Source organism: Neodiprion lecontei, chromosome 2 (assembly GCF_021901455.1).
Source record: "Neodiprion lecontei isolate iyNeoLeco1 chromosome 2, iyNeoLeco1.1, whole genome shotgun sequence".
In the NCBI taxonomy this organism is placed as follows: Eukaryota; Metazoa; Arthropoda; class Insecta; order Hymenoptera; family Diprionidae; genus Neodiprion; species Neodiprion lecontei.
In genome coordinates this window covers 40,901,488-40,964,191 of record NC_060261.1, presented here as the reverse complement: position 1 = coordinate 40,964,191, position 62,704 = coordinate 40,901,488, and the positions used below count along the sequence as shown (strand labels likewise).

General features: G+C 45.7%; 1 protein-coding gene across 2 annotated transcripts; it reads right to left on the bottom strand.

Annotated features, from left to right (window-relative positions):
• Positions 1–10,472: 10,472 nt before the first annotated feature.
• Positions 10,473–33,196, bottom strand: LOC124292907 (uncharacterized protein DDB_G0287625-like). 2 transcript variants are annotated; one of them, XM_046731535.1, is made up of 4 exons: positions 31,519–33,196; positions 17,124–17,296; positions 13,627–13,830; positions 10,473–12,523 (listed from the first exon to the last, which is right to left on the bottom strand). In XM_046731535.1, exons 1-4 carry the CDS (start codon positions 31,889–31,891, stop codon positions 11,675–11,677), a joined length of 1,599 nt encoding a protein of 532 aa, XP_046587491.1. In that variant the 5' UTR covers positions 31,892–33,196; the 3' UTR covers positions 10,473–11,674. The 2 variants fall into 2 exon arrangements, with proteins under 2 accessions (XP_046587491.1, XP_046587492.1); XM_046731536.1 differs by lacking the exon at positions 13,627–13,830.
• Positions 33,197–62,704: the final 29,508 nt, after the last annotated feature.

The following is a 62,704-nucleotide window of genomic DNA, read 5'->3' as shown; positions in this document are numbered from 1 at the left end:
AACTCCCCTCTCACTTAAAAATTTTACGCTAAATTGGATTTACGCTGCGACTAGATTTTGATACTATTTTGATACTACGATCCTTTTGCCACGTGGCCAAGCTACTTTTCCAAGATATTCATTCGTTGGCTAAATTGTGCCGAAATGATCACACCGCACCATCCGCGTGACTCCAACGTACAAGTATACGACAAATCGAAAATTGAGCAAGTTACTCACCGGGAGATTCTTTGCGGGAATGAAGCGCGACCCTCGTTCCCGTTTTCGTCATCCCTTAAGAAAACTCGGCCGTGGACACCCTCGCGCATCGTTTCCAAGGCACGTATTCCCTCGGGATTTCCCTCCCCCTCCGAGTCAGTATCAGCTTGTAACAAACAGTTAGCCCTCGATTTGTAGACGGGCCGTTCAGCCTAGGCTCTGGTCGAACGGTGATCCAGGTTGGCGTAGGACTGGAAGGCAATTAACACGTCAGCCATATATCATGCTCGCGCATGGATGGGCCACCCTGCCTCACACCTCCCCGCATTCGTCCCGCACCTACCCACACGGCCTGCCATTCGGCAGCGGAAATATTCGGCCGCGCTGCGCGCATTCACACCTCCGAGAAGTCTTTAAATCTTGGCCGAAAGAACGCGAGCCTTTCTCCCGCAGCTCTGTCTCCGTCGTCCGTGAGTGTAATTATCAGTTGCCATACCTCTTCCGAAATTCGTTGGTAATTCTCCTTCGCCGAAACGCTGCAGCGGATAATATCCCGCATTTTTCGCCGCTGTTCAACAGTCGTACGATGTGAATGTACTCGTACAGCTTCGAGAGAGTCAACTCGCCTCTTTTTAATTACAGACATCAATTAAGACATGTTGGTTGAAACGATCGGCGCGGGGGCCTCGTCAGAGATTCGGGCCTTGGTAAGACGGGAAAGGTGTCGGTCGTAATCATTTATTATCTGGAGATTGAATTTCTCTTACGGTCTGCACCAGGTTTAATTAAAATATCGTTAGGAGTAGGCGTTCGGAGGCCTCTCTGGCTTCTCCTACGTTATTTTCCTTCGCTTCGTTTTCTTTTCATTCAATTTTCGTTCGCTGCTTCCGTGATGCAGCTCGCTCCTTACACGCTGCGCGTGTGTGTAAAATTGAACATGTGTAAACTAATTTAAAATATAACGTGTAACGAAGCAGTTTTTCCTTTCGAATAATCTGCGACCGTTTTCACTCAACGTCGCTTGATTCAAATCGGAGTTATCGAACTCGACTATGCACCCGTGAAACGTACAATATTAATCGCGGTTTCCGTTCTTGCATGTTTACAACTTGTTACACGTTTCGTCGTTTCTCCGCGCTGTCGCGGGTAGAATTAGTAAACAAGTAGCGTGGATAGTCGCTGCAGCTTCCACGGGCTGGTCGGTGTAATTAATTACAATATCGTCCGACCATTTTTCACAGCGAGGAATCCTCAGCGCACCGCGCGAGAATAATTTAACGGCTGCGCTCTTTCTTCTTTTTCGATAGTTTTATTTTCCAACTCGTTAAGAGCTACTTAAAATCACGACAATTATATCAGAGGCGTCGCTGAATATCCCGGCTGTGATTACACGGTTACAAAACAGTCGAACCGGGAGTCTCGGCGCCTACAAATGCTCGAGGCGGCGGTTTTTGCGAAGCGAGTATCAAAAATCCGCAGCAAAAAAAAAAAATTGCCATCGTCACTGCGCTGACTCGCGATCAGTTTACTCGCAGCTTCGTAACGAGTCTCGATTTCAGGGCGTCGCTTTGGTTAAATTCTGGCGGTGACTGTATTTTTAGCTTTTTTAACTTTTTGGCCGCCGGTGTTAATTGATTAATTTCGTTTCACGTCACCTGCTGCCATCCTCCGTGACTCTAGCCAGCGTCGCGTCGATGACTGTGACTCGATACGCCGGCTCGGCGTAAGGCCGCGTCTCTTTCCGTATAATTCAATTTTTCAAATGACTAAGCTGAAAGCGCCAAACTGCCGAAACGACTCGGTCAGGCCCGTCGCAGGACTATTGGCTGAGTCGAGTCCTGCGGGCGTGGTGTTGAAATTAATAACGAACCGCTTGACGGCTCAATTTACCCCTGTCCCGTCGCCCCGTTTTTTCACTCTCACCTTGTCCCGCTTTTCGAACTGCATGATATTCCTTGTCTTTTTCTGTTCTTTTTATTTTTTTTTTTTGTTCGTCGCCTCCGCAGGTAAAAACGGAAATTGAATTATATCGCCGCTTTGTCCGATTCGTGGAAACGTCGATGTTATATACACGTCTAATATAATAATCCATTCCCCAAACTAGTATCTTCCGTTCCTTTGTCCTCCCTTCCGACGTCCCGTAACGTTTATTTTCCCAACCGCAGCTTTTCGCTCTACGGAATTCGCACATGTGGATTCTCTGCTCACTTTTAGCTATTATTTTTTTCCGCTGTCCAAACACGCCCCAGAATGCGGTTGCTTCTTTGTCACGATTCTTTTTTCAACCCCCCGTATAATCGACGCAGCCGCGTATCAATTCTTGCACGACGACGCTGAGGAGATTGATTTTCGGGCACAGTTTCACGTTAACACCTATTAATTCCCGCTGCGTATGTAAGCCGAATTCTGGGTGAGGGGATTAATTTGTCAACCTGGCAGAGGCGAAATTAGTCCACGAGTACGGCGTGCGGGTGATAATATTTGTCTCGATTTCGGGGTGGGTAAAATCGACGACGTCGTCGTCACCCGTAACCCTATATCTGACCTAATTTGATTTTACCAAAACCGATCGAAGCCGAGTCGAAGCGGGCTCGGGAGCAAGCCGCAAGTCGCAAGCTGCGTAAGCCGCGATTAGTGATCGACGAATGAAGCGATCGGTTCGATCATGACGAGAATTAGACAAACGCGCAGCTGACGACGAGCCGATAAATTCAAGCTTCCGCGCTCTTTCATACGCAGTTCATCGATGTTTACGGTCAATTTTATAAGATCTCACGTCCTTACGGCTTCCCCGTACAACCGCAACCGTTTCCCCCATAGCTTACCGACGCACGTAATGAGCGTGTTTAACCAAGGCTGCTGATGAGCCGGTTTGAAAATTAATAAATATAAATCATCCTCGCGTTATTAGATGAAACGCCATACGTGGGCGATCGTGCGCCTTGAAATTTTTCTCGCAAATTAATTACTTCCTACATGTACAGCAGCAGTGGTACACGTGCACACGTATAATATCACGTACCCACGCTTGAACGGGGTGCAATCCGGTATCTCGCGTGCTTCCGATCGTACAACTTAATTGCAATCTAGGTATCCGACCGTTCGAGAAATCTCCATAAATTCCGTCCAACCCTCTGTGTTAAAGGTGTATATATGATATAATACACGCAGCCCGGGGAGAAGTGAAATCGTATATAGAATTACGTTCCGAGTAGCACGACACCGCGATAAAACGATTCCGACTCGTTCCCCGATCCCAAAGCAAGAGTCTGAAACGCGGAAACGGTCGCCGCGGTAACTCGGAAAAACCGTATTTCCCGCATCGGGCTTGGAGCGTCCCGCGACAAAAGCACCGCGCGTGCAGGAGCATAAATTTCCGCATTATCGCGGCGCACCGAACAGCGTATAATCGAAGCGTTTGAAACAATCGACCGTTAAATGGAACGGTCCCGCTGCAAATAATAACTCCCAATAACAGCGTAGTCTCTCTGTTTCGCAAACGTCGGAGCGTTGCGCATTCGATGCTCGGCACACATGCAATCGTTGCACCGATCCGCGTACGTCCCGAATGCGAGAAACGGTTCGGCAAGAGCGCGGGGGGGGGGGGGAGGGAGGTGTAACAGAAACTGCAGCGTGGGACAGGCGGGAAACAAGCGCGCATCGGTAATGAGAGGCCAATTAGAACACCCCGCCGATGGAATTACCTCTAACGTTCGAAATTCAAACCGCTCCCGCTGCAGTTGGCGTGCCGTTACCACCGTAATGCCCTCGGGCACGCGAGCAGCTTCTGTGCTTTTATATCGAGTTAACTTGCTCCCGAATTTTTATTACACGTACCGCACTCCTACGGGCTCGACCTTTGCTCCTTTCGCCGCCTAGCTCTGCTCCTCGTACTTCCGTCGGAGTTCGGAGCCTCCGAAAATTGCCGATTCGATCCCGATCGGCGCGCGGAGACGACCAGAGATTTTTTAAAAACAATCGACTCCCCGAAGAAGCCGGATATCGCATGTCAACCGTCGGGGTACGTAATCGTGTGGGTAATGACGTAATAATGATATACGAGAGCGGCAGACGCGGACTAATATTTCCCGAGGATGCCGCCGCCGCGGGATTCAGTCGCATTTTTTACCCACCCGTCTGGTAATTGGCCGTATTCTTACACGAGGGGCACAACAGGCCTAATAGAAATAGGCAAGAGGCAAGAGGTAAGAGAGCCGTGCAGGGCTGCCCGGGATAATTGGACGGATTCTATTAGACCCGTCCTCGGGGCATCAGGCCCGTTTGATTTACAGCGCGAGGCGTCGGCGAATTCGGGAAATTAAAACGCAGCCCCGAATTTCTCGGAGGTCAAAAGCTTCTCGCTGCCTCTTCGCTGATCGATAGAGTCGCGAATCGTATCTTCGATCCTAGGCTCGTCGATCGGAGATCGATGGCTCGATCGCGTTAGCGTGTCGGACGATTTGCGGGGCCTGGGATAACTCGGTCCCGGTTAAGCCGAGTCTCGCCCGGCTGGGCCTGATATAGACATTTCATATTGCGTTGGCTCGTTCGGCAGCTGTTCCCTCCTCCCTGCTCCTCGGCGTCGTCGCCATTTTAATTGAAAAAAGTCCCGCGGAGGCTGGGGCATCAATTTGGCCGATTATCCACCCGGCGAGACCGCTCCACCGTAGGGTCGGTGGTAGGTCGAACCAGGACAGAAAACCTACTATAGATTACCGGGCCTGTTATTATGCCGGAGCGGAGGTTTTTTCGGGACTAAAAATTGGTTTTTAATGCCGGGTTCGTCGCTTTCTTATGCCCCGCGGGACCCCCGCCGATAATAACTATATTACTATGTCCTACGGGATTTGGTATAGCTTAAACTACACGAACTATCCCGCGTCCCTGCCTCCGACCGAATCCAGAAACTGGAATGATCCGGAATCAGGAAGAAAAGTCTACACGGAGGGAAAGGTTTACGCGAGTCAAGTGATATTAGTTCGATTCAACCAAATGCGAGCAATTCAACGAAATACTTATGTTGATCTAACAAAATTCAGTCGAATCAAACGAACTGTTTTTTCGACCGATAGATCGTGGATTGAGACAAATAAAATACTTACTTCGCCACCCGTGACCAGACATTTAGTTTATTCAATGACTTTTTTCCCTCAGCGTGTCAATCGGGCGAAAAAAAGAAGCTCCGTCAACGAGTAGCGGCAGCCTAACTGTCAAAAATCGTGACTGATTCAGTGCAACGCTTAAACTCTTCCTCGTTTATACGATATTTACGAGCGTGCCTACTTTTTGCCGAGTGTGGGGAGGATTGCAGGCGGCGTGGTATAATCGAAAGCAGCAAACTCGGTATTTTATCGCGGCGAGGTGGGTACTTTTTAGTAACACTACGTTGGGCGCCGTAGGTATACACATGTATGTACAACGCGTTGATAAGCATCTCGCGAGAGGTCCGAGATTACGCGGGATGAACCGACCGACGTGTAGCCGCGAGATGAGGGAGTGTCTATAACTCGGCATCGATGTGTGGCGAGCAGTAGGTAACTCCGTTCCACGCCGGCCAGATGAAGTAAATCCGAGTTTTACGAGGCGGCACCGCCTCTTCCTCGCGCCCTGGCCCTCCTGGATCCTCCGGGGCCCCGAGGTGCTCGACGATATGCGTTTCCAGGACTTATGCCGGGGAACCTGCGAGCCGCCTTTGCCGAGTCGTCGTAACATTCTCACCATAAATCCACGACCAAGTTACCGCGGCTACACGGATCCAGTTCCACCCCTGGATCCGGGACGGGCAGGTAAAACGGTGAGGTTTACAACGTATGGTAGCGCGGTCGAAGGACCTAAATAGAAAGCAAACAGCACTCGTGATATCCGGAGTGCGATTCTGGTATCGGTTGAGGGAAGGGTTCCCATCGTCGAGATAAACGCGTGATCCCGTTAGTTTTTCCTTTTCCATCTCTGTGTAATCCGCCTGTAATCGTATTTGCCGAAGACTTTGTGATATATTTCCAACCCTTTGGTCTGAAAGCTTTTCGCTATAACCTGTCTCCATTTACAGATAAGAGATAATCGACGAATGGTATAATGTTTGATTTTTACGACAGTTAAATCCATCATAGTTGAAGAAAGAAATTTATTTTTTATTTATTCAGGATAAACATTAGAGTGCGTTTGCCAATCGGCGGGTGAAGCTTGCGCGGGTTTTTGTTGTGTAAACCCGAAAGTATCCGCAAAATATGATTCATTACGTTATAAACAGAAGGAGTCTCGAAGCTGTAATAGGTTAGCCGAGATTGGCTAATCGCAAGGCAGGACTCGAGATCGCGTTGACTCAACCGTTCGGCTACGTTATTATGGAATATACCGGAGTGAAGGTTTTGCGTCATAAAATTTGTATCGCAATGTCTGGAAGCGTTGCAGGCGCTAAACTGAGCAGAAAAGATACGAATCGTTAACTAAAAAGCAAGACTGCGTTTGTTCAGCGGTCGCGTGTAAACCACATTGGAAAAAGGGTTAGTCCAGTCACGTGGATTTGCGGTCTGACAAATCAATTCGCAACTCGATCTGTTCGACGATGCGTTTCAAGTTGGGCGGCCGGGGCGGCCTGAATTTTAAAACAAACCGGAGATGTCTGATCTTGTTAGCTCCGCGCACATCCTAGGCGAGGCACTTGCGATTAGGATCGAAAAAACGGGAAGATATTTACGACGGACGAAGGAGGAGATAACCGCGTTGCGAAGAGTTGCGTATGTACTCGGCATTTTGACGTAGCCGGTGGTATTTTATTATTTTTATTATTTGCGCCGCGTGCACATGCGGTAATATCTCGTACGTATATCTCGGCCTCGCATTATATGGGTACGTGAAATAAAATTTGGTAATAAAATTTGTTCCCGCCAGTTAAGTCGAGGCGAAGGGTTGCCAAAAGCGGCTATTAATTTTTTATCTCCGATCTCCGCTCCGGGCAAGGAGAAGTTTTCAATATCTATAAGAGGCCGTAAAATCTTCATCTTGGCTCGGGACTCTCTCCGCGTGCATGCGTGCTCGCATTATGCATTATATATACACGCGCGTACCCGTATTAAGCTTTAGCTTACGTTATTATTTATTCCGCATCCCCGGCATGAATTTCGCGGTATCGCGAGGCGCTCAAAGCTCTCTCTCTCTCTCTCTCTCTCTCTCTCTCTCTCTCTTTCTCTTTTTCTCTCTTCGTCACAAGCGTATGCAGGAGCAAAACGCTTCGTGGAATTTGACGCCCCGCGATCCTTTCCGGCAATCCGTCGATGACGATATAAGTAACAAATTGAAACGAAGCTTGCAGAACCGTGGATCTGGAACCAGAAGCCAGGTCGGTACGAACGGATCCTCGCGTGACTGCTTCGCGGTGTCAGAAAGTTACGGGGAGGAAACTTTCTGCGAGATCGTGATTCCGGGTTTGCCGCCTGGGCCGGTATTAATAACAATCAATGGGTTCGAACGCGGGCCGGGCTGTCGATCAGGGTTAAATACAGGTCGTATGAACGATATGGTCGATGTGCACGGGGTGTGGGTTATACGTATTTTAATCGCGGTGTGGAATCTGTTTCTGATCCCGTTTAAATCTCGTTGGCAAAGCGTTACCGCTGCCCGCTGCTTTGTACGTGTGCTTTCCTCGTGAGCGTGGCTAATATTTAATCGAGATTCTCGTCCTTGCCGCGCGGCGTGTAGGCGGATATGCAGGATCAGAGTAGGCAGTCGGCGGAGCACGGACCCAGCTCCGGAGGACCGAGGGGCCCGGAGGACTGACGGGACCCACGGGAGATGCGCCGAGGAGATAGTCGATACCTCTGGGAAATATCGCGGGTATCGACTATCGAGAGGAACAATCAGCCCTAAATGGTTTATGCGAGCAGTTGACCTATCGACCCCTCGTAATAACCGGCGCAGCATCTGCCTCTTGATCTATTGGATCGGATCAACTTACACCTTGCTCTTTGGTCCTTTCGATTCCTTATAGGTACACAGAAACGACCCAAGCTTGGCCCGCGTAATCACTGCTCGACCAACGCCAGCTATTGTTCCCTCTATCAAATTTAGCCGCTTGATGATTCTCTGCTTACGGACCAACGAGGCTGCTCCGACTTTCCTTCGGGATACGCGTCAATCAGTTTCCACCGACAAAGGAACCCGATTTGTCATTATATCACACGCATACCCGTCGCACACTTCGTAGCTCCTCTATTTCACAATCACCTCATATTGTCACCTCGTACAATCGCTTTTAAGACCCCAATTTCGACCACGTTCGATTTCTCGGTCAAACGCTGAAGCTCGGCTAATTACTGAACGTTATGCAAGTTCAAATTCAGTTTGTCGCTGTTTCTTCGTTTTATGCCTGTTCACTTCTCATTGTCTCCGTAGATTCTGAAAACGTAATTGTGAACTAACAGGACGAGATTGGCTCGAGATGTTTCGCCCGAACGTTTGTCGAATGGGTATAAAGTCGCGGTTGCCAATTTACGTGGCTGAGAAATTGAATAGCGTCAAAAACACCGTCATTGGTTACTAGAAGTTAAGAAGCATTTAATTATCCAATTCCTGTAACGAGCTTCAAATCACAATAGTCTCGTTGCGGTGCAGACGATTCGGGCAATGAATCACGGACAGGATGGGGGAAAACATGAGTGAAACATGATTAAATGGAAGCAGCGAGTTGAAGGAAGGACTCTTCAAACATGAAACCATCGGCTGGCCTCGCGATTTGGCAAATTAATTCGAGCGGGCAAAAATGGTTCAACAATATAAGCATAACGGTTTCGTTGACGGCTTTCTTACCGTTACGGATGGCCGCGTGAAATTCCGCAACTCTACAAGTAAAACGCGACACACAAGCAAGCAGTCGGTGACTTTGGTTAATCCGAGTTGTCGGTGCAGTTAATTGAATCACACGGTTAAAAAGGCTAGCGTCCGATTTTACAAACCCTGAGCATGGCAGTAATCTTGACCGCGTCGCGACTTGAAAGGCTAGAACATTAATATCTCCATTCTTCGTGGACAATGCGGCCAAGTGGGAGCGGGAAATAATCGTTCATTAATTGAGTTCTCTCCCCGTCGAGACCGGCCAACTTCGGACTCGTACACCGAGACGCTGGATCTTATTGTGACTCGAAGACACAATGGACCTTTGTTGGAGCGTCATGGGCGCGCGGAGCATAAACGCGCAATCGTAAACGCAAATACGGACCATTCCGGACGCGGAATCGCAAGCCCAAGTCTGAATTGCACGGGACTTGAACCCGGGGCTGATTGACTCGACTCTGGCAGCCGTTAGTCGCCTAAGAACGAGGACTTCGTACAGTGCAAGTGTTTTCACGTCATTTGCATACCTCATTCACAGAAGAGTCGTTTCCGGTTCATAATTTTTTCCATGTATTAAAGCGGAGAAAAATCCGTTCTTCTCTTCGTTCTAAACAGACAGGAAATCGTTGTATTTGCAAGCTTTTGACGAGATTGTATCGATATTCGATGAAAGCACGCTCAGAGGCTATAACCTGTAATCATGGACTCTTTTTTGAACCAATAGTCACTGATGGGTTTGTTGGATGGTTGAAATTGATTGATTATACCATTTTACGCCGAAGGTTTTCCTCGGGTTAACAACTTGGATTATCGGCCCGTGGAACGCGGAGTTCTTGATCATGAATCATCATCCGATGTGCTCTCTCCGAGTTTGACGATACACCTTGGCGTCGTTTGGCACCGCAGAAAGAGAGTAAAAGTCGGCGTATCTAACGGCGGATTCGGAATTACGCGAGACTAACGACAAGCGCGTCGTAAAACGTGCAAGCAACAGTCTTAGTTCGCGGTGATTGTGTAGCTCTGTGAAAATTGCAGCGAATGCACTTCAATGGCGGACAGTCTGAAAACCCCGCGATGAGTTTCTCAGTTCGGTGAAGAAGTGGAGGAGATTTAGAGAAGAGAAAAGCTCTCTTCTCCGCATAGACAATTTTCGCGATTCTCATTTGCTACGGAATTAAAATTACTCTCTCGAGAGTTTTCAACCTGAGGTAATGAGTTTCACTCTATCTTTTTCTTTCTTTCTCTCTCTCTCTATTTGTCTATTTTCTTGAATTTTTCTTCTCCTTTCTACAAATCCAGCTGCTATGAATTATACTCCGAGTTTCCTTGAAAAAAGACGCGTACATGCAGAACGACAAAAAAATGACGAAACACAGTTTTGAGAATAAATTAATATATTTAGAATGGATATACAGTACTTGGTTTTTTGTATTTTTTTTTTCTTATCTCTCTCTCTCTTTCTTTCCTTCATTCGTCTTCTCTTTTTGCAGAATTCGTTTATGGCATCTTCGCACGCAAGCCAATTGGCCAAAGTTTTTCATCGGAAATTATTTCGTGCGTAGGAATAGTACGTCGATATACTTTTCTAGCCCACTCTATTATAATATGTCGTAGATAGACCTACATTTATGTTTATAAGTAAACGTATTATATGTACAATTCGAGACCCTTTTCTATTGCTTTAAATAATATATTTAATTCGAACACTAGGTATTTCCTTTTTTTTTTTGTGGCGTTTTTTCGATTTGTGTTGTTCCTCTTCCTTTCTCACAACGAACATTTTCCTTATAAGTTCACCTCAGTTTCATTAGGTCAGTTAATTAAGTACCTATATTCATATATATATATAATATATATATATATACATATATATATATATGTTCATATATTTATATAATTTCTACACTATTTACATTAAATACAGTTTACCGCAAACGTTTTAAATCATAATACGCATACAGGTGTCATATTATAAGTCTGCGGCAGAATTATCACGCGTATAATATATATATTGTAATAGGTACTTTATCGCGGTAAAACACGTGTTATTGCACATTATACGTTATAATAATCATACGAAATAATACTAATAATAATAATAATAATAATAATCATGATAATAATTATATTAATAATAATAATGATGCTGATAATAATTCGATACATAGAAACATAAAGTACTAGCTTCGAGCCATAAAACATATGGTTCGAATCGATTATTTATTCACAGTCTTTCGTTCTTCAGCCTCGGAGATCCGGCCCTTTTTTTAAATCTAGGTAATAATGTTATATTCATTCATTTTTCGTACACACACACTCTAATAACGTATTATTTACGTCATATCGATAAAGGGAGAAATGAGAAGAATATCCACCGCTTCAGTCTAGGCTGAAACCGAAACTCTCTCTCAAAATCCTCTCTCTCTCTCTCTCTCTCTCTCTCTCTCTCTCTCTCTCTCTCTCTCTCTCTCTCTCTCTCTCTTCTTCCCTCTACATAAGTATACAGTATTATTATACGACTTGAATGACCAATACAAACGTACGCGGATATGTTGGAAGTGATATAGTATACACCTATTGCCTACACTTTCGTTTTCAAATCTTTAAAAATCGTCCCTCCCCCCGTCACCTCGTCCGGCGCATATTATTACGTAGTCGAGGGCGAAGTGGGTAGGGAAAGCGGCGATATCGGGGATGAAGTGCCGTTCGTCGGTGTGATCGAACGTTCGTTGTTGTTGTTGTTGCTGTTGCTGTTGCTGCTGCTGTTGTTGTTGTTGTTGTTGTTGCTGTTGTTGTTGTTGTTGCCGCCGCATACGTTGCTTTTGTTATTGTGATTGGTATTGCTACTGCCGTTGTAATTGTTGCTACCGTTACTATTGTTGTTACAGTTCATCCGGGGACTCTGCAAACCAGGCGTCGGCACCCTGTTGTTGCCGAGGAGACTGTCGATCGAGAAGGGGTTAAGCCTCTTCCTCTCCTCCCGCCCCTTCACCGAGAGATCTATGCTGCTGCTCTGCACCTCCTCGTCCCCGTTTCGGTCCTGATCCTGGAGGTGGTTCGCCCCCGTATTCAGACCCGCGTTTCCCAGGTTCACCTGCAGCTCTCGCCTTCGCTCGAGGAGGCTCAGACCCCAATGATGGATCCCCTGCTGGTGGTTAAGGTTCAGGTTCAGGTTCAGACCGTTCGGTGTCTGTCCGTGGCTGCCCGGGTGAAGCCGCCTCGAGTCCACCTCGCCGGACCTCGAGTGACATTCACCGTCGATCGAACCGTCGGCCGTGGAATCTACTTGCTCGCTGCCGCTCTCGCTGCACGAGTCCAGCCCTCCGACTACGTCGATTTCCTCGTTTACGTCGTTCCCGGAACCGGAAACGCTGCCCTCGGCGTTGCCCAGGTGACCGAACGACCCGTTTATCTGGCTCAGCGAACCTCCCGCAGACGCCGCTGCGCTTCGGGACTCCCATTCCGCTCTCAGAGTCGACAGGTCCACAGAGATTCCCTGGAACAATCCGTCGGGGACGCTTCATTAGCTTGGATTTTCATACGACGAGGCTTTTCGCGATTTTTTTAAAGAGCACCTGCAGGTACGGTACATATTGGAGTACGGTATCAATTTTTTTTTTTTAGAGAAATCTTAAGAGCGCTTGAGGAAAAGGTATTTGAAAATTTCACATTTTACTACGTGTGAGAAAAGTGCCTGTAACAATCGGGCTTTCGAAGCGTTATTGAAAAGAAAAACAAAATAGTATCAAGGTAGACGGTTGGAAAAAAAATTTACCAACAGGTCCACCAAAAGTTTTGGGTTGTTATAATCGATTTTTAATGTATTACTAAGTGAACATTACAAATTAAATGTTGATGGGACAATTTAAATGTTAAGTTTATAAAAATGTGTGTCACATTCAGTAACAAAAATATAAGAAAATAACACAAATATGAAGTGGACCTACTGGGACATTATGTTCAGTTCAATTCTTCCAACGGTGTACCGTAACATTCAAGGTTCTTCGGACGTATTTAACCCTTTCCCGTGCTTTAACGAGTCTGACTCGTGACGAAGATTTTGACCAAACATGAATAAGACGTGCCAGGCTCGTGAACAGATAGTTGGGCCAAACATAAACATCACGAGCCAGGCTCGTGGAAGTAAACATGGTAATATAACGGTCGCAATTGAATGTCAGTTCCTATCGGTACGCCACGAGAGTTAGTCACGAGTTACCTCTTGGGCCCGAGCTTGGTCGAGCTAAATAGTACGGAAAGGGGTTAATCTCTTTGTTCCTACTTTCAATTCCTGAACTATTGTATCTCGTGGTATATATTCGCGAATAGGACATCAAAAGTGCTGGGAACGAGACGAGGAGGATCCGACGAAACGTGCAAGGACTGCAGCAGCGTGGCTCGTAATCATTGGAGAGAAAACCAGTTTTCGAAGGGATTATTGAAACAGGCTTCACGAAGCGTGCGTGCAACGTGCAAGACGAAAAGAAATGGCCACTTTTCAGGCGGGATTTGACGTCATCCTGCACAAGGTGCGTAAAACTTTCCCTGTTCCGTTTACCACTCGATTCTGTATTCCGTGATGAACGCGTCGATTGTTACCTTGGCGGCGAGCTTCCGTTGCTGTCTCTCAAGAGCCTTGAGCAATTTCTTCTGCCGTCTTTCCCGCTCCTTCCTCCTAAGCTCCTCCGGAGGAATCGGCTCCCCGCTGCAGCTCTGGGGATGCGCGTTGTGCGCCGGTCGTCCGGGGCCCTTTTTCGTGTGCTCCTTCTTCCTCCACTTGGCTCTACGGTTCTGAAACCACACCTGCAACAAGAACGGAGAAACGCACGCTTATGGCGCATCAAAAGCGTCGACCGTGTGCGAAGAGCAGGTGCTCCCGGAAAACGAGGAAAAGCTCGAGACCGGCGTCGCGAATCGCCTCCGGGAACCGGCCGACGGAGACGGGTCGTTAAGTCGCGGTTGTGGGACCCGGTATCGGTCGGGGCGGCGAAATTGGTGCGGGATGAAGACATCAGTTGCGGGGGTGGCCGTGGGCGGTAAGTGGCGCTGGTGCACGCGAGGCTCAGATCAATAGACTTACGGTGGTTCCCAGCTCTCGGCGAGCAACTCGGGCCGCAAGCTCCTCGCGAAGAGTGTTTTATAACACTCGAGCGCTGGTTCAGGCTAATGAGAAAACGTTGTGATTGTAATTACGGAGGGAATTAGCCGGCGAGCTTTTGGTACTTAATTCTTGACTGCCGTGTACCGCCGCATTACGGGGACCGCGTGCGCTTGCACAGCCCATTCTTCGCTTAATACACTTGTTTCGGTTCAATGCTTCCCAAACAGGACTCAGGCCGATCTTCGCCCTGATACCCCGGCTAATTTCGCTATTTTCCTCTCGTGGCCGGTGCTTTTTTCACCCGAAATACCTAATGCCCCCGATTCGAAATGGAGAAGAAACTACACTCCGCGTGCGGTACTTTTCTTTCTCACCTCGCAATTCTCGCGTGACCCTATTTCAATCCTTTCTACGCCAGTGATGTTTCTGTACTGTCCGCATCCGGTCCTTCGTACAATCATCAACGAAATTCGCTAATGTTGAAGATATAAATTTGATAAACTGGTAAATTCGAAAAATTAACGGCGGAGCCAGGAATCGAACCTGGTATCCAGAGATGCTTGACCGGAGCCTTACTCCACTAGACCACCTAGCCGCCCTGACTCTGATGTCGTTAATTCCTCTCATCACCATGCACAAGAAAACGAAATTCGCTAATCATTACTTTCCGCGTGCGAATGCATCTGGAGGCTTGAGAGTAAGCACCGTGACAGTGGTAAGACTCCGTGAACCAACGACGAAAAGCTTGTTCTTCCGAAGCCATTCGGAGCTGGATAGAAAGCGGAGGGTGACACGGCGGTCAATTTCACGGCTCGACGATCGCACCGCGTACCTAGATACGTCTGTAGACATAGAGCCTGTAATAAGGGCCAGACGAAATCCGTCCGCACGTCAGTCGACTCGTGCCATTCAAAGCCGAGGGGTGTTTACAGTCAGTATTAGGACTTGTTACCGACACCAGGAACTCGGAAGCAATTTTTTTCACAATTGCAGTGCTCAAAGTGAGCGTAACTCTTTGACGGTACAGTATCGTAAGAAAATATCGCGTCACTCGCGTCCTTTCGCAAGTGCCAACGTATTTTCCACTATGTAAGAAATCGTTCTTAACACTGGAGGACGCAATTGTAAGAGCTAAATTTCCAGTGATTCGTGATCACACTTGGAACCGAAAGCATGCTGCATGCAATTGGGTTGGTTGAAACCGACCAACGAGCGATACAAGTTAAAGCGGTGAGTGCGGGATGGCACAGGTGATAACCGTCAAGTTCCGGAAAGTTGGAAAAGCACGTCACAGACACGCGACGTGTCACGTTTCGTTGGTTACGGTTGGCTCCGCAGGGTACAGGAGCTGACCGAGGTCCGGGACATATTTATGTGCGCATTGATGCGCTCGGATGCGTTTTCACAATGGCGCATGTGTCCCGAGTCTCGCCACGGTTCAATCGCCCCTCGGCATGTGTACGACTCTGTCCGCGCACCGTTTAGGTCAGTACGTGTCACACGCACACAAGGAGGACACTCGCAGGACGAACACATGCCGATCCCCAGGATAACGTTTCGTGCAGTCGGTGACATCGTTTAGGGATCTGCTGATTAGATAAGGACATAACGAAACAGCGTTCCCGACTGCACATCGACGGATTCTCCCCTGGGTCCAGACCCAGACGATAATCAAGACGCGACTCTTATCTTCAACCTCGACGCAAACTCTGCGGACTCGTTTGAACAGTTGGCGCGCGTCTGTCAGCATCCGAATCGTCAAAGTAAGCCTCCGACAAAACGCTAATAGAAGCACCCGACTCCGAGTTTCGAGTGTCACCCGCTGACAGGACTCCGATTTCTGGCAGATCGCGTCAAGAACATTTTCGAATATTTTTCTACAGGATTTTCTATCGCGGTTATAACGCAAGCTGTGTACAGTTGCTGAAGTTTTTAAAATTTGTTTTCTGTTTCGGCATCGCTGATGAATAATTCATTTTTTGAGTGTTTTGAAATACCTGAACATCGTTGGTGAATATGGTATAATATTTAATATAAATTTAGATACTCTTATATTAGTACGACTGTTACTCGTGGATGGAAATTATTACTTTTAAAATGAAAAAATAAACAGTCTCTAGAATTCGAGAATAAAAATGAGGACGTACTGAGAAAAAAAGTCTTCGGTCCATCGCTTCAACTGTCCAAGTATTACAAATATCGAGAGGATAATTAGTCACAACTAAGTGCAGCCGGAGATTCAAATTTCGAGAAGTTACGCAAGTTAACGAGAAAGATGCTTCCACATAATCGATGGTTGGGCGAATCGGTAAGCGTGAAGAATAATAAATCTGAGCGGGTATAATGAAAAGTTTGAAGACGATAATGGCCGGCGTAGGTGTTAAGTAACTCCCATAATGTCAGACGAATGCGCCTGCAGAGTGAACGAAGCGGTTTTTGAAGAAAGAAGAATCGGGGAATAGCTCGGAGGAAATCGTTGATGTTTTTCTTCGGGCAGGCATCCAACTTCGGAGAGCGAAAGAGCAGATGGGATAACTGCCCACTGGGGAGTCTCGGGGGTCAAAGGTTATAGAAAGCGGCTATCCCGCACCCTCGGGGCGTCACTGCGGACCATAGTCGACCCTTAACGGACCCGAGTCACTTTAAATTCACGCCTATCGGCCCTCTTGATCTCCCGACTCCCGGGATCTCGCCCGATGTGTAAAGTCAATCGGAACGCACGCGAATCTGACATGGCAGCGAAAACGCCACTTTATCCTTTCTTCTTCCCGCCCCGAGACGCGCCGCGTCGGATCCCGAGTTAAAAAATACCGCGGGAAAAAGGATTCGTCCCGCCATCGTCGACGAATCGAGACGGGATGAGAGAATCGCGGTGCTCGGAAATAAGCGCAGAGCTGATTATCACCTCCCATTATCCTTCAACGATATCCGGAATCATGGAATTAGTATATTAGAGGGAATCGGTTCGATAAGAGAGAATTGCAGATCGACTTACAGCGACGCGACTTTCCTTCAGGTCCAGTCTCACCGCCAGGGCTTCTCTCATAAATACGTCCGGGTAATGACTGGCCAGAAACGCCCTTTCCAATTCCTCCAATTGCCAGCTGTTAAAATTGGTTCTACTTCTTCGCCGCTTGCTTCCACCTTCGTCCGACTCACCGTCGCACCCTGTAACAGGAAGAAAAAAATCCGGTAATGAGTACTCGCGACATGCGTGCGTATGGGATTTACATCGTTTACACACGCGAGAATTCTTTTTCTCCATCTTCGCTTCCCTTCCCCCCCATCGTATTACACGTATTTAGCAGTTCGAAACAATTATTCGAGCGTAGAATATAATCGATGCCGAAGATGGTTCGTGGCACAAGTGTTTCTGAATTTTAGACAACCGTACCGGACGGTAATTAAATTTCAATCACCGTGATAAATTATTTTACCGAGAGTGTGCGTTGCGTAACTTACGAAGCTTTTGAGTAAGCTCTTACGAGTGAAAGCAGGCTAGCAAGATCGTAACTACCGATTAATTGTGTATCTCTGTAGATAACTCACAATAAGTGAATCTTTTTTTTTTTTTTATCATACGCTGTAGTTGAAAATTATCCACCAGGCGGAGCTTTGAAGGTAGCTAATGCGATTCGTACTAGATGTTTGTATAAATCTTACTCGAAAATCGCTTAATGCGGTGGTAAAAAAATATTATAGCGAGAAAAGAGAAAAACGTATTGTCGAAACGTTTTTTTTTTTCCGGCGCAAAGTATTACGTACAAGGTATAGTGAATAAGAATCGAATCTCTGCATATCGCATTGTCAATAAAATTAGTTCCCTTACCCTGACCCTATTCGATAAGAAACAAACGCTAGGCGGATATTGAATATACATAGAATTTCATGATTTTACGAGCGGCTATCTGCGTTCCGCATTATCAATCGAGGGATCTCTGCTCTCGATTGTTTTGGACCTATATGTATGCTAATGCTATTTTGCAGAATTGAATAAAAGATCCGGAATTATGATGGACCCGCGTGCAGGGTGGGGGGCTTGCTTATCTCTCCTTCTCTTTCTCGAGGAAAAATATGGAATTGAACGAACGCGACGCGCAACGTATCGACCAAGCATCTCGACTCCCCTATTTTCGCCGCTCGGGAATAGAGGGAAAAAACAAGGAGAGACAATGGAAAAAAAAGAAAAAAAAATTATAAATACAAGCAACTTTTCGCAAGCAATTTTTGCACGTGACAAAGCAAACTATAATATAATTTTACATTATTATTTCGTTATCAGGAAATTTGAATAGCCGTAATTTTTGCAGTGGATGATCTTCAAGTTCCTTCACAAGTATATCGACTGTCTGCGATTTCGAGAGTTACGTTCGTCTGACAGAGAGCGCGGCTCGTGCTGTCGACTCGCGGAATTTGACGGGGGTAATTTTCCCTTCCCGGCCGAAATAGCTGAACTTTATTTAGAAAGTCTCGGCAATTTCGGGAAAACGGATGACTCCGTAAAGGCGGTGCTTTCACGGGGTCGTAAAGGGCGTCGGTCCGTTTCCTCGTTTCTTTTAATTCAACTTTTTGAAATTGAATGTCTGAAAAATCCCGCCTCGAAAACGATATCAGCTATCATACGCCATCGCGACACGTGATATTACCCAGCGTTTCCCGCCCTCCGCCCGCTTATCCCGCATTTCTATCCGTTCACATTTTTTTTTTTTTTTTTTCTTTTATTTATCACCGATACGGCAGCGCGCGAAGCGTGTTTTTCCCCGACTCGTGTCGCTCAACGAAATTCCATCGTCCGGGCCTAATGAGGAAAAAGAAGACGGAGCAAACCGTTCGACGGTTAATTAGGTGATACCAAATATGAAAATTATCGTACATTCGTATAATATGCCCCGAAAAGAATTCAGGCGATACAAAAGCGTTACGGACGCTGCGCTGCAGCGTTTCTCGCCCAGTGCGGTATATAACATATAACGGGGAGTTATTTAACGGATATTTATTTAAATTAACCGGAGATATTTGTCGCTTACGAAAGGCGTTTACGTATGTGTATACATTCGTGTACATTCACACGTACCTAACGTACCCAGTGCGGCGGATATCACGTGCAGGGGAATTTTGAACAAAAATTATCCTAGAAATGCGCGATAAACATGCCATACGTCCACAGTTTCCCCCGCGGCTTATATCGAGGACTAATTCTTCCCGCCACGGAGGCAACGGGACGAAACGTCTAAAGCCCGCGATACTTTATCTAGGTGAGATGAAACGCTTCTGCAGGACGGGGGAAAAAATAGGTATAACCGATCGTACACGCGTACGAGGATCTTGGCCGACTCGTTGACCGTCTGCAGCAGCTGCCGGTCGCTGTATCTCGAACGAAATTAACTCCTCCGGCTTCTTTAACGTGTGTGCTGGAGGTACGACGAGGAGGAGCTGAGCCTCCGTTCTTCTGGCACTGTTCCTCGCGTTCCGGATCTCCATCCCTCCCGGTTCTCTCCTCTTTGGCGTTACGAGCGTGACGCTTCTTGCGGATAAAAGAGGGGAGATCGACGCGAGTGGCTCGTCCGGCGAATATTTTCTTTTTACTTTATTTTCGAACGTATGCATTAATCCGCGTAATTACAAACAATTTGTATCGGCTCCCCGACTCCGGACGCTTCGGGACACCGTCTATCGGGACTGTTATTATTGACAATTTATATTCTCTAATAAACGCCCGCGACAAACAAGAGACACTCGGTTTAAGTATCCATCATTGACATCCGGTCGATGCAGCTGATGAATCCGCGGAAAATAATTAATCCTGCGGCCGATCGTGATCAGGGATGTAATATTTTTCGGTCCCCTGTATCCGGTTGCTTACGCGTGTCGCTAATTATTTCCAATTGCTGTATACTTCGTATTTATTGTTCCCATACGTTTTTTTTTTTTTCTTTTTATCTGGAAAAACCCATTATACTTCAACTTTTTACCAATTTCTTTCATCCCTTCGCTGATGTATTTATATAAGGTTTCAAAATAAACGTTACGAATTGGTCGTGGTTTTTTTTTTTTTTTTTTTTTTTTTTACTGCACATCGAGCGAAGACGAAAATGTTTTTTTTTTATGTATAAATACCTTCCTTCTAGCCACATAAATTTATTTTTCTTTTTCTCAGTAAATGAAATCTTTACGCGGAGTTTCGTTGCAACGATTAACGTCATGATTTCAACGAAAGAAAAGAAAAAACTATTCAGCTTTAAAAAAGAAAAGGAAACTCTCGCTTACCAATAATACAATAGTTTTTAATTCACTTTTTTACGTGTAAGTTGGAAGCGCTCGATAGATCGGTCCCTGAAGTACTTAGTGATGTAATTTAGTGTCGCAGCACTAAAATCATATATTATATACCTACGTAGAAGCGAATAATAATAACGAAAATTAAAAAAGGAGAGAAACGTGTTACAGTATAATATATAACGTTATACGAGCGTACGACCATCGCAGCATATAGGGATAATAGTCAAAGTACGGGATAGCGTGTTAGCTCAAGGCGTTTAATAAGCCGACTCGTACACCGAAAATACCGTACAATTAAAGTGAAATTATCCGCGGACACGTCGAGATGAGAGAATAAAAGCGGCGTTATACACCTTACGGAGAGAGAAGTGCCTGGCAGCGGGTGAAAATTTGACGGCTGCAGGTGCGAGCGGGAAACGTAACTCGATATATAGCGGACGAAAAGTTCGTCGACTCAATTCATTGCCGCGTGAAATATGTAACGCGTTGGTCAAACACCACCTTTGCCCTCACCGGTTTAACATTTCCTCATTTTCCTCAGGCACCTCCTCTACGTTTCACTATCCGGAAATTGCGTTTTCTCCATAGCTCTGCGGAAAGAAGTTGCAGCGAATGTTGCTCGCTCGTTAAGCCCCGCGATGCATAAAACATGGCCTTCTTGGCAAGGTTCGGGTTTCCTGGACCGCGCGCTGCACGCGGCGGGTTTGAAATTTTGCGGAATATGGAGCGAGAGTTTAAACTCTGACTTAAGCCCCGTAAAGTGTGAGCCAGGAGCGCAAAGTGCCGCTTAAGTGTTCCCGCTGAAAGCGCGAGCTGCGAGCTCTGGCTCGTCCTCCAAGACTCGTTCGACTAAACCGAGTCGTATCCGCCTCTAAGGACAGGCTAGATTTCGAGATGAAAATTACGCAATTATCACATCCCCCGCTCTTACCTCGAGCTCGGAACGCGCTAATTAAACGATCACAGCGTTCACCTCGGGCCAGTTCCTTACACACCGCAACCTTAATGTAACGCGGGCACGAACTAGGTGTGCATATAATTATTATCCATACGACTAATAAATATGTATTCAGCATCAACCGCTAATCACCGGCATCAATAATACTGTCGTTATATTTTACACCTAGAGCTCACGACTTGTACGAGCTTAATTAAGAAGTGCAACGCATCGGAGTGCCAAATTGATTATCGACGGTCTTACATCGATGGTCGTTAAAAAAATGTTTTTTTTTTTTTTCTTCTCGTCACGCCGGTCTATTCCGCCCTCCTAATTCTTTCCCAAAGCGTTCGACAGCGCGTGCAGGCAGCGGTTCGAATATACCCTTAAAATGTCAAATTAAGGATAACGCGGCGGGGCGCGGGTTGCCTTTTTTTCTACACACGCATTTACCGAAACAAGTTGAATAATAAAGCAATATGCACGTCACTTGGCTGCGAGAGATTATTAAGCTGTAAGGCGTTAAGTGGTGTGAGGCGTCGGAAGGTGGGTTCGTTCGGCTTGCGTGCGAGTTTACCGCATTTGCATCTAGACGCCATCAATCCTTCTGACGCCCGTTTTCACCCCAACCCCTTGGCGAGAACTGCCTCGCCCCGCCCTCGGCCCTTCTTCTTCTTCTTCTTCTTCTTCTTCCTCTCCTTCTCCTTATTCTTGTTCTTCTTCTCACATCGGATACGAGTTTGAATTAAATATCTCAGACACCGGTCGGCGCTGCCTGGCCCCGATATACACGCCGCCAGGCGGAACCAGCCGCACCGTACCAGCAACGTTTTTCAAAAAATACTTTCAACAATTTATCGCTGCAGCGTAGCTTTCACGCGCCGTCTTTCTCCGCCCAATTATAATACGTGAGGAAAGTTGGACATTTTTCTAAAATCGCCTCGATTCCGAATCTGTCCTAATCCGTGTATAGAGGGAAAGAGAATTACGTTGGGAATAAATCGCGGCTGGTCAATTGACATTAGAAATATGAATTTCGGAGGCAGTCTTGGAATTGATTATCGCCTAATAAATTCAGCGTCACTTTTTACCATGATGGTTCAATTTAAACTCGAGGTTGGAATTCCGACTCTGCAACGTCGGCTCGTAAATCATAGTTTTTTAATTTACAAGTTGAACAACTTTCAAGTGTGTACAGGTATATTAATACGCATACAACCCATGCGGAATATAATTTCATTTCAATAAAATGACAGTAAATTTGTCTCGCCTCATCGACCAAGTCTGCAGGTTAATTCCACCGGTTCGCAACGAGTTCTTAATTTATCGCATTGTATACGGTAGGAAATGAAATACCGGTTATTGTTCGGATCTAATAATCAATAAAAGACGTCGCGCCGCGCTCGCGATAAAACAGGATACCGAACGCGTTCGCATCTTTGAAAAACAAATTGAAAACATCGGTATATTTCGACGCGAATTATCGGCGAATAAATCCCGTAAAAATAAACCATATACGATTGTGCGACCCGAAATCCCGGCAGTCGTGACGCGATGATCCAAGGTTCGTTGATCGTTACGGACACGTGTTCGCAGCCTGGTATGCACTTTTGCAACGTGCACCGTGAAGGTAAGTAGGTGTAGGTATATTGGCCGTTGGGTTGCAGCGCGGGGACGATAAGAAGGCTTTCAGATATGATCTTCGAGCGCGGTCGGTTAATTATATATTAATGCCTTTGCGTGCGATCCTTGGGCACCTCGGCGTCCGTTGCTCAACCCCCTTTTCCTCCGTCAAGCTCGCATGCTTAATACCGGCTACCGCTAAGGGTTGCCTCGCCTCTGATAATGGACGGGCCTCTTTTCGCTGAGCGTCGTCTCGCGCGACCGAGAATCGAACTTTTTGCTCATTCGTGTAGTCGAAGAGCTTGTAATTCTGCCGAGGATCAGGCCGATAATCCGCGTTCGGTTTACCGAAGTAATCCGAGGAGAGCGGAAAAATCGGGAATCCAATCAGGCCCAAATCTTGTCGACATCGTCGAACGACGACGTCCCGCCGATTATTACGCATGTAAATTCAAAGCTCTTACGGCGATTACTCGACAAGACGAGAGCAGAATCGCGATTTCTATTTATACACCGAAAATAATCGATTCGGATGAACGGCGAGGAAAAGAGCGCTCGACGGAAGTTAATTCGTCGTTAACTACCGAATAAGGTTGTAAGGTGAAACGGGTAATTGAATTGAATTCCTTCCCGGTCTTATCGGCGACGAAATTCGCCCAAACAATTTCGTGTTTTCAAACGCGATAGCATTATAGAAAGGAACAAAGCTCTCTGACAAACGCGAAAGCTGTCGCAAAGCGAAGTGAACTCACTCACGCACGACGAGAGAGATTAATACTCGCATGCGGTGCCCAAAAATTTCGTGTTGGCACTTCTTTTAATCACAAAGCTGTTCGCCGTTGTAAAGTTTATAATTGTTGGATCAATGATAATATTGCTGTCAGAGCGGAAAACGCTGCGACGCTTTAACATTATAACATGCACAGTGTCGAGCGATAAGCGCGCGAGTGGCAAAGTCAGGGTGTATACACAATTCCTAGATCGGTCGCGCGTGATTTCGGGAATTGGGTGGGGTGTACAAATCTTTGAAGCTCGAGTAAAAAGGAGGGTAAAAAAACGGACCGTCGCATCGTCGCTATCTCACCGAGCAACGCTGTATCTAGTCTCTAGGCTGACGTATCTTTTGTCTCTTTGCTTATACGTTGTACAGACAGCGCGACAAACTGACTTCATACCGGCCCTTTTTGTCGGTGGGGTACACCTAATTGGTGCCCTGCTTATCGCGCGGGTGGGACGTTGGAGCAAAAAAATACGAACAACAACAAAAAGCGAAACGAGAAGAAAAAAAGAAATAAAAAAAAACAGAACCACCTAAGAATAAAAACTAGGCAACGGAAGAAAAAGAGAGAAGTGGAAAGTGAGGGAAAGAAAAAAGGAAAATACAACGGAGATAAAACATTAATTAAATAGTTTGAGTTATGAAGCTGCCCGGCGAGCCACGAGGGCGGGAAGACTGCCGCCTTGCGTGCCACGGCGAATACTAAACACCTTACAATTCCTTTCTTCCATCCCCCGTTACGAACGCGTCGTTGCGTGGAAGACGTTACTCGTTTCGCGTTGCGTATAAGTGTATTTATTTGTACGATTTGTCAAGTACGTGTGTGCTATTTTCGCAGCGTGGTATTGAATAGTTGGGCAGATCTTGGCCGTTGAACGACTGCGAAAGTTTTATTTATTTTCTTTTTCTCTTTTTTGTTTTTTTAATACCAATTTGTTTTCTCAACTGTGTTAATATCGTCCGGCAATCGATACAAGCATCACCGCGTATTGTCAAAGTATGTATACCGTCACCCACTCGCTGCGATGAAATAGAACATTCACGCTGATATACTCCGCCCATTCGATCCTCCAGCAGCGAGTAATTGATGCGGGAGCCATCGCGCATGTGCGGTAATTCGCAAGAACGCATCGCGCCCCTCGTTCCGACAGCTTGCGCACATGCAATAGTAAAGAGGAAGAAATAGAAAATCGAAAGATTAGTCCGAAGCTGTTTAAATTGAGACTCGCGTAGGCGGCTTGGTAGTATTTTTTTTTTTTGTTCTTTTTATTTTATACTTCGCTCCTAAGTGAACATTGATGTGTTCGAGATGATCATTACGGATAATGAACACTTTGTCTGAGTGGTATGAAAGTACGTTTATTTTCTGGTTCAACGAACAGCCTTGCGGTTTATATTATAAACCGATAAGGCCGAACGATCGAGTGTCTGAAAATCAATGTAATAAGAACGTGTAATAATTGTTCGTGAAATCTAGTTTCCTACTTTTAAATTTCCCCCAGTGTATGTACCACGCGTATAATGAACCACAAATTGAATGTAGAACAAATTACTTTCGTTAGCGTGAATACAAGTCTTGATTAGAATTGAATAATGATATACATATGAAGCCCGTATATTTCACTTCTTCACAACATTATACCGCGAGTTTTCTCCAAGCGTGCAAAGCGTGAAACACGAAACTGTAAACGAGTGCAGACACTGTCCGATTGATCTCTTCTTCCAAACGGTAGAGAAATACCGAGAATAGATTTTTTTTTAAAACCAAGTCGGAAATTCCTGAGGGCATTAATCGATGGTTTAATTAGCTCACGCGTCGAGTAATACGCAAACGATTTCCCGAGTTGATTACGTTGAATGGCAGATCTTACATCTAGGTACCACACCAGGCTATTCGAGGGTATTAAGAGCCAGTTTTCGGCTGTAAAGGGTCCCTCTCTCTCTCTCTCTCTCTCTTTCTTTATCTGTTGCGACGATGGTGATTTACAGCGACGTAAAAGGAGACGTCAAGTCGAATGAAACGAGTTCGGCGGATGCGCGTGAAGATTGGACGTCGACGTTGACGTAGATGGCCCCGCATCGAGTTGCCGGCAAGATTCGTCCGACGTCAGCTGCAACGATCTTACAATCAGTTGTTTTCCGCCTAATTCCATATCGTGACCACAGCAACGCGGTTCTTTTACCCCGCGAAGCACGCCACGGCGATCAAGCGAACCCTGATCGTGACTTTCGGACCTACGCTTATTTTTACTCTCGTTTCCTCGTTATATTCATTTTATTTTTCTTCTTCTTCTCTTTCTTTTTACTCGCCTTCCTTTGGCGTGAAAATTAAGGTGTCGCCGGGCCTACGAACGTGTGAACTTAAATACGCAAAGGCTCCAGTTCGCTCCTGTTATTTTTTTGCCCCGTGCTGATATGTCAAGCAAAAATTTCTCACTCAACCGCGGTCAAGTCGATTATAATTCACGCGACATTTTTTGCAGTGTGTCGAAAAAACAAATCACCTCTCCCCCCGCGATAATAAACCACGCGTGTCCCTCTGACGTTTAAAACTTTTATCCAACTCTTACTTCGATCCTTGAATCACGCACGTATACGTATAGATATTATACACATGTACGACTCGTGAATATGTGTCGTTAAACGGTGATGGCGGAGGGCAGAGTAAACGCGTGCCGAAAATAATGATTGTTCAGTTCGTTTCATATTCTATTGGTATATTTATATCGACTCACGGTTATTGGCTGGCGGTGCTCACTCGACCAAATTTCTTATTTTTTTTCCTCTCCTCTTTCTCTCTCCCACTCTCGAGGTAAAAGGTAAAAAAGAAACTCAGGAATGGGGGAGCTACGTGTAATCATCAGGGGGCAAAGGACACGCCTTCGGATTCACGTGTTACGCGATCGTGTCGCACGGCATCGACAATTTGCAGTAGTCGCTTTATTCCTTCTTTTCTTGCTCTTTCCATTCAACCTTAGGTTTTCCTCTTTTCCTTCAATCATCGTCGTCATTAAATTCTGCACACTGTAAAATTTATAGAAACACGATGGAAATTGATAGCGAAGTAAAAAGTTTGCGCAGTCGGTACGATCGATTCGATCTGTAATATAATCTTGTTCGTGAATAGAAAGAGTATGTGAAAATAATTACCATCGTAGAGTTTGCATAACAAGGGACTGCTTGAGTTTTTTTGTAATTATATTCAGTCCAAGAACATACGGAATTCCATATGCGCCAGACTGTAACCATAGAACGCGAAACGAAAGTTTGATTCGGAATTAATATACACTGTATACGATGTATACTTATATCATTAGCAAATATACGGTATTAGGTACGTGCAAATTGTTTCGCCGTTTGACGTTGGCTGAAATATCAATCAACTTTTTCTTCGCAAACGATGTATAATATTATATATTGTATACAGACATACAGAGATACATATCTAGTTCTTTGCAGATAATTAGAATCGTTATTTATCACGCGATCCTATAATAATTATACATCTCAGCCACGTTTGCATAATTAATATTAATTGGCATCGCTAGACACACACGCCCAGAAAAGAAAAAAAAAAAAAAATTTAATTGCTCCGTTCAATTTTTGGTCGTACATTTTCATACCTTCGCATGCAGAAAACAGAGGAGCATGTAACTTGAAAAGATGATGAAAATAAATGATCAGACGTAGCTAAGACTTCCGAGAGCATGAAAAAAAGTCCAAAGATTCGTGATAAATTGGTATAATTGTAAAGGTTAAATCGTAACGGTTTTTGCTACTAGAAAATGATATAATTACGTTCGGATTTTCCAAACGCGTTTCTCTCAACTTTTTCTCTCTCAACCACACGCACGTATACTGTTGTACACATATCTACTTTCATTCAAACGGATTCAATTTCATTTTAGATAAGGAATAACTTATGTCGGCATGCAGGTGGAAAAAAAAAAAACGGGTTTTGACCAACGACAGGCAGTGTTAACGACGGCTCCGAAATTGCGGGCTCCTCGATTGAAGCTCTGGACGTGCGATTCAGAGGGCATAGCGAAGCATGCGGAGATACGTCGATCCAACGGACGCAGGAAATGGAGATTGTCAAGGAAGGAGTATACCGCGGGCCTCCGGCTTCTTCGCCAACGCTCGGAATATTATTAAACTGTAGTTTAGAGCTTAAATTAAGTTATTACCGACGACGGCTCCTTTGTTGCCTTCTTGTCGCGAACCCGGGACTCACCTTTCCAGCTCCCAGGGACCCCGAACGCCTAGGAACCCGACAACGAGCTTATAATGCTCTGGGCCAGGCCAAGGGACACCAATCATACGCGAAGGGAAGAGGGGCTAATCTCCTAGCCGTAATTGTTTACCGCCGCATATTACGAGCCTCGTGCTTCTTCGAGGATTATATTCCGATTATCGTACGAGGTTGGAACTTTCCTACTTTTCGAGATGAAATTTCGTTTTCATTTCATTTTTTTATTTCTTTATTTTTTTATCACTCGACACAATTCACCCCCGGATTTACGTCACTTTGAGATATTGTACACGCAGAGAAAAAGGGATTCGTTGAATTTGTCAAATACGGCGAAGAAAGAAACGTTATTTGCGATCGGACAAAAAAATCCCGAGAACAATAATTTGCGTAAAGTAAAACTAAATCTTTTGACACGACACGCCGTTTTTGTCGTCGTATTTGGTAGATTCAACAATGTTTCGTTTTTTGGGCGTAGTATGCTTTTCAATGGATTCGAACAGCGTCCGCGTTCAACTTCAATGATAAGAATTTTCAGCTCATTAAAGTCGTGACAATTACAGAAACGATTTCGAAGAGTGAGCTTGCGTATAACACAGACCGAGAAAGTGAGCGCCGCGGGACTCGTGCAGATCGAGAATTGAGAAGTTCATGCTCCGTAATAAGTGTAACTGAATAAATATCGCTTACATGTTGTGTATACGTATACCGTGAATTTGCAACGGCGGAAATCAATCATTAATGCTGATTTAATGCCACGTCTGAATGCGGGACTCGAGCTTTGTGTGCACAATTTCTGCATGCGTGCCACAATGATATACCCATATTGATATAATTCTTCCCTACAGCAATTCCGCACACTCGATGCGATGTGAAAACACGTAAGTAATGTACCCGCGATCCTGGCCTCAGTGCACGACATATAATTCCCCACGTTTTGCAGTAATTATGTATAATTTTCTTTCATATATATTAATTTTATAGAACGGTTGTTAATGCATGTACATGACTCGGTTAAAATATTTCGCAAATTGCGAACTACTTATTTCATATTGTGTACGATTTCGTGTCAGTTATGAGGGAATTATGTGCATATCTTTTTCTTTTTCGCGTATAATGTTGACCTCAGATTTTATATTTAAAAAAAAAACACACACAAAAAAAAAAACTCTTACACACGACCCGCGATGACTTATGGCCGCATTTTTCAACTTGCAGACGAATTAATGGGTTCTTCGGCATTGTTTAAAAAACGGTGCGGAATCGCTTCGACGGCTCGAATATTTCTAGCCGCAGATGTTTGTATAATGGGTAGGTTACCTGCTGTAAGGTAGAAAAATTTTTATTAAAACATGTCTTAGATAATGACAGCCGGTGTGATTATTCCATCGACGGCAATTTAACTCAACTGTTAAAATCTCGTTAGCCACGGTAGAACTGCCTCCCAACTATGGCGCATACATCTTATACGTGTAGGTACGATATAAGCCTCGGAGTTTCAGTTACATCGCTGCGTAGCTCGGCGAACGCGTTTCGACGAAAAAAGAAACGAAAAGTACAACAATAATTAACAAACCTCGAAAGACGGTCCGATATTTCATTGGCAAAGGTCGTTTGGAAGATCGGCCGAGTTCTGGAGTGAATTTTTAAATCGAAATTCCCCGTCACACAAATATGTACGATGTAGAAGACAAGCTGGCTTCTCGTTCCTACTGACATACGGACTTCGTTAGCGAGCGGGATAAGTCGGTTGAAATACGAGCGCATCGTATAACGTTGATACCGTTATCGTCCGAACGTTTTAAACGCGGGCAAACACATCAGTTATTGCAGAGACGAGTGTCTGATATTATTTAACGATCGCATTAAACATTGAATACAGAAATAAAAAATTGGTTGATATTTGTGGCTACATGGTGAAAACGACAAACAAACAAATATGGCATGACGTGAGCGAGTGTTCGCCTTGTGACGATCCAGTAGTAATACGGTCGGCCGGAAATTGAATAATATATGACAAACGAATATCGGTACCTATACAACGGACCGCACGGTTGCGCAACAATGATTATTTCAAAGCTTTCCTTCGGTTCACAATTTCAGTGGTAAAGGGTTTCACCGCCGTTTTTATTTGCGCGTTGAAAAAGTATCAATTAATTTCGGAATAGTAATTCACGCGGTGCAAAATCGCCGAAACTTAACCCCGATATGGCCGTCTCGAAGAAAGGCACAAAGCAAGTCACTTGTAGGAAATGGAGAAAGAGAGCAAGCTGTATCAAAGCCAATTATACGCTTATGCCTACACGGGGAATCGGAACACATGTTATGTTGGAAAGCGATCGAAGCGGCTCTTCTAAGCCCAATAAAAAACCGCCCGAATCAAACTGCCGAGCACATCCGCTCGAGGCGTTTTCACGTATACTCCGAGCTGCTACCACGTAATTGGGCTGAGGCTGATTGATACGAATCGACGATTGAAATCCTGCACTCCCGAATTTCCTACCTGCGCGGTGATAAATAACGAAGCTGCTTCTCGACGGCCGCGAACCCCCTGAAAACCCGCAGCAACGACGAGCTGGACGTCTAATCCGAAAGTTTGTTGGAGGGGTTAGGTGAAGAAATTGGCGCTCTGGGTTTCTCGGCGGAGAGTTGCGTGGCGGGGCACCGTTTTCGGGAATACCGGAACAATAGTTTGGGAAAATGGTCCCCGAGGAATGGTAACGCGGTCGATCATAAGATCGTTCGGAAGCCACCCCAGGGATCGCTTAACCGAGGGTGTCTGGTGAGGGAACGAGGTTCCCGTATCTCTCCCGCGCCGACGGGAGGAATCAGGTTAGACGCGAACCGGGAGGGTGGAAATCTGTTTTTTACGTGATCCCATTTGCGCTCCTAACCGTTGTTTATTCTTTCGGGGGGATTAAGCTCCGCGCCCTCGTTGAATATCGCCCGGTTTTCCGAGGCTTCTCACGTTGCTCCCGATTCAATTCACCTCGGAGGAGCGATTCCTGACGTGGCCAACGCTGATTCCGGTAACTTCGAAGCATTCGCAAGCCTGCAGCCGGATCCGGGAAACGATAATCTTCAGCTCTGATTCGCGGTTCGATTTTCGAAACTTGAGGATCCTTCGGAATGGCCGTTACGGAATTTCTACCCACGCGGCAACAACGAGTATACGATGTATATTCTAGGCTCGATGAGCGGACCGAGCCGAGTGCAAACGCTGTGGGTACTGGAGCTAGAAACTTTGTACCATTACCGTTGTTATCTGAGCCGGGAGATAAAACAGCTGAACGATGTTACACATATTCGATACACTCGATTTACCAGTATCTTATTAAAAGATCCATCACGGCCGGTGATTGATACAGCGCATGCATGTGTAGGTATACTGAAAAAAGGTTAGAGCCATCCGGGCGTTGCGAGACGCCCGACTTATTTGTATCGCCCAGCGGGAATAAGACAGGCTTTATCGTTCAGCGTTACCAGCGTAAGTCCGTGTAAGAGAGAATAAAGGGAGCCCGTACCTTTCTTGTCGTCGTCTTCGTCGCCGTGATCCGCGTTGTGATGAAGGTGATGAGTCCCGGCGTGATGAGCCCCGATCCCGGGTCCCAGAGGGTGATTCCCGAGGGCGGGATGAGGGTGGTGGGAGTGGTGGTGGTTGAAGAACCTGACCGCAGCAGCGGCCGCCGCGGCCTGATGATGCATCGTCTGCTGGACCTGGGTCTGGACCTGGCCGAGAACCGGATGGTGCGGATGCCATGCCGCCAAGTGGAACGGGAAGACGGGCGCAGCCCTCGGGAACAGGCGGGTTGGAGCGAGCAGCGAGCCACCGGATCCGGAAGAGCCGCCACCAGGAGGCGGGGGGAACGACAGACCACCTCCTGGTTCGAGGACCATTTTTGGTACCAACTTTACGCCGTTCTTCTCCGACGGAGATCCGCTACTTTATCGACTTTTCCAAAACTCGCATTTATCATCAGCGCCGTTCCGCGGTATAGGGTCAAGATACTCTCGTTCGCGGTGTTGATCGTTGCAACGATTACTTCCAACGATTGACTAATTTCTCTTGGCAACGTTTGGCAACTCGTTTGACGACATTTGCGACAGTGTCCAGCGGTGTTCACTTTTTTCCTACAACCATCGGGTCCGTGGAATGCAGTTTTTTTTCTTCCAACTTTCCGTTCATCCCGTCTGTCGTGACGCGCACTACGCGAGGGTTCTGCAGATATTCATACCCGTTTTGCACAGTTCACTCACATGTTGCACAGCTCTGTCCGTTACTACTGAAAATCACTCTATGGAAGATTTCCGTCTTCTACGTCACTTCGGAGTATTTTTGAATCCAAAGCTGGATCGGGAGTCGAGAGCAATCGTTTGCCGTCGGACAGCGTTCAGCTGGCTCCAGTTTCGAGTGGTGTGAAAAAAATTCAAAACCACCTGTCAACGTTGATTATCGTACCGCTATTAACGGTCATTGACCAGCCGGTTGAAATGCTAGTTCCACGTACAATTGTTTGTTTGTATTCGATCGGTTTAGCCGGAAGTAATTGGTTTTTGAGTAAAACGAATTAACACCATCACGGTGGAGAATTTATCACTGGAGTAGCACAATATCGATTTTCTTTTCAACACTGCAACGTCTTCCTCGTCGTAAAACCACTAATCATTGGCGAAATTTCAACGAAACGGGAAAGTTATCCCGCAATTATCTACAGCCACTGTTGAATCTCAATGATTTCGTCGGGTAATTAACGCGTAAGAACCGATTTGCGTCGTTCTAAAATACTGTTTGTTTTCTTCAACACCGCGGTACGGCGATACCGATTGTCGCCTCTGTAACTGCGACTGAAGATTATTCCACCGATGACGGTGTAGTTTGGAAACGAAGCAACGATACCGTACGACACGCGTGTCCTTGTTGCACACCAACCGCCACTTGAATATAATAAAAATTTGCTACAACTTTTCCTCTCAAGCTTCTTACATTCTTCCCAAGCGACGAGTGCCACGGTGAAAACCAGTTTTGTCACATCGCGAAAAATCGGGGGCAGGGCGGAAAACCTCGTTCCGGTTCACTGTCCGTTGGGGTAAATCGAAGTCGGGGCGATCACTCGGGTATCACAAACGTCAAAATTCCAACTGATCGAGGCACACGGTGGGCAATGGATTCGAGGAGAACGTGGCGGTGTGACTGGACCGCGAGAGCAGTCAACGGCACAGGACAATCTGCTCGGAAGCCGAAACGATGCATCCCCTCTATCCCTGGAACTCGGAACACGATGCGAACGCGCACACCCAGCGGAACGCGATTGGCTCTGGAGCTTGTGCACTCCCACGAGATCGTATCGGCTGGCCAATGCGGGAGCTTTTACGAAGCGAGGCCGCGCCCTCCGGATGCTTTTTTGCCCTCGAATTGAATAGCCGCCCCTTCGAGAACCCGAGGATGGTGGAACCCGAATCAATTGACGGCTCGAGCCCTCCCGCGGGTCGCTTCCCGCCGCAAGATGGCTCCTTCCCACCACCTATTCACCAAAACAACCCCCTCGAATCCTCCGCCACCGATAACTCCCTGGGCTTATTCAATTCGTAATTGGAGCAATCGCTCCTCGCGTATTATTCCTCCTTAACAAACGGACCCCGCGTTCTCGTTCGAGGAGCCAATTATTTTTCCCACACCGTGCTTTTTCACTATGCCGCTTCGGTTATGTGCAATCGATTTTCACCCGTGATCCAGCTGCTAGACTCCACAATTGGACTGTTTAGATAACTCGAGTACCTATGGTTGGTAAAAAGTTGGACTTTGAGGCTTCGCCTCGTCTTCACACACCAACGAATAAGTAATTCAATTCTTCGGACAGTCATGCAGGTGCACACGGCCATGCTTCAATGGCTCGGTTCACCGGCTTTCGTCACGAATTTATCACACCAACTCGTTTCGGTGAATAATTCTTCATCCCGATCCGGAACAGCCTCGAGGTTCACTTGACCCTGCTACGCGTAAAACGAACGAAACTGATTTGTCGGACACTTATGGTCGACGTTTTCAATCAAATTACAACCTCGTTGAAAGCAATGCTCCGAAGAAAAAACACAGAGGGACGTAAACCGCCCTCTTTCACTTTTAACACTTTTACAAGTAAAACTTCGGCTCTGACCCCGGACGGCACGCGATACAAATTCGAGTAATTAAAAATCTCGGTAATCATACCCCCGGGTCTCGTGCGGACGGTGCAACGGGGATGAAAAAGTATCGGAATTTTTTCCATTCTCTTTTTTCAACGATCGACGAGCGATTCGAGCTCGCGCATGTCGCCTAGGTATACATCCTCGTCCCTCGACCACGGGGCGAATCCACCCCTCTGCAGCTGACGAGCCCCGGAAATCGTGTGCAGATATCGCGATGGAGGGAGGGAGGAAAGCCACCCCCATGCCACCGCCCCTTGACGCGGGGGCGCGATCCTCTTTTAATAAGAGGAGAGTCAGGGAGTAAGGGAGGGAGGGTGGGTGGGTGCTGCGGGGAGTTGTTAAGTAATTACCTCTATTCTCTTCTGGGGAGGAAATTACCTTATTCCGAGCGTCACGGGGTGGGGAAAAATTAGGAAATTAAAATTAGCCCCCGTGCTGCGGGGCCTCGGCCGGAACTTAATTCTAAAATTTAGGAGGAGCCAGAAAACCCGGCTCGACTACCCGCCGGCCATTCAGTCAGCCATTACCGGCGCTCTGATCTTTTTGTCCTCCTACTTTCGAGAGGGTGAAGCAAAGCACTCCGGCACCTTGTTAGCCAACTTACTTTCCGTATGATAATCACCTTGAAAAGGCTGAGGTCATTTATGCCAACGACTTGTGCACACCCCGACATCTCGCTCAGCTTTTTCTTCTCCTTCTTCTTCTTCTTCTTCTCTCGCTCGGTGCAGCGGGCTATTTTTTTCCGCTGCCATTGCAGTACCGAGTTACGCGATGCACAAGCGTTTCACTTCACAAGTTTTATACCACGCCTGAGCTGCGGATGAGACTGACTGCTCTCTTTCCAGTATACCGATTTATTAATAAGATTGGAAACATCTCATCTCCGGTATAAGGCTGTCATGTATCGCCATTTGAGTTTCATATTAAACCGCCACGGCTCGCCGTCGTATATAGTCAAGGAAAATTTGATGTATGGGGCGCGCGTGCTTCGCTTCCCTCAGAAGGATCTCCCACCTAAATATGAAATATCGTCCTCGATCAATTTTTCATAAACTTTTTTTTTCCCCCCGTCCTTCTTTATCCTTCTTCTCTTTTTCTTTCTCTTTTCTCCTCTTTGTTTTTCAAGTATTACGCTAGTACAGAGAATCGGACGAATCGATATCCCTCCCTCCCACATTTCTCCGATTTCTTTTTCTTCTCCGTCGTAATCTCTGAATATTATCACCGACCGTTCGGTTCTCCTCGTCAGTGTTCCATTTCCAACACTGCTGATTAGCGGCTGCCCGAGCACAGAGCAGAGCCGCGAGGCTCAATCTATACGAGCCTCAAACAATGTAATTATTACACCAGGGAGCAAATGCAGCGGCAGGGTCAAGACCGCGGCAGCTGAACAACGAACAAGATGAAAGTAGCGGAGAGAAAAAAGGAGACCGTCGACTCTGTCACCCTACAATTTATTTTCACCCATTCCCCCCCACCCACCTACTTGTAATTAATCGACCTGCGACGCCTCGAGCATGATCCGTATCAACGATACCCAATCGTTACCCAACTAACGCGAAGCTCGGCTTGTTACGAAAGCTCGGATTCTCGAAACGGTGTTCGTAAAGATGCCCGTGCAGAAATCTGATAAGCAACCTATGCTTGGTAATAGACGCTGGGCGAGTTTTGTGATGTAACGCCGTGACAAGTTCTGTCAACATCGATCAGTCTGTAATGGGCCAGACTAGGTTCACCTTTTTGGCCGAACGTTCTTCGCCCTAACGGCCCAATATCAAAAGGTGAGGTTCGACCAAGTTAGATTTGTTCGCGGTAAAATTTTGGCTCGGTTAATCGTTAGCTTTCGGTATTGAATCGATCTTGCGTGCAAAAGCGGCTAATGGTCGTGCAACATTCCTGAGCTAATTTATGATTTACATTGGTTGAAAAATTTCTGAAAAATTGGCTAGTGATTGCAAGGTTTTCTTTCGCCGTATGTTCTCTTCTCTGTTCGCTTATCGGTTCTTAACTCGCTTAAAATTGTAACCATTTAATCACTGAAACACAGAATCACACCGCTCGACTTTCAGAGATGGACTTGAACTTCACGCATCGCTCGCATTTACTAGTCGCACGTCGAAACTCTCGCATACCTACAAATAGACGCAATATTTTTGAATTCTTTTAAAACAATTCATACTGTACTGTTTCTATTGTTATAAGTTACCTATAAAATCTGGTAATGACTCCTTACGACGTGAATGTAACGGCAAAGTCATAAAACGAAGCTTTGCCAATGCATAAACCCAAATTATTGCTATTGCTTGTTGCCTCATCTACGTCATTAGTACATCGATGATGACTTTTTTTTTAGTCGGATTTACCATTTCAGCCGATTTTTGAAGACGATTTATCAGATTTCGAACTGGCTAGGCTAATTGGTGTGGTCAGCTTTAAGTCAGCGTTGGACCAATATTGCGTGCCGATGCCTGACTGGAACATCGTTCGCCATTCTACAGCCGCTAATGGTTCACCGTTGCATTGGCCGCCAATATTGTATGATTCTTAACCAGCCTAAACATCCGTATGAAACCGATGAAAATATCAGATCGATGCCGTTCCTTTTTGCAAAAATTCTTTGCTGGCATGAAAATAACCAATTGTCCGTAATTTCGTTTCGAGTTTCGGGGAGATTCATCAAAAATAGGAAAAATTCATGTTTCTTCGCGATGATAGCGCTAATCTTGAGTTATCGAGCATGCGGATTGCAATCTGCTGGTCCCCCTTTCCCTCCCCGATGGTTCATTTCGATCGGGAGAATTCCGATTCCTACGTAGATGGAATAACGATTTTTAATCACGGTTTAACCTCCTCGGCACGTCGGCAGTCTCGCCATCAAATACAATCACGAAGGGTGATCTGCCCATTTTCTTTCCTCCGCGTCACCCCCCCCCCGCCTCATTTCGCCTATTAGGCTCTCGCTATCGGCGAAACACGCCCGGCCGCGGGATTTCTCTCCTCCTCCACCTTTTTTCCTTCCTTTCCCTCGTTCTTTGCCACAGGAAGAATAACTGCGGCTAATCAATGCAGACGCGAAGAATCGTGCAGCACACACCTATACGCAGGTTTGGTACACGGCGAGGAGGGGAGGAGGGAGGACGCCGTGCTTCCGTTTTGTTACGAATTGAATCCCTCCGAGAGGTGTTTCCCGTGGCAACGCGCAAGAGGGTGTCTTACCGCGTCGCCATGGAAACAGCAGCCCTAAATGTCTCTCTCAGCAACGAAGCTGCCTGGGCAGCGGCGGCTCGCCCTCGCGAAAAGGGACGCCGAGGGTGGGAAGGGTGGGCGGTCGGGGGGGGAGGGCCGCCCCGAGTCGGTAACAGTTACTGCGGAAGGTGAGGAGACCCAGTTAATTACTAAAGCGTTTTAATTGTCGGCAAAGTTCCACCACTAAAACAGAGAACGTGGGGAGGATGTGGTGGCTGTGTAAATTAGGGGCTCAGTTGTACCAGCTCGGCTCTTGTTCTGCGCTAGTTATTTATACGTGTATACGGTCTGTTTAGCTGCAAAAGTCGACATTCGTGATCCACCGTGTTTTAACACCCGACGACGGTTATTTCCACGCCCTTCGTATCGTTTTAACTGAAAAATATGATCCCAAATCGATCTTGACACGATCGAAAATTGAAATCCTTGTTTTCCGTTTGCTTATAATTATTACGGAGTGCGCCACAGGAGTGATAACAAAAAAATGCAGGAGCGATTTCACGTCCCGCGATCAATGATCGAATTTCACGATCGTTTCCAATGCTGGATCTCGATCGTGCCCGACAGCTGAGTACCTGTATATATTTCTCATCTCGCTTAGGTTGGTTACAGGTATACCGGTGATCCGCCTTCTCCCGTATATATATATATATATATATATAGTTTGTTTTCTTTACGGTCGTAAATGCCGGACGTGACGTCGTCAGCCCCGTTGACTCGTAACGAGAATCTCTGACGTAAAAATTGTATCGGGAAAATACTTCATCCGTTACTATGTCGGATACGAATTTACCTCTTTTCGTTCTCTTTATTTTACTTTTTCTTTTTTGTTTCTCCTTTTTTTTTGGCTCGTTGTTCTTTCGCCTGAGTGCGAGGATTAGATTGGTAGGAAAAAAACCAGCGGATCGACGGTACAAAGATAATGATTGAAATGTAATTGATTGTTTTTTATTCGTATAATTATAGTGTTTTTCAGCTGGGATCCGCCATTTTGTTTATTAAAATGAAATCAAATACGTATAATTGTATTATTATCGTCGTTTCAGTGTGAATTCTACAAAATGGTTCGTAAAACACACGCGATAGTAAAGTGAGATTGTCGGCACACGCTGCGTATACCTATGTATATGTTTTCTTACACAGCGTGCGTGATAAAATTAACACTTTTAACAGCGAACGAAGACGACGAAGTGACGGGAGGAAGAGGGAATGGAAAAAAATAATATCAAACAGACGAGGGCAAAAAAGTATCGAATAAAAGTGTTTATCCTTGCTTATCTATTTAATAAGAAGTATATTAATCGCAAAAGCGAATGCAATTAATATGATTAAAAGTATCGTTTGTAAACATAGCATATTCGACACATGTAGTAATTAAAATTGAATATAAATTAATCTGACGTCAGAACATCGCAAGATCCCCTTCCCTTCTTATCTCCCTGTCAACGCCAATCACGAAGCGACGTTGCAGAAAGACGTGGAAAAATAGAATAAAATCTTCCTTTTCTCGGGAAATAAAGACGGTACTATCAGCACTGTAGTTCTCCGTTCTTGTTACATCGTCACGCAATATGTTATAAATAGTGGACAGAAAAATTGATGAAGTCATACAAAATCCCGTCACGTCTTGACGGGAACTGAGTATCGTGATAGGTTGTGCAAAGTTCTGAGAATGGCGTTCGTCGTCCGCCATAATTCGTCCTAATAAATGAAATTAATTCGATATTTAACAAGCGAGAATTCTTTTATATTCATAAATTAATTAGCAGTCCCACCATCCAATTCATTGGAAGACGGTATAAAATCGTAGAATAATTTGCAAATAAGATTATTACAGCTGGCTAGCCATGAATATATATATATATATATATATATATATATATATATATATATATATATATATATATATATATATATATATATTACATGTATTACATTATATATATTACATATATAATACTTGAAAAGGCGATAATGTCGCCAACTAACTGCTAATTATACCAGTCTCTAATTAGATTCGCGTTCGTGTAATCTATATGCATGTAACACGATTTAGCAACTCGTGATTGAACTTTCAGCTCCTTTATATACGTCGCCTTAATCAACCACACGTCCTTCTTAATTAGTTCTAGTCAGCTCGTCCCGTGCTCCTCGAGCCCGCGCAAGCTTGTGCCAACCTGCACCTTTGTTGAAACTCCGAAATTGACGAAGTACGTGTTTCCAAAGCCGTTAATCAGCTGCAAGAAATGCAAAAAACCGTTCGGACATCTTAAACCGAACTACACTGTGCGATTATTGAACCAAGTGGGAATATACTATCGGTGTAACTGGGTTTGATTACCAATGTAAACCATGATTTAGAGCTAACGGAACGACGTCGACGTCGTAAAAAGAAGGGCGGAAAAAAAGGACTTTCTTTTAATCGGTAAACATCTACATTACCGCCGGTTACTTGCTGGAACATTTTCCTTTTCTTTCGTTACTCCGCACGCATTACACAGCAGATACAAGCTTTTTATTCCTGAATCGTATTATTTATCCGATGTTGATTCAAAATCTCGTACTTTCGCGTGAAATAAAAAGGAAGAAGAATCGGGGGCGAAGAAAAGGAGTGTGAAAAAGTGAACGCTAATATCGTTCTGGACGAACAACCCCCCGGAGTTGTAAGAACGCTGTTTCCGTATGTAACAGCGGCTGCAGTTTGTACTTGAAACACATATCTACTCGCCCATTCTCCTCAATCAACACAATTCCTACAACTGCTGGTATATTGTACGTAAGTACGATCATTGTTTCCGCACGGCTAAGTAGGTGTATAACTTATCGCATCGCCGTCCGGTTTCCTAGATATTTTTAACCATAGAAATGATTCTGCAAAGCTGTGCAGTAACGAGATAAACTTACACCACAAAGTATAATGATACGCTATGCATCTTCTTGCGGCGTACAATTGCGGCCCGAGGCATCTTCTCGCCGACGTATTAGCAGAGCTAGGAACAGTGCGCACTGTGCACATATCGGTATTCTTATTGCGAAGGTCAAAGTTCGCGCGAGTGAGGCGTGTATGGCATGTGGCAGCGAAAGACGGATTGATTAGTTTTCCAGGCTAGAACGAGGCTCTCGAGTCTCGGTGAATCACTTAATCAACGTCTGCGAGACATTGCGCGTAGGTGTGTAAAACCTGTAATAATAATCGGCAACGAAGCAGATGTGAAATACGAACGGATCTTCGACTCGTGCGATAATAATCATAAACTCAGAGGGCATTCAATTACGTGTCGGAGGTAAAAGAGGAGGATGCGGTAAAAAAGCCGTATCGATCCCAATGTCGCGATCGAGCGAATGGATCGAGAAACCTGACGGGGCCAATACTCGCGGGAACGGTTCAATTTATACGATCGGCAACGCGAGCTATCGCGGTGTTGTAATTAGAAAATCACATGGCTGCAGCGGCAGAGCGGCAATGCGAATTGCGGAATTACCATGATCGTCGTGCCGCGCTATCCGGCATAAATCTCAATCTCCTCGAAACCCTTTCGGACAAAACATTCGCCGGCGGACGGCCCCGGCATCGAACGTACAATAAGAGTGTGATTAGCATTATTTACGGCCGGTTAACTATTAACCCATAAATCAAACCGAGTCCGTATTATCCCGCGGGTGTGTGCAGGGCTCGGGTTCGCTATCGCGCTATCGCGGCAACGACAAAACGCACTGGAACACGTACGCGGGACGGTCTCTCGGTCTCTCTTGTGTGATACTGACGCGCGTCTGCAACACCGAGATCGTAACATGTGTTCGAGGGATTCGAGCCGTGTGTGGGTGGGCTGCACATGCACGGACTCGAGCTAGTCTATAGATGAGCGACGGTGATAACGACGAGCCCCAGAGCCTAACAGTCGAGATCTCTGAGCGGGTTTCGAGCTGCCGCCGCGCTGACTTGTCGGCCATCTTACTTCCTCGGAGCTGATTTAGGAGGATAAACGCCCTCCGTCTTCCCCACGGAGGTATTCCGCTTGTTCGGGTAGTGCTTTGTTTTAAGTCCTCCTTAACTTTTAAACGTCAACCCCCGGCTTCGCTTCTCTTGTAAGGTACTCGCCCTAGTCTCTGCCGCTTGATCCCACTTCGTCTGCTTTCTTCTTTACCGCACAGCCCGTATTTTCAACTACGGTGTGTACAACAGTCGTGAGTCTTTGTGCAATGGTATTAAGATCTTACCTTGTGTCGCTTGTAAGTGCTCGGGGGAATTTTACGTACATATATACATAGATTATTGATGATTAGAGGCGTTTTCGGTTTCCGTATCTAATCAGTTTCCATTAATATCCATCGATCGTTGACGACTCTTCGTAAATTGGAGGTATAGGTACCTACCGGATGAAAGAGATCTGATATTTGTAGACCATAAAATTGGTCTCCCTTTTCGGGAAGAAAGAATTGTTCAAGGAGACAAAGGTTCGTTGGACGAAAGTTTCACGCCTGCGAGAATCGATGAAAATTCAGTTTGTGAAATTAAGGGAGGTATTCAAATATGGCCGAGACCAAGGCTGTATGTTACGCAGGAATTTGTAACTTTAATCGAATATAACCACTTAACCGTACACTGCATAAATTTTCAGAATATACTCCGAGATGAATGAATCCTTCCCGAGGAATTGACGTCCGATCATTTGAACACGGAGAGGATAAAAGAGCAGATTTTACCAAAAACAAGTTTTCTTTTTTTGAATAGTCTTCGTAAAATTCGTTTTTATAGTAAAAAACATCGTTGACACGGCTATTTTTTACCAAAAACCCTGATGCGTCCCGCTTTTCCCGCAGTTTTGATTAAAATCCGCTATTTTTTTTTTCTCCCCGAGAGCAGTGCTGCAAGTATAAGAGGATCGATCGAATCGAATAGTCGAAACAAGTCGACACAAGCAGCTCCGGGCGCCTGAATCGCGGATCGACGAGGTTGATGAATTCCCCGTTTTCGGTTCCCTCCTTTGTCACACTTACGCGGGGCGGTTGAGTATTTCGTTTCAGAGCCGTCGGATTTTCGGTCCGGGCCAAGCCTCCCCTAAATAAATTCCCATCAACCCTGAGAGCTGCCGAGCGGTGCGGACTCCTCGGATCCGGTGGCGTGAGAATAGAGGAAGAAGAAGACGAAGAAGAGGAAGAAGAAGAGGAGCGCTGGGTGGCAGCGCCGAGTTGCGCTCGTCTGCTCGGGCATTCCAAGCACGAGCTTTCGCCAGTGCTACGTCATTCGCCGCCGCGCTAATCAGAACTAACTGCGGCCGCGTGTCCCGCATTCGGAAGAACGACACAAAAGACGAGGAGCACCGCACACAGAGGCATGTGCGAGCCACCGAACGAATGAACCCGGTTTCCGCTCTGCGGCCATCTTTGTATCTCCTCCTATCTCGGCCCCGGGCCGCGTCTCTCTCCTCTCTCTCTCCTCTCTCCTCTCTTTCGCCCTCGCTCCGTTCTCCGACGTCTCTCGTCTTTTCTCTTTCGGATGCAGTACAGTGTAGTTTATCGCAGGCGTGCCAACTTCTCCCGGCAACCGTGCCGCAACGTGCACCGATATCCCGCAAGGTGCACGCCGAAGCCGCGAAGCTAGCCCGCAAGCTGGGGTGAAAAAGACATCGAGGTTCCACCGGCTCTTGTTTATAGGCTTGATTTGACTTGCAAAACGCTCTCTCGGAGAATTCAAAGAGTCGAGTTTAACGCGCCACCCAGATCTTGTGCAGCCGTTGGTATATTGTATATGCGGGTGTACGCGGTGTTCACTTCACTCGACCTCACTCCACTTCACTCCACTTCACACCACCGCCAACGCCGCCAATCCATTACGCCCATTTCATTTTACATAATAACTATCGCGCCTCCGTCCCTGATGTACCTATGCTTCCACGACTCTTGCGTTTATGCCCTTATTTTATCGTTCGTTCTTCCGCAACTTGTTCAACCACCCGTGCATCTTTTCTTGCAATTAACCAATCCTACGGCATATTATGACGGGCTGCACTCTTGACGCCGCGTGAGTTATTACAGTGCTAAAAATAAGTAGAGCCTGATAATTCGCCTCAGAACGGCCATTTCTCACCCAGGTATATAATCCTTCGAAAACCGTCCGTCACTCGAGTCTCCCCGTCGTCTTCCACGGTGGAAAATCACTTGCAACGAATGTCGAAAAAAGTCACAGCGCTGTGGATCCTGGACGCGGTACCCCGCGCCTGATCCCGATCGACGACGCCAACACTGTATCGAATAAACCGAAGCGTATAATAAAATTAGAAAATTGAGCCAGCATCAGCAGCAACGGCTTGACGTTTCCGCGACCTGCGGTTACAGCTCGTTTGACGTCGACCGTTTCCGGTATTATCTGCACCGCGGTACCCTCGCCAGGAAGACGAGAAGAAGCGGATGGCCATTTTATTAAGGGCCCTTCGGCGTCGAGCTTGGGAAATAAAATAGCCAATACAGTTGACGCGCGTCGCTCCCTTGTTTCTTTGAAAGCTCATTGGCCATTCCTCGGTTCTGCTGACTCTCGCCTTTTTCTCGATACCTCGACACCTCGATTCCGCGAGTCCCGATCCTCGTTTCCTCGTCTGAACGTCTGGGCGCGGAACACGTATGAGAGGAATCGCCGGGGGGGAGGAAAAGGGCGAGGAAAGACACACGGTTGTACTGAAAATAGTGTCGGGGACATTGGAAAAGGTTTAGTCCCGGTAAATCCGACTCGGATTGGATTGTATTTTGACGCCTCCGCGACCGTTTTATTGGGGCATCAAATTATTGCTCGTGATTTGATCAGAAGGGATAGCGAAGCTCTCCAATTTTATCGCTGCGTATTTGTTGTCTATAGGTATATGTACGTATACATAGGTGCGTCTAATGTGTTTGTATGTGTGTATAACCCAGCGAATATAACCCGACGATGCGATGATCCCGCCATATCCACATTTCTGCGTGACGCATACGGGTTGCTTTGTTTTCTAGAAATTGTGAATACGATCGAAACTTTTTATCATCCCCAGCTCTGCGTAGAGAGAAAGAAAATTATCATTTTCCACACGTATATCTCTTTGTTAAATTGCAGTCGAAAGAAAATCACGTGACTTATTGTAATTGCACGTAAGTGAAAGCGTAAGAATGTTGTTTTATTTTTTTTTTGTTTTTATTTATTTTTTTTATCATCCGCAGCTAAATTTACATCGTTGCATCTTCACGCCACTTATTATACACGCCGAGATAGCAGGTACGAAGATTGGCCGGAACGGAGGGCAATACACAACAGCCCGATACGTGATTACGTGATTACAAGTGAGCGCCTTGCCAGTGATCGAGCACCGCCCCCTGTTTATATCAATATCCCTCGCACACACGCGTCGCACCTTTTTGCGATGCTGTTATAATATAAGCATGATTGTACAAGAGACAAGGGAGAAGTAAGGGAGGAACAAAGTGTGCGAAAAATTGATATTTGTCGGCTGAATTTCAAGAGACATCGACGCGGGAATCTTTGCGTCGCGGTGCAACTTGCGATTCGCAATATAACTTGCGGATCGGTGTATTATACGTGCCCCCTGCACCATTAATTGATACCTATCCGCAGAAACCTGGACGGCGTTCCGCCCAGTCCGGAATTAATTTACGATTAAATAAGTACCGGGCATCGAGAGTAGTCGCGGAATGAAATTGACGTAATTACAAACCCTCGCGTTTAATTGCCCTCTGATTACCACCAGTGCCGTACCTCAGAGGCCGGTGAATACCGCTCAATTTATAGGATTTTGTGTAATATTGAATACGGCGAGGAGGTTCAATCGAATCTTACGTATGTACGGAAGAAGGAATCTTATAACATGCGACTCTGCAAGCGTTGAGGCGAAAGAACTGCCAAGACTCGATCGATTGGTTAAAAGACGGTAAAAAACAAAAGGTTTTAAAAATTATCGATCAGCTTCGCTCAAAATGAAAATATAATCACCAGTCGATGTATCTTCGCTAACGTGTAACATGTATTCTAAAGCAATCACGACGATGATGACGACGATGACGACGATTCGAAATTATTGAACATCGCCGTGTGCAGCGGTTAAATTACTCTCGGAGTATGAAAAAATTTCTCAAGAACCGTCCAGGTCGACGCCACTGTACGATGATGAAGTTATCCAAGGGGGTAATGGCTCTATTACGAAAGCGGCGCCGATCGTCTCCCGTGGTTCGTCGGAGTGCGCAAAGATCGAGGCTGACTGTTTCGCGGAGGATGAGGAGGAGGAGGAGGAGGAGGATCAGCGGGCACACAAGACGTGCATATAAAGAATGCCCTCTCGGATCCTAAGGGCGTCGGACGGAGGTGCGGAGCCGGGGTAAGAAGACATGCTCGAAGGGTATACTTAGTTGGCGTATTGTTTATGTTGGCTGATGGCCACTTACCTTGCTCACACATCGCATTACGTTACCGCAGGTATCGGAGGAGACCCTCGAAGTTGTTACCCCCACCTCTGCCACCCCCTCATCCGCGCACATTCGACTCGCGGTAATCGCGAGTACGTTAAGGTAAAATGTATACTTATGTACCCGGAGAGTCTCACCGAGACCGACGATGATGTCCACCCCTCGGACGGGACGATATTCCCGGAGATTACGGAGGAGGACGGACTCTGCCCTATCATTCCTAATTGTGCCGCGGAATATTTCACATACTCGTTTATCGTTTTACCCCGATTTTCTCTATTCGTTACACGCCTCGCGTCTGCGAGAGCTGCGTTTACGTCACACCGAGGAGAAACGAGATCGCCATTTTCCCACCTTTCGATTTCCGCATTTTTATCTTCTTGGTCGCGTTGTTGAAAATTTCTGTATGAAACTTACCGCACCGCATTCACTGTCGGAAAATTCAAGGTGTCGATAAAAGTCCACATCGAGCAGTGCTAAATCAGAGATTATCAGTGTAAATCCTTCGATTCTAGACAACAACTGTTCTTAAAATCGACACGAAAATAGTGCGAAATTCTGTATAATATATTCGGTGTTACATTTGAAACCGCATTTCTAACAGTGTTGGAAGTTTTATTCGGATACGGAACAGTGAATTCACCATACGTTCACTGTTTATTCAATTTACAAATACAATAAATTTACTAGGCTATTTATTAAAGTCAAATTGCTTTTTTTTTTAAATAAATTTTACTAAAATCAAACGTTTTTATCGTAAATTTAAGACAAGTACATAATAATTTTCGTCGTTAGACCGAATTTGCATTTAAATTTTAATCCCGATTTCGTAATTTGACAACTTTTGTACAGTAAATGTCTAGTAAATCCACAATGATTTTTAGCAGTACGGGTTATGATGAGCGACGAGTGTTAAAAGGACTTGAGGTGTAAAAATCTCTGTCGTCAAAATTACGGAGGGTAGAAACTGGCGTGTGGGATGCTCGGAAAATCTTAAACGAACGAATCTTATTCCGGCGCTCGAGTTTCGTCTAGGATTGGGAAAGTAACTCGAGTCTATTCGACGGTGAATGAATTTTACGACGGAATTATTACGCCAGAAATTGACGCTCGGCTAATTTTAAACACGCATAACTATAATAATCTTACGTAAACTCTTTGACGCGACGAGGACGCAACGAGACGTTTGAAAAAAATATCTTTACAGATACGTGCGTGTAACGAAGTGAAGCTGTGTGTAAAATGTGGCAGCCCGAGGCCCTCGAGATAAGGGCTTTGAGCTTTGCCGCAGGGTCGAAGAGGGGCTGACCTCGGCATCCTGCGCTCCTCGATTCAACTTTAATGAATAACTATTGAATCCGTGTAATGTTATATCTGGACAGTGGTAAAAAACCAGAAGATAAAGAAGCTAGAATATCAAGTTGGAGGAAAATTCGAGGACAGACGAGATGTACAGGCGTTAATTACCGATTATCGAATAGCAATATCACTACGGACTGACGACGTGATTTTTATAAATAAACACGTAATAATTAAAGTGAATTGTCGAAGCGTTAACGAAATTTGCGGATAGTCTTTGGATAACGACGTGTAAACGGATTACGTTAATTAAAAACGAGTCGTGTTATTTTTATTCGCCAAATTCAACATCTGTGCATCTCGAAATAACTGAATTAATTAATTAAATCAGAAACAGATTAGGCGCCGAATAAAAGAGCGACGCGATTAAAACGGCGCCGTATTTATCGAGCAAGAAATACGTATCGTATAGGTATACGTATACATACAGTTGCTGATTTATATTGCAGTTTTATAACCGTACGTGAATAAACGACGACAGGGCAAAAATAACATGCGTTGCGAAACACGGTACGGTATAGAATTTAGCGTTCAGAAAATGTATAAAAATTAATAGTTACAATGTAACAAGAGTGAACAACGTATTCAACTCTGACGTATTTTTGTTTCATTATTCCTTCTTTTTGTGTCGAGAAACTCCCTTGACTGGCTACACGGCTTTGTTTCCCGACAAATGAAAGAGATTTCGTGATTCATAACTTCTGCTTACGACTGTTTCCTTCGGCAAGATTTTACGAGGTTAAACGCGTAGCGGAGAGAGATTATAGACGTAGATCTGTGTGAGAAAACTTATATTTTCATGAGAATCGATGGTAATTTTAAGCATTGTAATAATCCAAGGTAAACAATTTACCCGCAACAGTTTCCCACGTTTGTCTAGAAAGTATGTAATTATTAACTATACATATAGCCTTCGTTATGTTTTTTTCCACGTCGAGTTACGAAGCAATTAAACGCGTCATCGTGGCAGCGACGAAGAAAAGATCGTCTCGAAAATCAAATCGTGGATAACAATTTTTACAACGCGGTACAACGCAGGAGGGTGAAACAGATGTGAAAATAACGACAGAAGCTGCTGCGCAGCGATACTATGAGAATATTACGAACCCAGCTATATTTTCCCAAATTATTTAGCAGTTGAAATATCCGTGTCGAATTCGGCGTACCGCAGCCCACGCGATTAGACGCGGTTACCGAGCGTCGCGACGCCTAGCGCCCGTACAAGTATAGCCTAGCACCCTCAGACCCCGTCGTGGGAAACCCTTTGTACTCGGTATTAATCGCCCTGATTTAAATCGGCGTGAAAACTGTTTTCTGGGGTCATCAACGGATCGCCCGTATTAGTCTCGGCATATTAGCCCCGTGTGTATATGTTTGTTTTGAACCCGTGGAGGCCCCTCGGAAATGCATAAATAAATCTCCGTCCGACATACGCGAAGCAAAAAACGACGTTTCTTGCAGGGAAATCACGCAGCTATCGTCATTTTGACTATAATTCAAAATCTCCCAGGTCGTCGTTATAATAAACTTTATCTCAAAATCGTCGGGTTATCGAAGAACCGTGAAATCGGTGAGGGAAAGTAAAAAATATAAAAAAAAAGAGAAACAAATCAAAACAGTCTCAGAATACGTGAGAAATAACAACGTAGAATGATTGTCGGCGTATCTTATTAATTCGACCGTGCAGTCCGACAAGTGGGTGTAAATATTTGTTTTTGTTTTTATATATTAACGAACGAGGTAGAGACAAATGTAAACTGGGGGAAGGTTAAGAATTTGAGTCTATAATAAAAATAAAATGTAAAGGCTTAAAAAAAAACAAGAACGATGATGAATATGACATTGAATTAAATAAATAAAATATAAATAACGATAAAAATCTCTAAATCATGTACATGAATTTCACTTTTCTACTTCCATATATCGTATAGTTATATGCGCGTTAAATCATCTATGTCATTAAAATTAAAATTACACAATCATGCATTATTCGCGCATTCATGCATAAGGTAAAATACGCCTTTTTGGTTAATTAGTTCCTTTGTATTAATTTTTTTTATATATTAATTTGTCTGTCAATTTCCAATTATTCTCAACAGTTTTCTTTTTTTTTTTTTATTTTCACCAAACTGACGGTTTTATCACTCATCCATAACGTTTGATCAAACAGGTTCCGTTATCGATGTATAATCCACTTATAGTGTTCTTCCTGTTGTACGTCTCGTCGGACTGTTCCTGTGAGATGTTCGTTTTCGAAGATTGGTGTGGAAATTAGTTTTAAATTATAGAAACGACGTATTAAATTGTGCATTACTACGAGGAAACGGAATGAGTATACCGATCAGGCGTCTTCTCGTAGAGTATCCGTCTTCTCGGCTTTTCCTTCCGCCTGACACCTGACTCTAGGTGGCTGTGCGACGCAATTGGTCAACACCAGTCGTCATTACGGGTGTCAAGTTTAGCGAAGTTACGTATTATCGTCACATGGGCAAAATGACCAGAACAATCAGCCGCGCAATAAGAGCAATTACTTTGTATAGGGGGAAAAATAGGAATGTCCCAGGTGTATTTAGCGAAGGCGCGACGAATTCGCGACGAATTTCATCGGTCCCAGACGCTGCGGGCGAAGGGTGGCAGCATATTAACATAGATACGGTCTTTAAGCCATCACGGGGTTCGTACCGGTGGATCGTTGTTACTGTTCAGGGTGACGGTGTTGGCTCGTGTGCTCGCCTGGTCCCATGGTGTTTGATGACCCTAATGGAGCCGGCCACGTGGCACCACGTGGCGGATGGTTGAGCAAACTATCGATTATGGGATTTCACGCTAAGCACCTATAGGATTACTCCCGATGGGTTGATAAAGGCAACAGTTTTGCTGCTCTCTTCGAGAGCCCTCTGTTTGCGGCGATCCTATCTCTTACTCCTCTAAAATCCACCCATATAACCGATATTCCTCCTCCCCCCCACCCCCCCTTTCCCGACTTTCACCCTATCTCTATCTCGTCTTTCGGCTCACCTTTTTTTCGCGCGAAACTTTTCTTTGCATTTAATTTTTTTTTTTTTTTTCGATATCGAGGAAAATAAGAGTCAGGCGTGAATATTGCAGTTTGTCATTACATAGCGATCTTGGATTTGAAATGAATAAAAATTCTTCCACAATTCCTACAACACGACTGCTTCTCTCCGTTGCGACACGCAACGGTAACAACGATATTTCCCAAAATTATCTCCAGTCATTTTCGTAACCGTACTTCCGGTCGTTGAAGCGTAATCTGAACGGATCCTAAGAGCGGTCAGATCAGGAACTATATAACGTCCCGACAAACGTATCTATGAACCAATTAACAATTCGTCGGCACTACCATTCGTATAATGTGTACGCAATATCTATATGTCTGACATTTTATCTCGCTCGTAATTAATATCCCATAATGTATTTATACTCGTGATAGTTTATAATGTGTATTACAAGTTGTGCGGCCGAAGGAAAATGAGAGTAAAGTCGCGTCGAGCCAAGTGAAGGGAGTTGGTTAAAAATGAAAGAACAAGAAATCGGTAAGAAAGTCTTGCATGTGGAGCGAGCGAGTCTTTAGACTATGAGACGCCGCTATCAAAGGAAGTGAGGTCGACCCTCGCTGTACTTACAATCGTTAACGAGGACGAATCACTCGCGGCTCGCACGTGCGGTTCGATTCTCGAGTCATATTCCATTGACCGGAGAACGATACGTTTTCCGTCAGCTGACAGATATGATCGGAGAAAAAGAGACCGTGGGTATCGAATCTGAATCTTACAAACTCTTTCCTGTAATTACAGCTGTATCTGCGCCTGATCTCCCAAATTCCTTCGCCAGGCGGTGTCCAATAAATAAATGGATAATCCCGTACGATAATCGTATATCAAAAGGTAAAACGTTTGTAGGAGGAAATCTTCGTCAAGATTAATTCAATGGGCTTTTTGGAGTAGATGAAATTCCTTTATCGCGGCTTATCGACTGCTTTTTCTCGATTCGGTCGCCTCGCCGAATACGCCAACAAGATGGCAAAAAACTAAATTCAATTATTCGTGAAACACGATGTATTCGCCGGACAAACTTTTCCCTCTTACTTTCCGTTGAAAATATAATCTTTGTAACCGTGAATAATTAGTCGAGCTTTACTACGGTCAATGCGGAGGGCCGTTAAAGGAGACTGCGGCGAATGTAAACGGGATTTGTAATTCTAATTGTAAGAGTAATCGGGGCTGGTAATTGTGAGTGTGATTGTCACCGTAATCGGGGATGGTAATCTCGGGGCGCACGCGTGTTCGTGTCGGGGCTAATTACAAGGCGCGAAATCCAGGCAGGTTGCGGGCCGTGAATGGACGCCATCCGTCTTGCAAAAAGCGAGCCGCGTTTTCCCCACGTTATGTATACACAACGTGTGCAAAACGAGGCAAGCGAAACGAGCAACGAGTCGGTGCGCACCGCGTTACGTATGCAAGAGTCATGCGTCAATGTAATCTGGCCGGGTCGGCCGGCCGGCTGAGCTACGCGAAAGCTGCTCCCTGGATTTTGGGGCCAGAAGAGGCCGGAGGGGGCATATCTACGCTCGACGCCGAGCGTCGCGACGCCCGCCGAGGCCCCCTGACAACGGGCAAACACACGACACCCACGGGACGCCGTCCCGACGCCCGAGGGTTCAGCTTCTGGTTTTGCCGCCTCGCGGGCCGCCCGATCTGGCTAAACTCGAATCATCGTCCCGGCTGATTCTCGTTCTATTTTCAAGCCCCCCGTGCAGTTCCGGCAAAGGTGAGTGATCCGAATTCTTGCGAAAAGCTCTGGGAGCCTGCCTTTTTAACATACCTGGTCTGCAAACTTCCGACGAAAATTACAGTCAGTTTCCGCACGTGGATTGTTACACGAAATCGATTATCCGAAAAAGCTTTGTGCCTTTTGGTTGAAAATTACAGTAGCGAACTCTTGACCATGATTTTTTGTGGATCAGAAGTTTTGAACATTTTAACGAAGCTTGGATAGTACGGATGGTTCCGGATCTTTTTCATTCTTTTTAATTTTGAGTTCTGTGAGCAGTGAATTTGTCCGGTCCCTAAAATTTTCGTTCCTCGATCGACGAGCTTTCGGAATTCCAGTGATTGAGTTACCGAATACCTGATTTGACAATTTCTCCGAGATCTCAATTCCTCGTGATAAAACTCTCAAGACAATGAATCAGATTAAAAAAGAGCATTAAAACGCATAAAAAACGAAAGAGATCGTTGGATTTCTTGAATCTCATTACTTTATTAATATACGGATCAGAGATGAGAAATTACTCGGGAACAATGGATCGACCTTCGTTGGAGAGAAGCTGAAGCTATATAATAATGAATGAATATATAAACGACTGGTGAAATGCGAGAGAATAAGCGAACGGCAAAGTAGTACACGTATTATGTAAATATGGTACGTAGTCAAAGAGATTATTGTAATAATACTCCATTGCACGGACACAACATGAATCGCGAGCTAGGCAGCTGCAATAATAATTTTACCGAGGATGAATGATATTTCCTCTCGCAATAAATTTCTCCCTCGATTTATGATGCGCACGGCTAGTACATAATTTTCTCTATTTTGCGGAAGCTTTCAGATTATGATACTTGTGCGTACAATATTATCACTCGCCCTGCTTGACCGGCGACGAGTGCGATTGCGGTTTATAACACATCGCTCGACCGATATCCGCGAGCCTACCCCTGACTTTGTTCATTCATTGAAATTTTTACCCCGATATAATCGAGCCCCGCCATTCATGGATTCTTAGCTCGAGTCGATATTACACTTTGCCACATATGGAACGACGCTCACGCGATGCAGCGAGCGAACGATGCTTTATCATCATTTAACAGTGCTCCATTGTTTCGTCTCGACTCTCGCCCTCGTCCTCAGTTTCCTTCTTATTTCGCAGTTGTACGATTATACCGAGCGTCAATCGCGTACGGAAGAAAATTGGCGGACGAGATTCCGGAGGCCGCGAAAATCCTCAAGGTCAAGGAGAGGCAGGAGCGGGTTGATTAGCGGCACTAAATTCACGCCGAGGACCGCATTCAGGGCGTGTAACGCGACAGCGAACGCAAGGACCGGAAGAGGGTCAGCCAGCAGTGATTTAAAATGACAAGCTCCGTGGGCGAACACGCGGTTCTCCCAGGGGTGCCGTGCCTCACGGTTGGCCGCCCTGCGTCAGCCTCGCAGCTCTCTCTCTCTCTCACCCCGCTGGACCAGCCCGGCCATCCGATTAAAAAAGCGCCCGCAGTCAGGCTCGATTTATTAATCGACCGTCACGCGTACCGTTTCTGTCTATTTCCCTCTCTTTGCTTCCTTGATCGTCTACGATTTTTCACAGAACTTGGAAAAATGCCGAATCGCAGTCTTCGCGATTTCACATCCCAAGAAAACTCGCCTTTGACGACTGTACGAGGAATTTTTTTGATCTCCGCAACCAACGCAAGATTTCTGTTCACCGATAACTTGGAAGCCAAATTTTCAATGCCTTTAGCATGATTTATAAGTGCTTCTAATTATTGTATCAAAGTAATCATCGTACGCTGAAGATGCGTAATTTGTTGAGACGAAAGAACGACAGCTTTGCGTTCTTCCTTCGACTAGGCAATCAATTTCTCTTGCGAACCGTGCAGAATGACGTATCCATTGCCCCCCTTGACTTATGGTAACAGGCATAATGCGTAATGATCAAAATCTTGTTAACCCGGATCGGTAAGATCGACGAAGACGATATTTCGAAAATGAGCGGAAGCAGCAGGTTCGTTGACGATGTCTCGAGCATTGAATTTGTGGTTGCAGTAATACGAGAAACTACGTTATAGAATTTTATGTGTAATACCTGTACACGTATACACCGTAGGGACGTAACCGCGTGTAAGTTATTTGCATAATTTTATCAGTGACCACAACCGGTCCTCGAGACACTGACAAACGCGTGAATGGGTTAATAAAACGGGCGATTTTAGTGGCCTCGATGTAATATATTGACACGCATAAATAGCTGCACGTCGGTTGAGTCGCATGCGGGTATTAAAAACGTATATTCAAATCGCGTCTAGTTATACCATTCAACATTAACATACGTACGCGTGATTATTATCATCCGTTAGCAGGCCGATGATGGGTTCTTAGACGTAATCCTCGGAGGCGCGATTCGTCTTGTTAATCCCGAATTAACCTACTCGGCAGCGCCGCTCCGACTTGGGGAACTTCTTGGTTCAAATTCATCTTCAGCCCCCTCTTACCGAAATTTCGTTTAAATATTAACATTAGTCCGGGGCTCGTTTACACGCGAGTGTTTCTTTCTTTTTTTTTTTTTTTATATATATATATTTTTTCTTTTTGAAAAAGGGACGCTAAGCTCCGGAGCAGGGACGAAACGGGATCGGGATACAGTTTAAGGGCAGAGACGACGATCGGCTCCTGCAAATCCCCGTTTACATCCCGCGGGATGATAGATGCGAGCCACGCGGCCAACACGCCCTGCGCCACACTCGGGATATTAGGACAATTCATTCATCTTTCGACGAAATCCGGGGAACCACGCCACGAGCCGAACCTTCAGCCTCCCCGCATCGCGATAAACTCGGCACTTGCGCCCTCGGGCAAAACAATTCCTGTATCCGAATTCATACATCTGATGCTCGACGGGACGAAATAATAGGGAAATGAATTTTTACCCCGATAACGGAGCTCGCTCGGCTCTTGATGGCTAATCGCCTGCTCTTGGATTACGCTGAAATTTTCATACACGGTGAGTTCTTCCAGGCGAAGGGGTTCCAGATTTTTCAGTAGAAACGGTCGCTACGGTCGTCCACTCGTATCGTCGACACCGAAACGGAGACGCTTTTTGCTCGTGTAAAGTTGAACCAGGAAATTGATGGAGTTTTACACTCGGTCCGTTGATCCCGTAATCGACGCTCTTATAAATCGAGAAGAGCTGTCGATAACTTGAAATAACGATTTCTGAATGCCCGACTGTCACTGAGCTCTCACCTGTTAGACGTACCTGCGTGCTCGTCGACGGCGCAACGTTTCACAGGTCGTATATAACGTCTTTGACACTTCTCTTGAATTCATTACCGTAAGAATACCTGATCGCGACGTCGACGTGTCCCCTGCCCCGTGCAACATTTGTCTTGTTTAACTCAACTTTTGGAGCATTCAATCGTGTGAAAATGATTGATTGAGATATTCGTCCTACGGTATTATTGTACCTGGTAAGTTTACCTGCTAATTCAACTTTTTAACGCTGTAAAAACGCAAATATCGAATTATTTTGTTCCGTTATTCGAACAAGGAAATTAATTTTTCAATTTTAACATGCTTGTAAATGTGCGTTAAGAAAAATTTTATCCGATCAGGAACCCGTTTTTGAAATTTAAAAGACATCATTTGGCATCTAACCATGAGATCTACATCGTGTGCAAACACCGTAATTACAGTTATGATTATAAAAATCCTTTGTTATAAAATACCGCGAACATAATTCCATTGGAAGAAAAATAAAAAAGTAAAAACAAACGTGAAAAGTGTGCCCGGAGCCCGTGAAGCGAGAAGTGAAGAACCGAACGAAACGGGTATATTGAAATCGAAACAAGAATCAGGAAGGGGTGAAAGAGCGGGTAGAATCTCATTAGCAACCCTTTAAACGCGAGGCCGGTTAACCCCTGACTTTGCCGCGGCTTGTAAACTTCCTCGATCCTCGTTTCTCGTTTCTCATTTCTCATTTCTCATTTCTCATTTCTGACTTTCCAACGAGCGGCGCACCACTCGGCGACTCCGAAGGGGTCTTTAAGGGGTCATGCGCACAGGGCTGAGCCTCATCGTCAGGCGGTGGAAACCCGCGTTCGTATTAAGCGGTTTCGGAGCGCACTTGCACCAAGCGCACATCACGCGGCGTACCTGGTAAAAGTTGTAATGCACCGGCTTACGCGGCGTTCTACGTGATACGTACATAGTTACATTTACGCGGGCCACGTAGTCGGCACCATCAATCACCCTGATTGAAAGACATTGAATGAGATTTAAGAGAAAAAGGGGCGAGTATAGGCATCGAGTCATCCCTCAACGTCCACCCACCCGGTGCCTCCCTCCTCACCTTCCTCATCTATATATCCTCCCCTCGCCGTCACCCCGCGTAGAAACGCCGACGTGCTAACTACGTTTTGTGACAAGAAGTTATGCTTAAACGTTCTCGTTAACCTCGAGGCCTCATCCCCTCGGCCAAAATTAACCGAAGCTTCCAAAGGAGCTCGCTTCGAGTTTCAGTCGCTCCTCCGGGAAAGCCCGTTTTATACGTTCATCGGATCATCCGGATCGATTGTAAACTGCAAAAGAAAACTCGGTTCGGACTTCCATAGACAACAATTTTATCGTGTGAATCTAACGCACCGTCTGTACATGTATAAATTTCTATACCGGCTAATTTCGGTCAGTTTGAACACCGCCATTTTTTCTACCACAGCGCATAAGCCGGAAGGAACCCGGCAATGATTGTCGAAGGACTCGGTGATACCAAATCACCCCGTGGCACCCCTGCAACAACCGCAACAAATCCCATACAATTTGACCTCCATAAAAGTTAAGTTTATTTCGTGGCGATAATGCTTGTAATCCAAATATAATTCTCGTTGGGGGACGCGGACTTGACTTCTGAAAGGGCGACGTCTCCCCCTCTTTGGCCACGGGGATGTAGCTGCCCCCTATTTTATGGGCCTAGTTTGAGCGTAAGTGCTCGCGCAGGCTGGAATCACAAAAGCCACCGGCGGCACACCCTCGCACTCACACACCACTCCGATCTCCACCCCAAGTGTACTTTCACCCTGAACACGGGGTAAATTCTACTTGTACGACTTGTAATACGTGCTCGTCTACCCGGAGCCGGTGCCACTCTTAGTTATGTGTCGCACCAACTCTCCCTGTTGCTGGTTTAACCCTGCAGTAGAAATTTTCGCCCTTCCGAAGACGAGCTTTCTCCGAACAAGCCTGAGTCGTTGGATTTTTTCTGCTACGGGTGTAATCAGAGCTTCATCGCTTCGACCCGTTTCGCAAAATTAGACAGACATCAGTTTGCTCTCGGAGTTTCCGGACTCGGCAAATGATGCGTTCCGTGCATCGGTCTGACTGTCGGAGCCGACGGGCAATGAGATGGGGATGAATTAAGTTAACACAGGTTCGTTCCTCTTCGTGCCGCGAACATAATCTCGAATCTACATTATATTAACTCCCGACTCTACGGTGAGTCCTGAACTCCCGAGGCTCACTAACGCCACGTCCTCCTTGGATGTGGATGAGACGGGAGGGTGGCTGGCTGCTCTGATCTCTCGCCCACAGCTCGGCTATTGTGCGATGGAATTTGTAATTTAGATTGATACAAGGCTCGAGCCACGCGTTGTGTTGGCCCAACAGGATACTCGCGCGACTTCACACCTCGAGAAAACAGTGAGGAAAAAATCTGACGTCGTGTTCTTATTTTAAAAAATTCTTTTTTCTTCCTTCCAAAGACAGGTGGGCTCTACTTTCAGGATTTCAAACACGTCGAAGAACCCGACGCGAGGTAAAACCGAGGATTTAAATCCGTCTCTTCTCTCCTACGAAATCGTACAGATTTTTCTTCCGTTCTTCCATCCGCCTGTTTCCTAATTGCTTCGCCACTGTCCCAAGCCGTGGCCGATCCTCGGCACCCGTCCTTTATTAACCCAACTACATGTAAGAAGGTTCGCGCCGCGACGCCGGCGTCGAAAACCATACCGACGATGGAGACGTCAGACCAAGCACACCCGGCTCTGGCAGCTTGCTCGCTCGCTCGTCGTCGTCTCGCTCGCTCATCCGTTCCTTCGTTTCTTCGTTCGTTCACCCACACCCAAAAGAAAACGACTCAATCATAATAATATATTAGACATGGTCTGACCGGATGAGCGAGGGACTCGAAGCCCTTTGAGAGTGAACAATCTCGACGATACAAAAATTGTGCGATCGGAATGAGAAAAAAGTAAGACCGAAGAAAACAGCTTTGTAAATCACTCGATTCAAAATATCGCGGTCAGGTTTTGTTGACAAAAAAAAAAAAAAAAAACAGAATCAAAAATTTCAGCACTTCAACGATCTCCAAAAAGAACTCACATCTTCACAGTGATACCGAAGTACCTGTAACTTTTTTAGTATCGACAGTTTGATGCGAGGAAGGAGATGAAAAATTGCTATCAAAGTCTAATCTGTTATCTCACGAAGAGGGGGATGAAATTTTATTCATAACGTTTTATTCGATTTTTCTTTCAAGGATCGCGAAGGCAAACTGAATTACCGGTCGATTTGTTCGCCGAGTGAGGCAGCTTCTCGTCGTCGCTACCAGCGAGATCTATCATCCCGCAGTGTAGTTTGAAATTACTTATTCCCACACGGACACGTCGCGCACACAATCTCAAACCGAGTCTCGACACGCACGTACTTAAGGCGTGGAGTGAGACATTAATTCATCGCAGGATTGCCTTATTACTTACTAGACTTGGAAAACGGGCGGCAATAAACGAAACTGGAAACTCGCGAGATTCGGTCTGACAATGAGAGGATGACTGACGGGCCCTCGAGGAATTTATTCAATCCTTTCAAGGATTCTCGTTGCCTTTCTGCTGCCGCCCCCCGAAGGTGTCGTTCCAAAAACGAATCCTTCTTACGTTAGGTATGCCAAAGAACTCTGATCTCTGTGCAGACTGGCCTCGTAATTTCATTAGATCTGTTATTTTTTATCCGTCGTAACGTGAATTCACGGTGTGGGTTTATCCGTCTTTCATTTTTGTTATTGCCACGTTTTCCCTCTTCGAGGCAGTTGAAAGAGCGACACTGTCGCTCCCCGCGTCGAATTGGGATAATTCGGTCGAGATTGAGTTGATTCTGTGATTTGATTGGAGGTGGCACCGATCTAGTTAGTGAAATTAGTTCCAGCGTCGGTTCCCCGGTATTTGAGAAATCATTTTAACTCCTCGGCTGCAGAAAGTATACAAACGCGACGCGCTGATGAGAATCGCTCGTAATTAAGGCTTCGGGTAATTTGAGGATCGCGTCGGGTCGGCAGTAATAATAATTGAGGAAATTAACGGAGGCTACAAGTCCGATAAGACACGAAACGGACCGTCTCTCAGCCGCGATGCAACAATAAAGCTCCTCCGACGTTTTTAATCTCGCTCGGCTCGAGGCTGTCTTCGCGTACCTGGAGAACCCCCCGTCGTTCCTTTGACCCACTGGACCGTCGATAACCGCGGGGACCAGGACGCGTCGGTCCATTTCGAGCCGGTTTACTCTTTTCCCTGGATTCCGACGAGGCGAGGCGTTTACGAGTGTATATTTCTTCCGTCACCCGGGCTTCGAGAGTTCAAATCTCGGGAATTTCGGTCTCTCATTCCTGCTTTCAAAGAGGAGAATTCCGGGGGGCGGGAACCGTCGCACTTACGTAACATCCTGGAGGTTGAGTACACGCGTCGCGATCATGCAGGAACCTCGTATAGTTTCTGGCCACGCGAAGGACGCATAAAGTGACGTTAATCGGGCCCCGGTCAAACGATCCGCGTCGATAAATTCCTCGGCTTGTATATTCGAATACAAAATGTAGTATTATACAGGCGTGTGTTTCGTTTCGATAAACATGAACGAAACGAGCCGGCCCATCGTCGCTGTCCTAAAAACAGCTGGGCACCGAGTAAACTGCTGTACGTGAAGCCTTTCGACAGCACGTGTTAATAAAATACTACTTTATGCGTTATGATTCTGTGCACAGAATGTGACGGAAAACGTTCTTTTTGTTATTTGAAAAAAAAAAAAAAAAAAGAAAAATGGATTTTTTTTTTTACAATCAAGCTACAGGGAGCTCGTTCGGAGAGATACACCTGCATGCCTCGCGTACGTAGACATCCGCAGCTAACGTGAAGATCAAATCAATTTTCACCACTACGAGGATGAAAAATTCTCCGGCGGTCACGCCGCGTTAAAGAACGAGAAACGGCGTTCCGCCGACAGGCGAGAAATGAAAAGAGAGGGAGAATGAGGAGATGGAAAAAACCACAAAAATAAAATGAGGCGAAGAAAAAGACATCTTGTAAAATGAAACGAAAAGGTGAAGAGTGGAAGCCAAGGAGACGAGGGGGGCGTTTGTTCGGTTCTCGGAACGCTTTGAACATTTCACTAGTTCCCAAAGTACAGACTGATCTCGTTTCAAGTTCGCTCCTTGATCCGTGTATAAATTCTAACTTCTAATTATTCAACGTCGACGAACATCAATCGGCTTATAATCGTTGGCTAATCCCATACGCGATAATCGCATGTTGAATAAAAAGAAAACTACGAAAAGGCAAATGGTAGGGTAAAAAAGTAACGCTTCTAATCTAATTGGAAGAGGCGTTGCACGTATCGGATGCATCATGCGGGTAGGTCAACGACGTCACGGGTTGCGATGCACCGGACCGTGCAACGGGGGTGATGGTTTAATCATCATAAATTCAGCAACAAGCCACAACGGCAATTTCTTTTCGAGTTATTGCCGTTTCAGGCAGTATTTTGTAACCACGCAATTTGCGGTCACCCGCGCAGGCTGCGCGATCCGCAAACTCGCGCGAAAAGTTCACCGTCACTGCGGCATTAATTGTATTTTTGCGTCATCGCTCGTTTCGCAATCGTTTCTCCGATCAATTTCCTCTGCACGGAAATACGAGAATTAAGCACCTTATATATTCCGAAAACTTTTCTCCCAATCTGCGAGTCCTCTGCCTATAAATATGTATGTATATATATACCTATATGCTTGTGTCCCGCGGCACCTCGAATCGGCCAGTCTCATTAGCACCTGATAAATTATGCGCCGGTATATATTAGGTCTAATAAATAACGCGAGTACGTTTATCCCGCATCCGCGTTGAACCACCCGCGGTAAAACACCGCGGGATGTCCGTTCGGTCGTACAAGAGTCGCTCATTCGCGCCGCAATGCGATGCGGTAAACGCGGGCTCGTCCGATGGTATAAATTTTTTTTTAGTTTATCCTCGATCGTGTATGCTTATTGTTGAGAAATTCTTCCTCTCGTTGCACCTGTAAATACCGACATTTCAATTATTTACAACGACGGCGGAGCTGTGTGCGTGACCCTTGAATTAAGGTAATATCAGGATCCACTGAAAAGAGAGTCAGTCTTATTTGAATGAAATTCAATCGAAACCGAATCGATTCGTCGAGGAAGAGATTGAACGCGGCCATTTCATGCCTTGCAATTGCGCTTCCTTGGTGTATAAAACGAAATCTCATTTAGTTCAGACGAATTTCAACGCTCGGTGCGAATCCTTCGGAAACAAAATAAAAAACTCGTCAATAGAGAGAGGATTCTTTTAGATTTAATTGAAAAAGACAAAGAAAACAGCCTCGTGCAATGTCTGTGATCTTGGCGAGCGTAAATGGAAAATTGAATAACGCTTCCTGAAAACTCCGGCGAATCCTGATGCAAAGGACGAGGACAGTTTCGGTGGGTGAATTTAAACAATGGCCACTCCTGCATCCCGGCGTTGTTGGTCGGCTGCAGGTTGTTTGACTATAAGCTTCATTGGCTCGGTGATCGCAAGTGTATGTCGGTAGGTACATACCTACAACTCTGCCGAGGGGGAAACCCCGGTTAGCCAGTACTATCAGTTGCACTATTATCTCTAGTGGCCGCTGCGGGAAACGCCGGGATTGTATCTTGCCCACTTTTCACCTACCGGGTGGTCAGGATAACGAGAATCAAGAAAATCAGCCTGGAACTTGGGAGTTTCGCGAACGTATTTTATCGCGAAGAAGGATGCCTCGAGCTCAATTGATTGCAAATACTCCCATTACACGGAGAAGCCAGCTTCGGTATCCTCGAGCGATTCCCTCGTGGCTTTAAAAATCAGCGATGACAATTAAAAATCTGCAACGAATTCAAATTTTTGCATCGCAGCTCCGAGACGAAATTGAAGCAGCTTCGGGGGTGGATATTCGTTCTTCGCACACCCGTTAGGTGTAGCTGGCGCGCGAGGAGAGAGCGAGAGAGTCGGTGGGAGGGTGAAAGGGGAGGGGAGGAGGATGGTGGTAATTAATCGTCATAGCAACCCCAGTCAGGCATCGAATGCGACCCTCGCATTCCAACTGAAATATGGCCGTTCGGATTCTCCGTTTTTGTTAAACGATCTCTCGTTGCCTACAATTCGACGACGACGATCACGATCGTGTCCTGCAGCGCGTGAATTTGCCATTCGTTCTGTCGATTCGTTGGCTCTGCAGTTCTTCACATTATTTCACCTTGATCCTGTAACTACCTACGTGATAATTACTTTACATTGACCAGTTTTTTCCTCACCCGTTTTTCATCCACACATCTTTAACTCCTCGACGTAAAAGACCCGCGAAGATCGTGCAGCGTGGCGCCTTTTT

Coding starts and splice junctions, on each gene's coding strand:
- LOC124292907 (XM_046731535.1), bottom strand. CDS start 31,891: ATGGTCCTCGAACCAGGAGGTGGTCTGTCGTTCCCCCCGCCTCCTGGT. Junction 13,831..17,123: donor TGAAGGAAAGTCGCGTCGCT/GTAAGTCGATCT, acceptor TTCTTGTTGCAG/GTGTGGTTTCAGAACCGTAG. Junction 12,524..13,626: donor AACGGAAGCTCGCCGCCAAG/GTAACAATCGAC, acceptor GGATTGTTCCAG/GGAATCTCTGTGGACCTGTC.